At 38.3% G+C, this 72,089-nt stretch overlaps 1 protein-coding gene and 1 pseudogene across 1 annotated transcript; both read left to right on the plus strand.

The window, feature by feature from the left end:
- The first annotated feature begins 18,344 nt into the window (after positions 1-18,344).
- LOC104434816 lies at positions 18,345-21,520 on the plus strand (annotated as a pseudogene).
- A 27,372-nt stretch (positions 21,521-48,892) lies between these two features.
- LOC104427249 (calcium-transporting ATPase 12, plasma membrane-type) lies at positions 48,893-53,298 on the plus strand. Its single transcript, XM_010040371.3, is given in 2 exon segments — positions 48,893-51,250; positions 51,253-53,298. Coding segments are annotated over 2 exon segments (3,330 nt in total). The 5' UTR covers positions 48,893-48,948; the 3' UTR covers positions 52,281-53,298.
- Positions 53,299-72,089: the final 18,791 nt, after the last annotated feature.

Below are 72,089 nucleotides of genomic sequence, written 5' to 3' on the forward strand. Positions count from 1 at the left end.
AGAAGAATTCCTTTGGTAAGTGCTAACGGGTGTGATGGCATAAAGGAGTATATAAGGAAGACGTTCCAGTTGTTCGAGTGTGTGCGCGATAGAAGAATTCCAAAGTCTGAAGCTCCTTGTTCTTTGTCAATTAAATTGTTGAGCGAAATCTTGTACGCAAAAGAGAGTTTATATCTTTGGGAGACCTTGAGGAAGTATAGTAGAGTCTCTACACTGTGGAATCAAGGAAGAGCTTTTCTGTAACAACTCTTTTGTTCATAGTGAAATCTAGCCGGTGGGCTGTCAGTGCGGAAGAGTGGACGTAGGCTTGGATTAAGCCGAACCACTATAATCTCTATGTTTATATTCTCTTCTCTACGCTATTTTACTTTGATCATAACTCGTTTTGTTTACAAGAAACGAATTTCCTTTTCATAATCTATTGTCAATTAGCTCTGCACACTTATCTCAATAAATTGTTTTTACACTTATTCACCCCCTTCTAGGTGCTCATACTAGTTTTCACAAAAAGGATCATATTTTTATCTCCAGGGACCAATCTTTGCATCTTTCGTGACTCTCGCACCCAACTTGGCATCGCGAGACCTCCGGCACACAACTCCAGGCATTTGGCACACACCTCCGGGCATCTTGTACCCCAACTGGCGTCACAAGGCTTCCGGCACACACCTCAGAGCATCTCGAAACTCCCGAGGACATCCGGCACACACCTCCGGGCATCCCAACACTCCCGGGGCATCGTCGAGTCAAGGGTCCGACGGTATCATCAACATCACAATGTATATTCACATATATGTCTCACTTTCAAAACATCATTTGATGCAATAATGTCAAAGGTTTCAATCAACTTTTGATGTCATATGATATGCTAAATGTCACCACACATGCTGTATAAATAACAACCCAAGATATCACATCTCATAGAGCAATTCATTTGTTCTTGAAAATAAAATAATTTTCGGATAAAACAGAATGCACTCCTTTAATTAAAATTCTGGAAAACTTAGTAAACGATCTTAATAAATTCTGAAAATTTAACATGTTATAAATGAGATCTAGAGAAAAAGGTTTCATGAAAAACACCATGTCAAGAAAACGTCGTACGAATTGCTATGGTCCATGCATCACAGCCATAAAACTTCAAAACATCACCATTGCACAGTTTTATTCACAAATTCGGTATAAACCATAAATAAACTCAGAAAATTATGAAATTTTGATATGTTATATAAAAAACCTAGAGGTAAAATTTTTGTGAAGAGCTCAAAGTCAGATTCATGATAGATCAAAAGTTATGATCACCATAACTCTCCCTAACCCTCGGGAACGATTTCCAGATTTAACCATTTCAGAGAAAAATCGTTTCACTGACCAATACTTGTCCGTTTCTTCTCCAATTTTAGTATGTTACTCCTCAAGATGTCATATACAACTTTCATCAAGGACATGAAGTCAAATTTCGACTAGATAATTACAGAAAATTCACGGAGTCGCCAAAGGTCAAGCTGTTTTTCCATGAAACAGTTTACTAACTTGAAGAACTACTCCTGTACTTTCGAATTCCAACATCCAGCATCACAACTCAAGCATCTCCAAAATCCATTACACTTCACACACAACCACAGCTAGCAAAGTGTAGATCAATGGACTCTCACTTGCCTTAAGTTCACGAAAACACAGCAAGCAAACGGCGATTTGAGGACTCCGGGCGTGGCTCGATCAACGGCGAGGCTAGGTGGCGTCGACGATGGCAGCAGGCGCACGCACGGCAGAAGACGGTCCTCCTCTTCTCTCTCTCGCTTGCTCGCCTGCTCGGTCTCACTCTCTCTCGTGAACACTCCCTCGCTCACTCCGCCCCTTCTCTCTCCCCTTTTCTTTCTTTCACCCTCATGATTAGCTAGTAATCATGAGGTTTTGCATGGGAATGGACACTTGGTTGATCTCTCTTGCCACTTGTCAACTTTCATGCAAAGAGGTGGCCTTAATGGGCTGGGCTTGGGCCAGGCCTTGGTCGACCGAATGGGGGAAATGGTGGGGTTGCTGCTTTGGGCTGGTTCGGCCTTAAGTGTCCAGCCCACACTTGCTCCTATTTTTCCATTTTAATCCCCACTCATAATTACTTAATTACAAATATTCACATGGCCATTTAATATTGCAACATTAATTGATAGAAATTCGACTTATAGAGTACACGGCCAAGAAATTTCCCTATCAATTTATCCTTTAGTACAATCCTTGATCACACATGGACATAGGATAGATTTCCAATAAAAAAATTATCCATTAAATGCTCGGCCTTGTTTAATTGTAATCCATTGATCTAATGACTATAATATAGTCCGATGGCGCTTCCATCACCTATTCATGGGTTGTAATACATCTAGAGATTGCTATGAAATTTTAGGATGCCACAACAACTCCTTTTCCTATATTCAGAAAACGATGCACACCAACTAAACATTTATAGGTAAAAACCGAACACTTTTATTTGCTTAAACCAAATGGACATCATTCATCAGTACATCAAAATGCCGTAGTCTTCTATACTTGGCTATACTTCAAAAGATGACCGACATCTTTTCCAACAGTCATATACTTAAAGTCCATCGATCAGTGTCGGCGTCCAAAAGTTCCTTCATTTGCCGTCCTCCTCCTCACGGTCATATCCAACCACTCGGTCCATTTGCTGGTGGCAGTGATAACAGAGACATCTTATCTAAACTGAAATGTTAGTCCCCAAAAGGGGTGAGTACAACCAATCAACAGTAAAAGATTCATTAAGCTATATCACACAGTACCATCAATATCTAGATTCATGCAAGATAGACAAGATAGGTAATTAATGAATGAGTATGCATCCAAACCATATAACTCTTCAATGCAATGACCAGTGCATTTCCAACCAATAAGATGCATCATGTCTAGTCACACAAGTCCTGATCATAGGGCCAAACTGTAATGACACGTCCCATTCCATGCCATACAATTTAGTCTTATAACCAGACCACACGCACACTTAGGGCCTGCATGTTTTCACTTTTGAAATGTGTTTATAAACAGATTTTTTGTTTTTTTGTTCCAGGGAACAAAAAAAGAACAGAAACGCGTTTGGTTGCGTTTCTGTTCTTTTTTGTTTTTTTTTTGTTTTTGGAACAAATAAGAACAAAAAAAAGAAACAACAAATTGTTGTTTCTTGTTCCAGAAACAAAAATGAAGAAACGTTTTTCTCTTCTCTCTCTTCTTCTTCTCTTCTTCTTTTCTTCTTCTTTTTTTCTTCTTTTTTTCTTCTTTTTACTTTCGCCTTTCGCCGGTCGCCGGCCTCGGCCATGGCCAGCGACCGGCCGTCGAGGGCCGGCGACCTCGATGGCCCCGGTGAGCCGAGCGTCGCCGGCCCCCGGCGAGGCTCGCCTCGCCCGCGCCGGGCGACGCCCGAGCCTCGCCGGGGCCGGTCGTCGGAAGCCGGGGACCGGCCGAAAAAAAAAAATAAAAAAGAAAGGAAAAAATGAAAAATAAAATAAAAATATTTAAAAAATTAAAAGAAATAAAAAAGAATAAAATTTACCAAACGTGTTTCTATTCATTTTTATTCCCGAACAAACGTTACCAAACGCGTTCTTTTGTTCAAAAATTGTTCCCCGGAACAGAAACACTTTTTTTTGTTTTTCGTTCCTGGAACAAAAAAGAACAGAAACGTTACCAAACGCGCCCTTAGTGGAACCATCAGTTTTAACATTTACAAAGAAAATCGTTTCATCGACCAAACCTTGTCCATTTATTCTCAAATTTTAGTATGTTACACCTCAAGATGTCATCTATAACTTTCATCAAGGACACGAAGTCCAATTCTATCTATAAAATTACAAAAAAATCGTGGAATCATCAAAGGTCATGCTGTCTCCTACAGTGCTTACTGGTTCAATGTAAATACTCTTACTCTAATTCACTCGACAACCACCATTACACCTTGCTCGACCAACATAGCTATCTTACACTTAATTTTCGAGACATGCAAGACTCAAAAGCAATGTGCAATGACTTATAACTTCAACCTAGCACTCATCAAGCTCAATCCAACACAACACAGCAACAATACATTTAATCCTCCACGGAACAGCACTCAATCTTCATCTCAATCATCCAAAAACCCAACATGCAGTTCCCAATTCTGCATTTTCTCACATCTACCAGCATTTCACCAGATAATTGCAGCATGCAAAGACATAGATCAATGAACTTCTACTTGCCTCAAGTCCAAAGTAACCACAACAAGCAAATTGGCAACTTGGGGCTTCAGACGCGGCTCGATTGACATCAGAACTAGACGGCATTAATGGCGGCAGCTGGGACACGGCGGAAGACAGCCTTCTTCTTCCCCTTCGCGGCCTGCACTCGCCCCTCTCTCTCTCGTTCGAACTCTCCTCCTCTCTCTCTCGCTCGCTCGCCCGCTCGATCTCACTCTCTCTCTCTCTCTCGGCGGTTCCTCCATCAATCCGCCTCCCCCTCTTCCTTTTGTTGGCTTAATAGCTAGCAATCATTGGATTTTGCATGCAAGAGACACTTGGCTCCAAGAGGAAGACAAGTGCCTTCAACAAGGAGACAAGTGGCTTCATCAATATGACAAATGGAGGAGGTGGCATGGGCTTCTCCATCCGGTTCTCCCCCCCCCCTCCCTCATGGGCCGACAGCTTTGTGGGCCTCTTGGCTTGCTTTGGGCCTGAAAAATTGAGGCCTAGTGGTCCAATTTAAATGGCCCTTAAAAGAAATTATTAATAATAAGCCCATAATTCCTACATCACTTTAGGGCATTTTGATTTTTATATAGGAATCAATATTATATTCCCATAACAAATTTCACATAGGGGGTTCTGTCCAAGAGATAAAGTATCGTGGCCGATGATGTAATTGTCCATATGGCCATTCAAAGACAATTTCCTCCCCTTAAAAATTTAATATTTCGGGTTGTCAAAATTCTCGGATGCCACAACAACATAGTAGCAATATCCAAGCATTGCCAAATTGTCTTGTTTGACTAACTTATGCCTTTATTCAATTAACACTTGGTGATCAATAATTTCATGCCAAAGAACAATTTTGTTGCAGCTAGCGACTATTTCAACCTCGGCAAGAGTTTGCCTCATCAATTTCAAATTTGGGTTTGCCTCTCTTGCGTAAATTCAATCTTTCAAAGATCCGCCTTCCCCTTTGCAATGCCAATGGCTCCTTCCAATAATCCCTAGTTTGGAGACACCCACTCACACTCTTGCCATTCTCATCAACACAACTTTTCTCCTCAATCGATACCCCATCTCGAGATTGATCATTAGTCGTATCTGACATCATTAACTGTAGAAATTGTTGTACTTCGTTGCCCTATTGCTGCCATTGACAAGTCCTATTCGAGCTCTCGACCTCATCAACCGCTGGCCTTGATAGAAAATCCAGCATTGTCGTCGTCGGATGGAGGTCAATCCGAGTTTTAGGCTGAGCACAAGCGAGTTGAGATTTGATGCATCTTGAGGAACTAAGGATTTTAGTATCCCAGAAGGTGACCAGTAGCTAATAACTCCAATTTGACTTCTTGTCACTAGGACCAACTGCGTGATGACATGAAGCTCACGAGGTCGTTGGTAGGGGCCTTGATTATGGTGTTGAAGAAGGAGAACATGTAGAGCGAAGGAGGAGGTGTGAGGAAGATGAAGAAAGAAAAAAAATAAAGAAAAAATACTCTTGGACAAAACTACCCCAAGCTATAAATAAGATTAAAAGTTTGGGTCCTCATTTGAGACAAAATTAGCCACTTTGGGTCCTTATTTGATATAGTGTCCACTTTGGGTGCTTTTTTAGGCCCTTATTTGAGATTTTATCCCGAGTTTATTATTCTTTTACTAAAATGGAAAGTATTTTTAACTCTAGTTAATTAATGTCTATTATTCTTAACTCTTGCGAAACTCAGTTAAGTTTTCCTATTTGTCCTGATCATTTAGACGACAGCTTCAACTTCATTTCCCTTTCATCTAAAAGAATTTCAACTTCAACTTTTGCTTCATCTTCCAATCTTCTATAAACAAAACAAATTTCCAACTCAAGTTTTCAATTAATCTCCAAAATCTATCCAATTGGGTTGTGTTTTCAGTCTCATCTATCAAATTTTACAAAGTAAATTCGTGAACTTCATTTTTTTTTAAAATCAAACTAATTTTGTTTTAAAGAATGATAGCTGTTAACTTTTATTATTTGTTTTACTTTCAAGCTGAATACGGCTTTGTTTGTTCAAGATTACACTTGAGTTAAGTGAAAATCCTAGGGACTTAGTTAGATTGATTTACTTGGTACTATTAACTTGGTTGGTTGATGTTTGCTCATTTAGGTTAAATTTTGATATTGAGTGTAATTGGACTTCAAGAATGGCATGATCAGCTATTGCGATTTCTTGGCTTGAATTAAGAAGTTTTCTACATTCCTAGGGTGCGTTTGAATAATTACCAAAAGGTTTTGTTGCATTTTGAATGGGAAAAATGTGAAAATGGTAAAACTAGACCAAAAAGAGCATTTTAGTAATTGTTGACATGTCTGGAGGATTCTTTTAGCAATTTTGTTTTATAGTTTTTATTGTTAATTAGTGAGTTATTAAGGAAATCAATTTGGTTCAAGATAGCAAACTTTGAAGCTTTAGGGCAATTTTGTTATCTCACCAAACTAGGGGAAATATGCTAAATATGAAAATTCTGGGCGCTACTAGCAGAATTAGAAACCTTATGATGTTTGGTAGTTAAGTTAATTTTAGAAGTAATGCTTAATTTAGATTATTTATCTATAGACAAAATTGGACTTAATTGCATAATTAATTTCAAAGTGGGTTGTTATGGTAATTTTATAAAATATGTGGCATGTCTATAATATCAATAAAATATTCATGGTAAGGGATCCCACTGCTAGCAGTCACTTCCATGCCCAGGTATGAATCCTGTTGCCAGTAGTCTCCTTTGGTAGGCGATCTGTAAATCCACTATAAGACCTTCTATGCCTATAGTATGCCCATGTCTTGACATGGGGTAACCTCCCCTCCTCTTAAGCTTTTTCATAACAAGAAAAAAAAATTCATATGCCTTAGACAAAAAATGAATGGCCTTAGTCATTAATTTAATTAGTATGACTTGATTAAATAAGGAATGGAAGTTATGGGTAATAATTGTAAAATGAGAAATTCTATTGGGGCAATTATGTATTTTTGAAAATCCAGACTTATATGATTTCATTTTTTGATTATTAATGTAAATTTAATCAAGGTAAGGTTTTAGAAATGAAAATTATATGATTCGTTTAAATTATAAAGAAGAATAATTATCTAAGGAATATTCATCTCAATGATTTATAAATTTGCAAAAGTTCTCGATTAAATAATGATGACATAGTGTTTAGAGGATGAAGGTTTGTTTGTTGAAGAGCATGTAATTATTTGATTGCCCCCATTTACTCGGGAAATGCCAAGAGATTATTGTGTTTTAATTGCAATTGTGGTTATCGAAATATACATGGCATTTATTATATAGTAATGAATTACGTGTGAATGATGCCATGTACTGAACATCTATACCATGGCCTATTCTCCAAAAAATGAATTCCACGTACTAGTTTGTGTGCAAGACAACGGGAAAAACAGATGTTCTACCGTCTAAGATGAGTCTCTACAAGATTGAGGTACATGAGGTCCAACAATTTCTTGCATGTGTTGGCCTGTGACTCACATACATGACGTATGACATGGCTTGAGTAGTTGATTAAGAAATGACTGTCATCATGAGGATGTACGATAGAGTATTTATTATAGCTGATGTATAGGATATTTGTGATGGATGAGCTGAGGCGTGGTTATATGAGTTTATGATTCTGTACTCCATGAATTGATGGTGACATGCCTTGATAGTTGAGATAAATCCTATTAAATATGAGTAGGGCTAGATACTCACCTCTATATGTTGATGACTTACTATGTGGTAATCGCACATCATAAAATAAAATGTCATTTGATTGCATTTGAATGAATAATTTTATGTCATATTATGTCACCGTAGAAAGCTAATGCATTTACTCATGTTCGTCTTGTATATATGCAAATAATTTGTATTCATCTTGAATTCATGATGTTGTATTTAATATCGGGTTGATTGGTAAGATGATCTTCTACCTTAAACTTAGATTTATTTAACAAGCTTAAGTTCACCCGTTTATATTACAGAAATGTAGTGTGGATCCACCCTGGCCTACATTTAGCACATCTATATTTCGATTGTGACTATCGGCAAGTACATGTATCCCGGATTTGCAATAATTTATATCAATTGTAGTTCTACTATTTGGATCCATGTTGGCTTACCACTTCTTGTCCCTCATCTGTAGCTTGGTGTGGCTTATGAAACGGCAAGTTCATTGGGCCATTAAAAGAATTTGATAGTCCACCCAGTCATGATGATGGAGGTGACGAAATGGTGCTTAAAGTCATAGACCATTAGGGTAGTAGTTTTAAGTATTGTACGGGTAGATGCTTATTTAGAAGTTAATATAATGATGCTAGGTAATTTTATCCCTGTCCCGAGGACTAATGCAATGAATTATGTATTCATTTGAATATTTGCATTGATATAATGAAGACTAATGTTATCGTAAAGGTATGTGCAGCTAAGGATGGATGCATCTTTGTACTTTTAGATTCTTTATTATGTATAGTACAAGAATTGTGTACATCATTTGCATTTAATTATTTACTTTTCCGAGTTTTCAATTGTATGCAAAATTCACATCGTGAAATGTTACATCACAGTCACTTATCTGCCTATTCAATCATCATATCCAATAATAGCACATAAAGGTGTAGGCCATATAATTTCCTACAAGTTGCGCTAACGAGATCACAATTACAAATATTAAATAGTAAATTAACCATTCAAAATGCTTGACATTACAAATCAACAAGTAAATTCATTATTTAATGAATGAGGTTTTGTTGCCATACTAGACTAAACTAAATAGATTCCCAAACTTTCCGGTTGGCGTTCAAATCCTAAAACCATTATAAAAAAGAAAATAAAAAAGAAAGTGCAATAAAAGTTAAGCCCAGTTGTAATCGTCACTTCTTCAATTCCTCCTCTGTGATAACTTTTGAGTTGTCTAAGCTACTTTCTGTCTGTCATATTGACAAAATCATACAAAGGAAGTTACTTTTCTAAAAAGAAAATTTAGAATCCATTTGTTTTGAAAAAGATAAATAATTTAAAAAATATTTTGTTGAAAATGAGTATATGTATCGTTTATAAAAATAAGGGTTAATACCCTGAAAAACCCAAAACTGGTACATTTGTGACAAATTTACCCAAAACTATTTTTTTGACCATGAAAAACCCCAAACTGGTATACCTGTGACAAATTTACCCCGACTGACTATAAAAAATCATAAACTGGTACATTTATGACAAATTTACCCCAAACTAATTTATTCGACTGCAAAAAACCCCAAAATGGTAAATTTGTGACAAATATACCTTATACTAAATTTGATTAATATCACAAAAAAAATCACAAAAATTATAAACGGTGACAAACGGAGTATAAAATTCTAAATTAGTATACCGATCAACCGTCACGTGTCATTTAACTTAATAATTTAAGAATAAAATTTAACGAAAACTAACAGAGGGTAAATTTGTCACAAGTGTACCAGTTTGGGGTAAATTTGTCAAATATATATCAGTTTGAGATTTTTGGTGGTCAAAAAAATAATTTTGGGTAAATTTGTCACAAGTATGCTAGTTTGGGGTTTTTGAGGGTATTAATCCTAAAAATAAATGAAATAAACTTTTTTCTCATTTATGAAAATATCTAGATTTAAATTATTATTGATAATAAAAAATATAAAATAATTATCTCAAATGATAGAACTAATTATTCTTAAGATAATTATTTTTTAAATAATTTATTTTTTGCGAAATAAATGTGCCAAATTTTTTTTCAATGGACGAATGAATAGATTCCGGAGTTGATTGCGTGTTTCAGTCTAGGCTTCACGCTCTGAGTCAGTCAGACAATAGTAATGACAACCGTGGAGGGTCGTAAAGGCCTGGGTCCCAAAAGGACAGCTTGAGACATCGTGCTAGACAAAACTTCCACCATCTTTTCCGTGCACAATTTCTTGACCAACGAAACATATGAAGTTGCATGGAAGGTGCACTGATGAATCCGTCCGGCCGGCCGCACGAGGGGTGTACCCTGTCATTTCCCTGTACTATGCTCAGGTAGACCCTAAGGAAGGCGTCGCAGGGATCAAAGTGAGTTCCGAACCCCTCCGAAGGGAGGGTTGTGCCGAAGAGCCCCGTGGGGGTCTTTATCTCGTTGTTTTACATCCCAAGAGACCTAATTTTAGGATGAAGTTTTTTAAGGACATGCTTAGGTCCAACCTCATAATATATATATCGATGGCCCAAAAAATCATGCTACCCATTTGTTTCTATTTTGTAGTGGCTGCGGAAATTTGTATTGTGACTCTTGGTCGAGATAGAAGAAAAACTAAAATTTCTTAGATGTTGACGACCCTCTTTGGCTAATAAGAAAAGGGTCACACTGTAGTTTGTCAAGTGACTAAATTGATCTGTGTGTCATCAATGAATCTTTGGCCATATTATACCATGGACATTTGCTATATTATGTGAAAAGACTTCACATCTTTTGACATATCGATGGTGGTGGTGACGGGCTTGTATACTTAATGTGGGGATTTGAGCAGTTATGACTCAAAATGAATATTTTGTGGAGGGTAAAAGACCCTTATGATAACGCTTATCGAGAGTAATTACATCGTTAGTTGTCGCTTACAATCCTTTTAATTAAATAAAAAAGTAAACAATAAGATTCCCTATTCGTATCAAGAGCAACAAAATTATATATCCAGGTTATGTGTGTAAAGGAAGAGGATTTTGATTTGTTTGGTTCATGATATTGGTGGAGGTATGTTATAGGTTCAAAATCACCTACCAATTTTACCTACTCTTAATGAAACAAATACCACCAATGCATGCATATAAGTGCTCAACTATAGTTTTAAGAAGGAATATAATATGTAGCGGACACAATTTGTGTAAATCAAGCTACTATAACCTCATGAGTTAGCACATTTAGTGAGGCATGAGAAGATTTTCAGCTTATGAAATGAAGTCCATCCGTTCAAATCTCACTTCGATCCTCCTGCACATGCCAAAGGCTCATCATATTTAACTTACTCATAGAATTTATAAGGTATTTTATGGATTCATATTAGTCAAATCTCTATGCTTGATAAACTAAATGGAGGTTTTTTTTTTTTTTTTGCATATATATTATACGTGCGTACCTGCATGATGGGTAAGCAAGTAAGTTACCTTTTTATTTTAGCTAAGCACCATTAGTAAAATCAATTCTTGTTCGTGTGCTTTAATTGTAAAATCTCGTGATATGGAGTTGGATAATGATAGTGTTCACTGTTCATGTACCGATCTTCCATAAATGTGGATCTTAATGATTTGCGTGAACCTTTTTTTTTTTTTTTTGGCGGGAACCCAAAGCAATTCTTGTTCATGTACCAACCTTGTTAAAAAAAAATGATTTGCGCGAACCAAAAGCAACGCCGACTTTTCTAGTGACGTCTTGCCAGGAGCAACTGTTCTTTGCCCCCCACGACACGCGGTGATTAGAAAACCGTACCAACTAGCTAGACGTGTATCCCGTTCACATTTATAGTTTGAACAAGTGGATCCCACGGGGCCGTGTTGTCCAACCGGATCGAGCTGGACAAACCGGCCGCAACTTTTCCAAATAAATTCCGTAGCCATGTCGGTCGGATTTAATCGGATTTAATGTCAGACGAATTTAATTAAAAATTTGTGAGAGTAAAAAGACTTTATTAATGCCATTTTGAAAAATTATTTAAAAAGTCTTAATTTTATTAATTTAATTTTAAGTCTTTCAATTTTATTAATTAAGTCTATTCGATCAATTTTAGTTAAAATTCACTAAGGTAGTCATAGATTGTCTTAAGTGGCACGACCGGTGTTGACGTAAATAATAATAATAATAATAATAATACTTTAATGTTTTTTGATTTATTTATTCTTTTTCCTTTTATTCTTTTTATCCTATTTTAATTTTTTAGGGTTAATATCCCAAAATCCAAAATTAATATACATTTGACAAATTTACCATAATTTATTATACTTATAATAAATTTATCTTATATTAATTTTCGTTAAATTTTACTATTAAATTGTTAAGTTAGATGACATGTGACAGTTGATTAGTGTATCGGTTTGGGATTTTACTCTTCATTTGTTACAATTATAAAAATTTTATGGTATTAATCCAATTTAACGGATGGTAATGTATCAGTTTGAGATTTTTAGCGATTGAACAAATTAGTTTTGGATAAATTTGTTATAATTGCATTAGTTTGAGGTTTCTTACGATCATTTGAGGTAAATTTGTCATAAATATACCACTTTGGATTTTTTAGGATATTAGTTCCTTTTTTTTTTTTTACTATAGCTAGTGAGTGTTACCAAACTCTTGCTTGCTACAAGTGAGGTTGGCCTTGCCTGATCTGAGCAAGGCTGCCTTGTCCATGACCATGACCTTTGAGCTCAAGTGATCGTGAGCTTGGAGCTCAAATGACCATAGCCATGACCTTCGAAGTAGAGCAGCTACAAGCTTCAAGCTCAAATGGCCATGAAGCAAGCTTCGAAGCCATGGACATTGCGAGCTTCAAGATCGAGCAATTGGCCATGGAGGATCTTAATCCCCTCGAGAGTTCGGGAGGTTAATTGACAGGTACAGGATTGAGTTTTCCGATGGGTTCTATTCTGAATCCCCTTGAGAGGATGAATGCAAATTGCACTGGATCCTCGTCTGTGTTTAATAGAAAATTGAACTTCAGAGGCTTCTAATTTGCGCACATTTTGAGCCTGGGACATGCTCGATCGGTAATATGGGAACTTGGGCTCCCCTCTTTCGCTCCTTTCATCACATGTCTCACTAAAGAACAGCTGAAATCAAGCCTGCCATGTTGTTGGGAATTGGGACGACTGGAAGTTTCCCTAGAAACTGCCCAAATCTAATCCAAAAACGCGTTTCGCAGCTCTGCAAGTCGTCAGAGAAGTTCAAATCAATACATCATCGATTAATTTCTTCTTCGGGTTGCATTGGCTGTGTTGATGGCTGACCGTTGCCTTGTCTTTACTTCTGGTATCAGACGCTTGGTTCGTAAAGGGATATTATCGGAATGAAGTTCCCAGTGCATTGGAGCCAAAAGCCGCCTTTGAAAATTGCTATAAAACGTCCTAACGCACGCCCTTCTGGGAATCAAGTTCTTTCCTACAGCATTTTCACTCTGATTGCCACCAGTTGTGCCTTTTGTCTACGAGAAAGAACCCAAAACAATGGAAAGAAATACCTATTCTCCTCTTGATTACTACTCCTTCCTCCAAGCGATCACCACGACATCCCCCAACAAAGCTAAGAAGCGATGGCGCTTTGCGTGTTTCTGTTGTTACTGATCAAAACAGTAAACAAGAAGATAGAAAACCAGAAGCTATATTTTTGTGATGAGGAAGAGAAGCGTAGAGAAACAGAACACAAACTTGCATACGTCTGTTCTAAAGGAAACTGTCAAGTACAAATCAACTTAAACAAAGCAAAAACTGCTCACGTACGTGCAACACATAACTCTGCACACAAACGTGCTATTAACTTCCTAGAAAATAACAAAAACACTAAATAAATAACTAAATTGAACTTGGCTGTTTTTTAATAAAAAAACAGAGTAAAACAGAGCAGAAAACAGAACAGAAAACAGAGTAAAAAAAAAGAACAAAACAGAAAACAGCAACTTGAGACATTATAATCCAGCAAACTCCTCCTTGGATCAGTTGCTGCTGCATACTCCAATTTTCTTTCTTAATACTTCAAATCTTCCAGCTTGAAGTGGTTTTGTGAACATGTCTGCAAGCTGATCTTCAGATCTGCAATAGACCAACTTAACTTCGCCACTTTGTTGCACCTCACGCAAAAAGAAAAATTTGACTTTGAAATGCTTGGTTTTGCCATGGAAAACTGGATTCTATGATATTGCTAAAGCAGCCTGATTATCCACATTAACTTCAATGCAATCACTAGAATTCAACCACAGATCATTCATTATCTTCTTCAGCCATAAAGCTTGATTTGCAGCTGCAGTAGCTGCTATAAACTCAGCCTCTGCAGTAGACTCGAGCTACAATTTCTTGCTTTTAGAACACCAAGAGAAACAAGCGAGAACCAAGACTCAAACAATACCCAGATGTACTTTTCATGTCATCCACCGAACCAGCCCAGTCACTATCGAAAATCCTTGCAAATTAAACTTCTAACCTTTTTCAAACTTCACACCAAAGAACAATGTTCCTTTGAGATATCTCAAGACCCTTTTTGCTGCAATTAAATGTAACCGACTAGGACTACTCATAAACCTCGGATAAAACACTCACAGAAATAGAATATTTGGTCTGGTTGCTGTAAGATACATGAGACACCCAATCGACTTCTATACATAGAAGCATCTACTGCATCGCCCCATCATTCTTCGCAGCTTGTCTTTAGCGAGACATAGGAGTGCTTACACTTCGACAATCTTCCATCTGAAACTTCTTTAGAATTTCCTTCATGTATTTTTTCGACAGATGAAGATCTCATATGAAGCTTGTTTGACTTCCAAACCCAAAAAATAAGCCATCTTTCCCAAGTCTCGACATCTCAAAACTGCAAATAAATCTTGCTTCACCTTCTCTATCAATTCCATATCATTCCCTCGTCACTAATAGATCATCTACATAAAGTGACAGAATTACAACACCGTGATTCACCTTCTTGACATAAAGAGTGAACTCACTTAAGCTTTTCACAAAGCCAAAATCCTGCAAATATCGATCTATCTTCCCATACCAAGCTCTTGGAGCCTGTTTCTCCATATAGAGCTTTCTTCAACTCGTATACACTCTCTTCTTGCCCTTTGATACCGAAGCCTTCAGTTGTTCAACAAAATCTCCTCCTCAAGCTCTCCATTCAGAAATGCAGACTTGACATCTAACTGAAATATAGGCCACCCCTTCTCTGCTGCAATAGCTAACAGTAGCCTTATTGTATCAAGTCGTGCCACAGGAGCAAATGTTTTAGAATAGTCTACTCCCCATATTTGTGCATAACCTTTCACCACCAGTCTAGCTTTGTGTTTATTAACAGATACATCAGGATTAAATTTTGTTCTAAACACCCACTTAACCCCAATCACATTCTTATCAGATGGTCTGTCAACAAGCTCCCATGTGTGGTTTTTCTGGATCATTGCAATCTCCTCCCGCATTGCTGCAATCCACCTCTCGATCCTCCTTAGCTTCCACAAAGTTAGATGGTTCGAGCATTGCCACATTGCTTCTTTCATAGATTTCAGCAAGTGACCTTGTGCTCCTCACTGGTAAATCATCCACACCGTCTTCCAATCCATCTATAACTTCATCAACCTCTACATCTCGTTGCAGTTGTTTTTCGAACTGCCGCTTTTCGCACTCCTTCCTTCCATCCAATTCCACTCATCTTCCTCTAGAAAAACAACATCTCTGCTTACAGTCACCTTCCCTGTCATAGGGTGAAAAATTCTGTAAGCCTTTGATTGGAGACTGTACCCAATGAAGATTCCCAGCTTTGCCTTCTTATCCAGCTTGTCCCTCTTGACCTCAGGAACATGAGTGTAACACAAACACCCAAAAACCTTCAAATTTTTCACAGAAGGTTTAACACCATACCGGACTTCAAAAGGTGTTGACCTCTCTAAGGCCTTTGTGGGCAATCTGTTCAACAAGAACACTGCAAAGATTAGCCGCTTCAGCCCGAACTTCTTAGGCAACATCTTCTCTTGCATCATACATCTGGCCATCTCCATAATACTTCTTTTTCCTCTCACCGACCCCATTCTCGTTGAGGTGAATAGGGAGCAAAGTGAACTACTGCACATTCCCGCTTGCTCACAATTCAACTTAAACTTGTGAGCGGTATACTCGAACCATTATCGACTCCGAGCATTTTAATTTTCTTCCCACTCGATTCTCAACTAAAGCTTTAAACTTCACAAACACATCAGCAACTTCAGACTTGGCTCGCAGAAAATAAATCCAACTCATCCTAGTCATATCATCGGTGAAGGTAATGAAATACCCGCTACCATTGAGAGAAGACTCGGACATAGGTCCGCATTGATCCGTGTGGACCAATTGCAGCTTCTCACATGCTCTCCAAACCTCCTCCTTTGAAAGGAAATCTGGCTTGCTTGCCAAGAAGACAAGTTCTCACCGTGGAAATTCCTCCTCCAAACTTGGCAAGTCATCTCGCCAAGCTATTTTTCTGCATAAACAACATGCTCTTCCTGTGAACATGCCCAAGTCTTTTATGCCATATCTCTGCATTTTCTTCTTTGCACTTTAAAGCCATTTGTTGCATCTCTTGTGGCTTGAACATGAAACTCTTGTCCTCCATTGGAATTCTTAGCACTTCTTTGCTATCTGCATTATTAATAAGACATTCCTTCCATTCGAACTTCACTTTATAGCCCTTCTCAACTAATTGACCAACACTTAACAGATTATGGTCAATATTTGGCACAAAGAGAACATCACCGATCGCTTCACCTCCCGATTTCCTTCAATAGCCACCGTACCCTTCCCTTGCACTTCAATATACTGTCCGTTGCCAATTCGACTGGACCCGACCGACCTGTCTAGACTCCTAAACAGCTTCGAATTGCCGGTCATATGATTGGTACAGCCACTATCCACCAGCCATGCATCATTCCCAACAAAAGATTCAAAAAGAAGCTACAAACAAGTGCTCTTCCTCGCCATTCACCACTACTGGGCTTTTCTTGCTTGCTGGTAATTTTTTTCTTTGTAGATGGCTTCCATGTGACCCAACTTGTGACATCTTCGCATCTAGCATCAGGCTTTCTCAACATCTAAAAACGATGATTAGTTCCGCCTACGTATTGACAAGGCTTTTTGTTCATCTTCCATTTGCTAGACCCACCAGAATTTCCTTCTTTTGCTACAAACTTGGAGTCACCATCATTTTCTCTGGACTGAATCCATTTCTTCCCTTTGCCTCCATCATTTGACTTCACTCTAGCTTGCAGCGCACCCTCTACAAACTCTTCTCTTCTCATCGCTTCAGGCTCCCGTGCTCGCAGAGCATTTAACAATTCTGCAAGCTTTATATCAGGTAAGTCTCTTGTATTTTCCAGAGACGCTATGGTGGCCTCGAACTTCTTTGGAAGAGACACCAGGATCTTCTGAACAAGCCTTTCATCCTTCAAGTCAATCCCTAAAACTCTGATTTTTTCAGCTATCCCAACCAACCTATCAGAGTACTCCTTCACTGACTCTGAATCTTTCATCTGCTGTCTCTCAAATTCCCTCAAGAGATTCAGCACCTTCATGCCTCTTATCTTCTCATCTCCCTCGTATTCATCCTTCAAGAAATCCCATATTGCCTTTGCAGAATCACATCTCATGATCCTTGTGAAGATAGTGGGTGAAACAAAGAATGGCGTACAGCATGACTTTGCCTTGGCCTTCCTTGTGATTCTCTCTTTATGGTACTTTATCTGATTCAAAGTTGGATTGTTTGGAAGTGGAGCAACCTCATAATCATCCTCCATAGCTTCCCACAAATCATGACCCTCCAAAATGCTGTCATCTTGACAGCCCATGCTTGATAATTCTCTCCAAGAAATACCGGAGAAGCCATCGCAGAGAAACCACTCGACCCCGTCTCCATCACCCTTTAACTTCTTTACACTTCGATACTTGCTTCACTTCACGTCCCTCAAGATCATACACGCTCGATACCACCGTTGTTACTGATCAAAATAGTAAACAAGAAGATAGAAAACCAGAAGCTATATTTTTGTGATGAGGAAGAGAAGCGCAGAGAAAACAGAACACAAACTTGCATACGTCTGTTCTAAAGGAAACTGTCAAAGTACGCATCAACTTAAACAAAGCAAAAACTGCTCACGTACGTGCAACACATAACTCTGCACACAAACGTGCTATTAAATTCCTAGAAAATAACAAAAACACTAAATAAATAACTAAATTGAACTTGGCTGTTTTTTAATAAAAAAAAACAGAGTAAAACAGAGCAGAAAACAGAACAGAAAACAGAGTAAAAAAAAAGAACAAAACAGAAAACAGCAACTTGAGACATTATAATCCAACAGTTTCGCAATATACTCCCACCGAGTCATGCTCTCCCTTGCCAAAGAGATTGTGTCCCGTAGGAGCTGCACCGATCCCGACATCTCATGCAGTCATTCCAACACTACCCGCGACATTGGATTGGTCAGTCTGGATCACCCGACCAATCCTGAGATTGAGTTGGCTAGTCCGGAGCACCTGACCGATCATGACATATCATGCAATCATTCTACCATCGGCATTGGGTCGGTCGGTCCGGAGCACCCGGCGTCAATGATTGCCGATGTCCCATTGGTCTCAAGTGCCGATCACATGAAACTCATTGAGTTGGTCAAGGACAAGGACCTCGCGACTCTTTGTCAGGTTGGCGGAGTCGAAGGCATCGCGGCCAGTCTTCGGACGGAGAAGGACAGGGGGATTAGAGGGGATGCCTCTGATGTCACCATGCGGCGGGATACATTTGGTTCAAACACTTATCAAAAGCCGCCTCGAAAAGGGCCATTGCATTACGTGAGAGACGCCACTATCCTCCTAAAACTAGTTTATGCGCTCCTTTATCTTGGCTTCGTAATGAAAGAATATGGGGTACAAGATGGGTGGTATGAAGATGGAAGCATATTGGTTTCCGTCCTCCTGCTCATAGCCATCTCCGCTTTCATTAACTTCAGACAGGAGACGCAGTTTGACAAGCTATCCAAGATAAGCAACAACATAAAAGTCAATGTCGTAAGAGACGCCCGACCTCAACAGATTTCCATTTTTGACGTGGTGGTCGGGGATGTCGTCTTGCTAACTATTGGCGACCAGATTCCTGCGGATGGGTTATTCTTGGGCGGCCATTCCTTGCAAATTGATGAGTCGAGCATGACAGGAGAGAGCGACCATGTTGAAATCGATCCGGATTGGAATCCATTCTTATTTTCCGGCTCTAAGGTGGTTGATGGATACGCTAGGATGCTGGTGGTGTCAGTCGGAATGAACACTGCGTGGGGCGAGATGATGAGCTCCATATCTGGAGATTCAAATGAAAGAACGCCATTGCAAGCTCGGTTAGATAAACTAACCTCTTCCATCGGAAAGGTAGGCCTCGCTGTAGCCTTTCTAGTCCTTGTTGTGCTGTTAGTCCGTTATTTTACTGGGAACACTAAAGATGAGAATGGAAATAAGGAGTACAATGGTATCAAAACTAGTATGGACGACGTACTGAATGGAGTCGTCAAAATTGTAGCAAAACTAGTGCGGAAGACAAGGGTAGCACAACTAGTCGTGGTGGCAATCCCTGAAAGCTTGCGCCTGGCCGTAACGCTCACGTTGGCATATTCCGTGAAGAGGATGATGGCGGACCAGGCGATGGTCAGAAAACTTTCTGCTTGCGAGACCATGGGCTCGGCCACTGTAATCTGTACAGACAAGACCGGCACACTAACGTTGAATCAGATGAAGGTAACTCAATTTTGGTTGGGGGAAGAATCCATTGGAGAAGATCACGACAGCATAATTGCCCCCGATGTTGTTAAGCTATTCCATCAAGCTGTTGGACTAAACACTACAGGTAGTGTGTTTATGCCTTCATCAGTAGCTGAACCCCAAATTTCTGGTAGTCCTACTGAAAAAGCAATTCTTTCTTGGGCTTTCTATTCATTGAATATGCAAATGGAAGAAATCAAGAAGAAATACAACATTCTTTATGTCGAAACTTTCAACTCAGAAAAGAAACGCAGTGGCGTCCTCATAAATGAGAAGAACGATGCCACCATGTATGTGCATTGGAAAGGAGCTGCCGAGATGATTCTAGCCATGTGCTCAACTTACTATCAAATTGATGGTAACATACAATGCATGGACGATGCTGCAAGAAGAAATTTGAGAAAATAATCCAAGGTATGGCAGCTAGTAGCCTCAGATGCATTGCTTTTGCTTACAAGCAAGCCAGGGACGGTGGATTCCAATACGATGAGAAGGACAAGAGAATGCTGCCCAAAGATGGCTTGACACTACTAGGAATAGTTGGCATCAAGGACCCGTGCCGACCAGGGGCCAAGAAAGCTGTAGAAACTTGTTTAGCAGCTGGAGTGGACATAAAAATGATCACTGGAGATAATGCCTTCACAGCAAAAGCAATTGCGATTGAGTGCGGGATTCTTGGTCGAGATACTGAAAATCATGGCATAGAGGTGGTGGAGGGTTCAGAGTTTCGAAACTACACTGACGATGAGAGAATGCAAAAAGTCAATCAAATCCGTGTTATGGCTAGGTCTTCCCCTTTCGACAAGTTGCTGATGGTGCAGTGCCTGAAAAATAAGGGCCATGTGGTCGCGGTCACTGGAGATGGTACAAATGATGCACCAGCACTAAAAGAAGCAGATATTGGACTTTCCATGGGCATTCAAGGAACTGAGGTTGCCAAAGAGAGTTCCGACATTGTCATATTGGATGACAATTTCACCTCCCTTGTGACGGTATTAAGATGGGGGCGATGTGTTTACAACAATATCCAGAAATTCATACAGTTTCAACTAACGGTAAATGTTGCTGCTTTGGTAATTAATTTCATTGCAGCAGTTTCAGCAGGTGAGGTTCCTTTAACTGCAGTGCAATTACTATGGGTAAATCTCATCATGGACACACTAGGTGCTCTTGCCCTCGCTACAGAGCGACCAAGCGATGAATTGATGGAGAAATCACCTGTAGGTCGTACAGAACCACTCATAACCAACGTGATGTGGAGGAATCTCCTAGCCCAAGCACTTTACCAGATAGCAGTCCTCCTGACCCTGCAATTCAGGGGTGAGTCCATATTCAATGTCAGTGCAGGGGTGAATGATACTTTAATTTTCAATATTTTCGTGCTTTGCCAAGTTTTTAATGAATTCAACTCAAGGAGCTTAGAGAAGCAGAATGTATTCAAAGGCATTCAGAAGAATCACTTATTTATTGCAATTATTGGGATTACGATTGTGCTTCAAGTGATTATGGTGGAGTTTCTGAAGAAGTTTGCTGATACCGAGAGACTAAATTGGTGGCAATGGGCGGCTTGCATTCTGCTGGCGGCAGCATCTTGGCCAATCGGTTGGTTGGTGAAGTTAATACCCGTATCAAGGAAGCCATTCTTTAGTTATCTTAAGAAGTCGACGCTGGGATTCACAAAGCTGATGCAAAACATTTTCCGAAGAAAGCCGTCTTCCACCTCGCTTGGCAACACCTGCCAGAATGCACAAGAATAACTCTTTAGAAAACTTGGTTCAAGGTCGCTGTCTTTCTTCAAGCAGGATCATGACATAGCACCATGGATGTGCTAATAGGTTGATTACCGCGGATGGATGGAGGTCTCTTGAGTTTCTGTTAAGTTCTAAGCATGGTTCCTGGCGAAAAATACGATAGACCATGGGCCAAGTCATCCCTTCAGCAGTCCCGATGCAATTGAGACCTTTATAGATCTCACCCACGCTGGTCATCATGGTAAGATCACCATCACTCTTGTCTCAATTCCATCTGTTTTTAGCTTCATTCTAGACTTGGCTTAGTCTCCTGATCAACGTCGCCGTCTTTCTTCAAGTAGGTATTTGACATAGCACCTAAGATGCGCATGTTGGCCTTCAAGTCAATAGGTTGATTACCACGGGTGGATGGAGGTCTCCTGAGTTTCTGTGAAGTTCGAAGCATGGAGAAACGGGACTATATTTGGTAAATTGCTTGCACATCCCTTAAGACTACGTCACGCGGCCTCAAGTCAACTTAGGGAAGTGCCGTGGCTCCTAGTCGTGAGGGTTATGCGGGCTATTCTGGACGTAGTCCTCTTTCTCCATGCCACGAATGCAGAATGACACGAGAGCATCAGGCTCAATGGAACAATTATCAAGCTCAACTCATATTTTATCGATTGACCCAGCCCTATCTTTACTCCTGCAAGCAAAAGCCAATTTCAGCTTCAGTGTGATTCAATGGGTCCAAATTTGAAGGTGTCGATTTAACAGGCTAGATTCTGAGGTTGGTTATTGACTACCTAGCAACTTGTGGCTGTTCGGGTCAATTTCCAATGTTGATTGCTGATCTTCTAAGAAGGTATTTGGCTTCCAAGGCCAATGAAAGAAATTGCAGAGTCTAATAATAGTTACTATCGCATTTGGTCATGGTTAATGCATTTAGTCCTTGTTAAATGCATTTAGCCCTAGTTTTCATGAGTCATTATTATCATGTCAAGTTTTAATTATGTGAAGAGTCCAAGAATCATTTCAATTTCTAGGATTTCAAGGGTCACTTACTTTTGTTAGCAGAATCTTTCTACAAATAGAGGTGTAATCTCATTTGTATGACAAATAAAATCTGAATTTGATGAATACTTGTGATTTTCCCCAAGTGAGAGAATTTCTATGCCAGTTCTTTATCAAAATTCTTTGGAGGTGTACCAAGAAGTCCCTTGTCCTTCCCTAATGGGTTTCCTTTAGGTTTTGGTGGTTAACTTTTCTTATTTTGAAATTTTTTATCCTTGGCTGACGGTGTGCTTTTTTAGGCCTTAGTAGTGAGTTCATTTATCCCGATCTTTATTTTCAACTAGTGATGTGTCCTTTATGCATTAATGGTAGCCATCGTCTATCACAAATCCCATTATCACTCAAAACACATTCTCCATCACGCATATGTATCAATTTGTACCAAAACTCAAGGCTGAACTCGTTTTGAGTAAGTTTTTCTGACATCCTTATGCACGCGTGCTCCCTGCGGAACCAATTTGTACCTGACCACTCCGTCAGTCAGCCCGCGGTGATCTCACCTTGCAGAGCAAATCGAGCAAAGCAAGGAAGAGGGTCAAAGGCCCCTTATTTTTTTCACTCAGATGGTGTTGTTCGTGCCGACGTAGTACTGGTCGATGGTCTTCGGCCAGCCGACGTCGTCACGGGAGTAGGGGACCAGGTGGACTTTGAGTTTGCCGGGAGCGATCCCGGCACTTGTGTTGTAGGCCACGTGGGTGGAGACTTCCGCCACGGCAGGGGAGAGGGCTAGGGAGGACTGGACGACCATCGCCGCAAAAGCCAGCGGAACAACCGCCATCGCCGCCCCCATCAAACATGATTCGATTCCAACAAACTTGATATCAAAAGAAAGCTTAGATTGACATCTAAAATTTTGGTGTTTTGAGGATTTTTAGAAAAGGTCATCGATTTCATTAAAGTTGTGAAATAATTTCAGGTGTTCAATGAAAAATTGGGTACGGAATTAACGACACTGATCAAGTTCTCTTTTGAATACCCTAAATAATTTCAAACTTAATGAAATTAATATCAAATCAAAGCTTGAAAAGTATTTTAAAACTTTCATGAGGCATGCATTGAAATATTGCACCACATGAATTTATAAAACTCAAAGAACGCACAAAGAGTAGTTCTGGAAAATGAATTTCTGCAAGCCCTGCAACTTTAAGAGGTCGACAAAAATAGCAAATCATGTTTTTATTTCTACAAATTTCTGACAATGAAGTTCAGCATATCGCAAACAAATCTCATAGAGAGACTATCATCTTATCAACACATGAATTTACAAAAATTAATTAATAGACATAAGCTATTCAGCAAAATCAGCATCACAGAAGTACACCTGTTCGGTTCTGAGCATATTTCACCAATCTACTGAATCTCATTTGATCCACAAATTACACACATCACGGATTGCATATGATAAACAACATTCAAGAAGGCCTTGACCTCTAATTGTCAATATATGAATTTCTAAAAATCAAGGAACAGCCATTAGAACAACAAATTTGCAAACAGGGCATTGCATGATGAGTATGTTTGTGCCTATCTAATTATGTGAGATTTTCACAAAAAATTTATGGCATACAAAAGGTGCAAACACCTACAACTTTTGTGAAGAAACCTACTCTTGAACCCAAATGCATGATTTGATGAAGACCAAAGAATCGAGACACTCAAATCAGCAACATGAACTTTATAGAGCTCCTTACCAAAAAAAAAAAAAAAAACCTTTATAGAGCAGAGCATGGACGATTTAAGGGCAATTATCCTAATTAAATGAATTTCAAAACCTTTGAAATTTTTGCATGTTGTAGATTTGTGTGTCATACACAACTTTCAACTTTCATGAAAACGTCTACTCTTGATTCTGATCCTATGATTTTATAAAAAAAAAAATGTGAAGGTTGGTTTGAAACCAAATTTTGCAAATAAGTACATAAGCGACCTATCGATGCTCGACCTATCTAAATGACATGTAAAAATCATGAAATTGTTATATGTCATAGATTCATGTGTTCCAAGCATTCTTTGTGAAGGCACCAACTTAAAAAGATGCTCATCAGTCAGTTAGAACAGAGTACTAAAAGAAGACAAGTATCATTTACTAATCTAACTTTGATTTTGCAAAAATCGTTAGACATAGCAAATGACGGGCAAATATAACGAACAAGATGTCTATAGAAAGCTCATGAAATCGAGGTCATCTACAAGCTCAATCGAAGATGTTAAGAAAATCAGTCCAATCTGTCATCCGAATTTCCAGAATCAAACGCTGATGTTGTGACATCCATTTGGCTAGGCAAATAACAACAAAATCATGCACATAATATGTCATTAGAAAGCTCGTCAAATCTATTTCAGATCTCATGAAGGCATCAAAGCTAAATAACCCGATCTATCAGCTCATTTCAAGTCATCAATCAGGTCAGTCACAGAGAGAGAGAGAGAGAGAGAGAGAGAGAGAGAGGATCCGAAATGGTAGCTCCCTTGGAGGGAAATCTATGTATAATTCCTCCTAGATTAGATTTCAACAATTGATGTAGATATTAGATCAAAATGCTTAGTGATTAAGTAATTTATCACTTGGATTAGTGACATGGCATATCTAATGGCTGAATTGTCCTTTAACGAACAGCCAAGATCGAATCTTCAAAAAATGGTCAAAGGGCATTTTGGTCATTTTCGCCCCAAAATGGCAATTTCATAATTTCGACAAACCAATGGCATGAGAAGGTCGGCCATGTTCTGGGCTAGCTGGGAGTGGCCGCCGGCCACTAGAAAGCTGCCGATCGGCCATTTTTTGGCCGAAGGTCAATCAGACCGATCTAGACCAATTTTGACGGGTTTGGCTAGCCTAGGCTGATTTTAGCTAGTTTTTCCCCAAATTTTTTGTAATTAGGTCCTTGTAAGTATTTTTGTCCAATTAGAAGAAGAATGGGCTAATTTGAAGGGTAATGGTCCAAATACGTCAAAATTAAACCAATCAAATCTCTTAAAAATATCTTAATTGATTTTCATCGGCTTAATCATCTCGAGAATACTGAAAGTCATGCTTTAATTTGCGTAATTTGTGCAATTCCTATCCTCAAAACCAAATTGATTGAAATTGATTCTAATTAATACAACAAGATATTAATTGGTTCGATTACCCACACTCATGATGGCTTGATACATCCAAATTGACACTAGAGTGATGGTACAAACTTATTTCAAAATTAAATTGGGGGTCAATATGAAATTGAATCTCAATCTATCAAATTAAACCTTAGTCTAGAATCGATCAACTTGAATTGCACTAATTGAAGTTCATTAGCTTAAATTTCCAATGTTCAAGTGAGCTACATCCTCAAATTAGAAAGTTCCTAAGTAAATTTGTCAAAATTAACTCCAGATTTGGATTGATTTTAAGAAAATGAGTTGATTTAGGGTGATAACTCTTAAACCATGAAGAACTAATCGGGACCTTTAATTAGGGCTGAAAGAGACAATTTTTGCCTAAATATGCCAAATCATTGAAATGGTCACACGAGTGATCTTGAAATGGCTTTTAGATCATATGTTGTAAAAGAAGCTAAGTCAAAATACGACAAAAAAGAAAATTTTATTTTTGGCTAATTTTGAACTGACAATAGAAAAATTCAGAAAATGAGGTTTTTAATCGATTTTCGCAAATTTTTCAATGCTAAAGTCAAATTGAAGCTAAAATGAGATAACTGTTGAGTCTTGACATTTTTCAATTTTTTTTAGTCGAAGGATAAATCAAAAGTCAGTCATTTAGTGACTTATCACTAAAAAGTTGATTTTATGATCAAAATTTTGAATTTTTTTGAAAACTATTGTGGTCATAGTGAAACTAGGACCAATTGGAAACTTTTTATGTAAAAAGTCAAATTTTGACATTGGGTTGACTTTTGGTCAAAGGATTAAACCCAAAAGTCAACTCTTTAACTTTTTGGGTTTATGATAACAATGGCTAGAAAATTATCTACAAATGAGGGGCCAATGAAAAAGAAATAAAAAATGACACTTGTGTTCTAAAAAAGGTTTTCCATCGTGATTGGATACTTTAATCTTGAGATTTTACCTTTTGTGACGCATCAATAAAAAATCAAGTGTTAACACTTATCTCTTAGTTCATTCTCCTTGGCTGTATATTTAGATATAACCACTTTGTAATTTAAATAGAACTTTCACCTTTTTAACTTCAACTCATTATCTTTTTAACCTTAGTTAATTATTCCTCTCCCTTAATAACTCTTGATTATTATTATGAGTTTATCTCCCTTGCCTATAAATAAATCTTCTCACGTTTTCAAATTTCAAATAGAATACCAACTCGTTCTTGCATAGAAAGAAGAGTCTTCTGCCTTTTTCCTCTCCTATTCTCACTTTTCAACTTTTCGATTTAAAAACAAAGATTATTTCATCTTTCAAGAGTTACAATGTCACAACCCCCTTTACTTAGAGGTTGAGCTGCGGGTTATTTCGCAACATCCAAGGCTTCGTCGCCATCTCGAATTAGTTTGCTTCTTATTTATGCACATGTGGAAAGCGTAAACATGCAATCCCCGACACAAAATAATCATGGGAACGTGAGATATAAACATCACTAGCATACTTCATATATTACATAAGTAGTGATTGTTACAAACCTATTTCACATACAAAAAAGTGGCTTAGGGTATCCCTATCTTTGCTACAGTGGAACTAGCCAAAATTTGGGAACCTTTCTTTTATTACATAGGGCCAATATAGCTAACTTAGTCCGAATCTTCAGACGGCTCATCCATATGACCATCCACAGATCCAAAATCATCCTATGACCAATTCTCGTGATCAAAAAGTCATCTTATGAGTTGGTGATCTTATCCCATCGGTATAGTCAGTAAATATTCACGGCCAACACCTCAACTAATTCGTGACCGGTCGGTCAGCTGATCAGTCAGTCGTGACCGATTCGTGATTTCTTGTTGATCGAATCGATCGATCTATGGCCAATAGCCCATGATCGATCATTTTAGGATCTTATGGCTGATCCTTACGGTGTTGAAATCAAGGATGTTATAATTCTCCCCCGCTTTAAAAATTTCATCCCCAAAATTTCATAACGTACCTGGGCTTTCAAAATAGGTGAGGGTACTTGCACCTCATGATTTTTTCACTTTCCCAGGTAGCCTATTATGTTCCATGGTGCTTCCATAGGACCTTGACTAAGGGAATGACTCTATTTCTGATTACTTGCTCATGTCTGTCCACAATTTGCACTGGCTCCTCAACATATGACCCTTGGTCATCTACCTCGATCTCTTCGAAGTTGAGCACATGTGTCGGATCTGGCTCATACTTTCTTAACATGAACACGTAATATATATCATGTACCCGAGCAAGTTTTGGTGGCAATGCCAACCGATAGGCCATATTCCCTATCCTTTCTAAGATTTCAAAGGGTCCTATGTATCATGGACTCAACTTACCTTTCTCGTCAAAACGAGACATACCTCCTAATAGAGACACCTTAAGGAATATGCGGTGTCCTACTTGAAATTCTAGAGGCTTTCGTCTCTTGTCTGCATAACTCTTTTGCCTATTCTGGGTGGCTTTAAGTCTCTTTCTAATTACCTGCACTGCCTTGGTAGTAAGCTGCACCAACTCAGGACTAGTAAGCTTCTTTTCCCCGACCTCATTCCAACAAGTTGGAGTTCTGCAAGTCCGACCGTATAATGCTTCAAATGGAGCCATGCCAATGCTTTGCTGATAACTGTTATTATAAGCTAATTCGACGAGATGCAAATGCTCGTCCCAACTTTCTTTAAAATCAATTACACAAGCTCTCAACATATCCTCCAATGTCTGGATAGTCCTCTCTGTCTGGCCATCAGTTTGGGGGTTGAAAGCCGTACTATACTATAGTTTTGTTCCTAATGCAGCTTGAAGACTTTGCCAAAATATGATCGTGAATTTAACATCTCGATCGGAAGTGATTGTCACCAGTACTCCATGTAGACGTATTATTTGTCGTACATACAAGTGTGCATAATCTTCCGATGAGAAATCCTTTTTCACCACTAGAAAATGAGCTGACTTTGTAAATTGGTAGACTATTACCCAAATCAATTCATTTACTTTTTGACTCCTTGGTAGTTCCAAAACAAAATCCTTGGTAATATGTTCCCATTTCCATTCGAGAATTTCAAGTAATTGCAATAATCCACCAGGCTTGCAACGTTGAGCTTTCACTTGTTGGCATGATAAGCACTTGGCAACATGCTTAGCAACATTCATCTTCATTGCATTCCACTAGTAGTTTTGTCAAAGGTTATGGTACATCTACGTATTGCTAGGGTGGATACTATAATTGCTTCAGTGCGCTTCTGCCAGAATTTCCTCCTTAAGTTTATCGTCATTGGGCATGCACCAACGTTCATGGAATTTCAAGGTTCTGTCTTCCGCAATGCGGAAATCACTTCCTTTCTTATCCATGGCTGGTTTTCGAAGCTTTTAAATCTTCAGATCAACTTGCTATAATGTTTTTATCTTTTGTATTACTTATGGCTCAATTCTAAGTGTAGCCAGTAAACTCGCAAGTCATCCTATCTCGAACATGAAGTTGGAATCTTGGACTTCTTCTAGGAGATTCCATTCTTGAGCTATCATTTGTGTAAGAGAGGACTTACAACTAAGGGCGTCAACAACTCAATTTGCTTTGCCAGGATGGTATAATATTTCACAATCATAGTCTTTCAGAAGTTCCATCCAGCGCATTTGCCGCATATTCAACTCCTTCTGGGAGAACAAATACTTCAAGCTTTGATGGTTGGTGTATATCATAAACTTTTTTTCGTAGAGATAGTGTCGCCAAATCTTCAAAGAGAAAATAATTGCAACTAGCTCTAGGTCATGAGTTGGGTAATTTTACTCGTAGGGTTTCAATTGCCTTGATGCATAGGCCACAACTTTACCATGCTGCATTAATACGCAGCCCAGTCCCTTATGCGAGGCATCACTTTATATTTTGGAACCTCCTGATCCATACGAAATTGTGAGTACCGAAGCTATTAAGTCTCTGTTTTAATTCTTGAAAACTCCGTTCACATTTATCCATCCATTCAAATTTCACATCCTTCCTTAATAGTTGAGTGAGGGGAGCAGTAATACTAGAGAATTGTTCCACGAATCTCCTGTAGTACCTAACCAAACCAAGGAAACTCCGAACTTCAGCAACTGTAGTTGGTTTTCGCCAATTTATTACTGTTTCCACCTTAGTAGGATCTACTGATATCCTTTCACCAGTCATCACATGGCCTAGAAACACCACGTGGTTTAACCAGAACTCGCACTTATTGAATTTCGCATATAATGCGTGTTGTCGAAGGGTTTGCAACACCATTCTCAAGTGTTGCTCATGTTTTGCCTTATTATTTGAATAGACTAGGATGTCATCAATAAAAACTATGACGAAGTGATCCAAGTATGGCTTGAATACCCAATTCATGAGATCCATGAAAGCTGCTTGGGCATTCGTCAAACCAAACGGCATAACAATAAATTCGTAATGCCCATACTGAGTTTTGAGGGCCGTCTTTGGAATATCTTCTTTCTTGATTCTCAGTTGATGATATCTCAAACGTAAATCAATCTTGGAAAACACTGTTGCTCCTTGAAGTTGATTGAATAAATCATCAATCTGTGGCAGTGGTTACTTGTTCTTGACAGTAACTCGATTCAATTGTCGATAGTCGACATAGAGACGTAAAGACCCGTCTTTCTTTTTTACAAATAGAATTGGCGCACCCCAAGGTGAGGCACTAGGGCGTATAAAACCTTTATCAAGTAACTCTTGCAATTGCACCTTCAACTCCTTAAGCTCTGACAAGGACATTCGGTATGGTGCCTTAGAAATAGGTTCCGTTCCTAAAACTAGCTCAACAGTGAACTCTATCTCTCTTTCAAGTGGTAATCCTGATAGCTCCTTAGGGAATACATTAGGAAACTCTTGCACCACCGAGATATCGTCCAACTTTGGTTCTTCAACTGACTTATTTTTATGGTTGCTAAGTAACCTCGACAACATTTCTTAAGAAGTTGTACCGCTTTTGTTACAGAAATCAGAGGCGTTGAAGGTCCTCCTCCCTTTTTAATGAATTGATAGTCCATTCCATTAGGTGGACTAAATTGAATTATCTTGCTATAGCAATTCACTTTGGCTCGTTGTTTACGAAACCAATCCATTCCAATGATAGCATTGAAATCGCACATGTTTAACATAGCTAAATCTATTCTACACTCCTTATATCCCATAGTGGACAACATTTCATGTCTCATCAGGGTGGATATACTAAGAATCATTGTAAGGGGTTCGAGCTTCAATCCTAACGTACACATGAATCTTTCCAATACGAAAGAATGTGTGGCACTCGTATCAAACAAGACATAAGCTGGATGATTGTGTAAAGAGACCGTACCTGTGATAACGGTCTTAGAGTTCTCCTCTTCCTCTTATGTCACCGCATACACTCATCCTTGAGCTGGAGGACGATTATCTTTCGTAGAGACTCCACTGGATGTCATTGGTTGTTGTTGCTATGGCAATAAAGTTTGTCACCTTTGAGGGAAATCCCTCAACATATGGCCAGGTTAGCCACAACCATAACATACTCCTTTTCCAGCTAAACAAGGAGCATAACCATGCCGTTTTCCACAGTTATGGCATACTTCAGACAACACCACGTTCACTTTCTGCTTCTTATTCTTTTTAAATACGTGCTTTCCTCCAGCGTGAACCTTTTGCCTTGTCGTTGATTAGGACGGAAGGTCGAATAAGAAGATCTTCCTTGGAAATTTGATGCCATAACGTGTTCTTGCCAATCCTTCTCAACCAACTCAGCCCGTTCATACAGCTCGTTATAATCTTTAAGATTTAAGGGCACCAACTGACTTTGAATATTAGGTCTAAGGCTATCTTTGAATCTTTTAGCTTGATTGATCAGGTTCTCAATCAATCGAGGAGCATACCTCGATAATTCAGTAAATTTGGCCTCATACTAATCCACTGTCAAGTTTTGTCGCTGCAAGTGCAAAAATTCGGCAATCTTTCTATTTCGAGCACTTTCAAAAGTATAATTGTTGTTAAAGGCTTGCGCAAAGGTATCCCAAGTCATGGGAGCACCTTCAAGAAATGCGATCCTCTTGGTGGCTCTCCACCAGTGACTAGCTTTACCCTATAATTGGTACACCGCCAATGTCACCTTATCCTCGTCAGAACACCTTAAAAGATCAAAGATCTTCTCCAATTCTTTGATCCAAGACTCAGCCTCATCAATGTTTCCAGTTCCAACAAACTTTGGAGGCTTTAATTTCAGGAACTGTTCAACCAATCTATTCTTTGGATGGTCTCCATTTCCATCTCTATTTAATGCGTTCGTGGAGGCAAAGGCTTGCTGCTATTGAACCTGTTGTTCCATCAGGCTCCTAACATTAGTCAGAACTTGCAAACTTCCATCAAGTCAGGGGTCTTACCTCGATTTTCCTTTCGAAGCATTTAGGTCCTAAGCTAATTTTCCAGGGGCAGTCGTTGGGTCTTGGGAACTCATACTATAGAATTCTAGGGGAATTATCTACAATACAATCAAAATCAGTAACCATCACTTTCATAAAGAAAGAACATCAAGCAAAAAATCACATATCATGCATGTGATCTTCCTAATTTTCTATCCCACGATTCCCAGCGCACCTCATGACTCTCGATAATAAACCCCGCTTTGATACCATCAGCTATCACAACCCCCTTTACTTAGAGGTTGAGCTATGGGTTATTTCGCGACATCCCAGGCTTCGTCGCCGTCCCGAATTCATTTGCTTCTTATTTATGCACATGCGGAAAGCATAAACATACATTCCATGACACAGATAATCGTGGGAATGTGAGATATAAATGTCACTAGCATACTTCATATATTACATAAGTAGTGATTGTTACAAACCTATTTCACATTGACCAAAGTGGCTTAGGGTATCCCTATCTCCGCTACGGCGAGTACTAGCCAAAATTTAGGAACCCTTCTTCTATTACATAGGTAACTTAGTCTGAATCTTCAGACGGCTCATCCATATCGTTGAGATTTGGGTTCGGGTTGTCAAACATACAGAGAGGTCCTATCCATGTGTCCCCGTACCTCCGATACCAAGCTTCGAAGTGCATTGGGACAAGCTCACTTAGGCCCTTTTCTATCCATACAATGAATGACACTTTACAATAAGTAATATTGGTTTTTACATCTACCATGTTCATCGTATATCTTTATAGGGCAACCAAAATACACAGTAGCCATAGTTCTAAGCGCCTGTAAAAGAAACAGGGGTGGGTACTTGGAATGCTCATAAGTATAGCCTCTGGCCTTCGCATAGGACATTGATTCATCATCAACACCAGTCAATCATTTCGTGCAAATCATGGTGAAGGCAAATCAATTGCAAGGAAGCAACTAAGCTTCAAGCACAAATGAATGATAATTCTCGTGATCATTCGTGCACATGATGTATGCCCTGAGCTTATGCACTCTAGCCTTTCTTTCTTGCTCATGCATGCCATGCTTATTAAGCTTTTCTCTTGTGCTCGGGACTCAAACCCAAGTCTTCCCGAAGCCGTCTTAGGACTTGAACCCAATTTGATTCGGGCTTTTAAACCATGCTTCCCGAAGCCGTCTTGAGATTCGAACCCAATTCAATTTGGGTTTTTTAACTGGGCTTTTGGTTTTTTGCCGGCTTTTGGGACTCAAACCCAGTTAATATGCTCAGGACTCGAATCCTAGTCTTATGCCAGCCTCTAAGACTTGAACCCAGTTCTTGCTAAGAATTTGGGGAATCAAACCCCATCCTTATCTTTTCTTATCTTTGCTCGAGCACAAATCCCTTCTTGAGGGTACACTCAAGTCTTATGCACGTGCCATGAATTATGCATTTCATGTTCAACATGATGCACGTGCCATGAAATCATGAATTTCCTCATCAATAACATCATGAATGAGCCTAAGCCCAAAGCTCCGCTCGAGTACCAAGTATGAAGGAACCTCACACCAATCCAAGACATGAACTCGGTACGTCTCAATACTGAATCACAATCTTATGGCTATGGGCAAACCTCGACTTGTACCGCTCGAAAGCTATGAACCGCGACTTTGTTCTAGTCATACATGAAATCAAGAACATGAACAAGTTATAGAATACATTAAACATCCAAGAATCAATCGACCTGCCCTCGACTTGTTTGCAAGATGATTTCCTAGGGTCAAAGATGTCTCAAATGTTACTAAAAGAAGGGAGAAACTACACTTACCTAGATGAACCTCGAACTAGTGAACAACTTACAAGGATGGGTGGCTTGCTTGAGGCCGAAGGAGAGAGAGGGTGTGAGGAGGGAGAGGGGCATTCTAGGAGAAGGAGGGTAGAGAAAATGGAAGGCAAGTGAGGAAAATGGGAAGTGCTCCTCCTATTCATAGCCCTTGGAGCCATCATTACCAAGCCAAGCGGTCCTCTCCAAAGTTTCCAAGTGTCTTGTCTACTTTCCTTGGGTGGCAAGCCTACTTTGCTACATGATTATGCCTAGAAAGTGAGTTCGCCAAGCTAAAGGCATTACTTGGCAAACTAAGTTCCTAGGCATCATTGATTATGACCCGCTTTTCGTTCTCTCATTGGCTCACATCTTCCCCGCATTTAATGGCATTTAATGAAATCTAATGACGGTGCTACTCTAGGTTGCCAACTAAGCCATTCTAGAATATTCAGTTATTAATGAGGGCTTGTATAGCGCTCTCTAATTGGTCTACTTGTGTGCCGCCTTACTCTAGAATCTTCAAAAATATTTTGACCGTCATCATACTTTTGACCATTCCAATGACAACTCACCCCTTCATTTAATGAAGAGTTTCTAGAATATTCCATGCTTTTTTTTTCTTTTTCTTCATTAATGAGGCAGTCTAGAGAATTCTACCATCCAAGCTGGTTCCGGGGCCAGGAAATGGATCATTAAGTACACCTCTAAAAATTAAATCACATACACCCGAGGTTCAGCCCTTTCGTCTCGTATTCGCCTAAACCATTCCTTTGGACAATCAGTCGACCAATAGGGTCGGTTGTCCTTTAATTGGTTCAAGACCTATTCCAAGACTACCCATGGCCTAGCACAAAGCCAAAGCACCCATGGACCTTAGGATAAGTAACGGAATAGCTAGGTCTATCCCTAGGCTCATTCAGGTAAGCACCCGATCCACTGGTAGGGTTCATATTCAGTGCATTACTAATCCATGATAGGACATCACCAATTCGAGATTTCGTTCTGATCACTAAGAACTAAATAGGGAATGATGCATTTTTGGTTGGATGGAAGTCGCATTTGGTCAATTCGGATCGTTTGTGTATCGGTACATAACTGGGCGAAGTCACCCGCGACCAGAAATTGCGACCGGTTGGATCGACCTACGATCATCCACCGATCCAAAATCATCCCGTGACCAATTCTCGTGATCAAATAGTCATCTTATGAGCTGGTGATCCTATCCCATCGGTATGGTCGGTAGAAATTCACGGCCGACACCTCGACCAATTCGTGACCGATCAGTCGATCGGTCGTGACCAATCTGTGATTTCTTGCCGATCGAAATGATCGATCCATGGTCAATGACCCATGATCGATCCTTTCAGGATCTTATGACCAATCCTTACATGGTCGGAATCGAGGATATTAAATACAAAGTGACTTGGTGGACTTTATTCTCCATTCTTAAAGTAGTTTTGTTAAAAAACTGAAAGTTGTTAATCTTGTTCTTGCTCATCTTGCTTTGAAGGAGATTAAAGCTTTGGATTGTTCAAGTCTTGTTTAAGGTAAGTGAAAACTCTAGAGGTTAAGTTTGGTTGACTTACTCAGTACTCTTGAGTTAGTTAATTGATGTTTGTCAATTTTAGTTTTAGTTGAATTGATGGTGAGTGTAAGTAGCTCTTAGTAGTGGCGTCTTGGGATATCGTGTTGATTTGATTTGTTTTTGATGAATTCTTACATGCTTAAATGTGTTTGATTGACTTCCTTGAGTGGTGGTAGCATGTTGTATGTGAAATTAACAAATTTGTGCTTGAAAGTGTTATTTTCGTAATTTTGACTCACCGGCTGTTGCTCAAATTTACCTTACACTCATTGGTCGTTGCTTATGTTCACCTTATATTCACCAATCGTCACTCATATTCACCTTAGACTCACTAGCTGTTGCTTATGTTCACCTTATACTTGCTGCTGCTTATACTCACCCTATATTCACCTGTTCCTTTATCCACTTGTCGAGTGTGACCACAAGATTAACCAAAGAATAGTTTAGAGATTGAAGATTATATAAGAAAATCAATGCATGTCGAGGAAAGTACAATGAAAAACAGACCATGATATAGTCACATTCTTATTGTGTTGTGTGTGACAATTTTATTCAATCGTGTTCCACTCTTTTGAGAGTTATTGTTTAGTATAATATATACTTTGAGAAGTGTACGAGTGTGTGAGTAGTCTTGAGTTATTGATAGTGTGATCCATTAACTTGAGGTAGAAGCAACACCTGCTACATTGCAATCAATCAAGAGATCACTAGTGGATTCCAACCTATTGATGGCTATTAGTTTGGGAGAGTGAACAGAGGCTTGGTTATAAGTCAAACCACTACAAAATCTATGTGCATTATCTTCTATTTCCTCATTTATCTCATCTTATGTATTATAGAATTGCACTTAATGTTCTTGCATATATCAAACTAGTTTTGTAGCTATCAAACTTATCCCGTTTTATTTTGAAAAAAATGTTAAGCTCTAATAAATCAACCTATTCACCTCTCTCTAGGTTGCATTGTTATTTATAACAACTATTGCATCTGATTGACACCCAAGGTTCTCTACGGATTTTTGGAGGAGTCTTTAAACTAAATTGGAGACTAAACTTCAACATGGAACTGCTTTCCATCCCCAAACCGTTGGTCAATCAGATTGAACCATATAGACACTGAAGGATATTTTACGAGCATGTGTAATTTACTTTAAAGGCAGTTGGGATAGGCACTTACATTTGGTGAAAATTTGCCTACAAAAACGATTGTCAACGGAGTATTTGTATGGCTCTCTTGAAGCATTATATAACAAAGTTTGTAGAACTCCTATATGCTGGTATGAAGTGGGAGAAACAAGACTTACAGGCCAAAGCTAGTTTATTTCGGAAATAGTAAAAGTGATTTGGGATCGACTTAAAACTACACAAAGTCTTCAATAAAGCTATCATGATTTGGAAAGAAGAGCAAACTCAGTCCACAATTAATTGGGCCTTTTGAAATTCTCCAGAAAATTGATGATTTGACTTAGTGTTTGGCATTGCCCTCAATACCATCTAATGTCCATGATTTTTTCCATGCGTTCATGTTGAGAAAGTATGAACTAGATCCTACACATGTATTAGATTTTGAAATAATCGAGATAGACAAAAAGAGTAACTTATGTGGAGAGGCCTGTGCAAATTATGGTTCAAAGAGAACAACTTGCAAGAAATAAGACTAACCATTGGCAATATCCTAACCTGGAAGAAGCAAAGCAAGAAAGCGAAGATAAGATAAGACACAAGGATCCACAGTTATTTGATTAAGCAAATCTAAATTTCAAGGAGAATTTTCTTTTAATGAAGGGAGGTCGTGACATCCAAAATTTCTAAATTAGTTGATTATAGCTATGATATAAAGACAACAATAATTCATTTAATTTTTGGTAGGATGACATCTATAAAATTTCAATTAGGTCATCAATTTGTGACGTGCAGAAAATTTGAAAGATTCTCTGTGGTTTTTCGTAATCTTATTTTGTTAAGGGTTATAAACGAGGAGTTATACTTCAAGGAAATAAATTAAAAATATGTATATACTAATACCAATATGCTTAAATTAATAGATGTTTATGTATGGGATCAGTACATAGAGCGACGGTAAAAAACTTATTGCCATAATAATCCTCGACGAGGACCTATACGCTTAGGAAGACATGTATGATAATTATCAAAGTTAAAATTTATAGAGTCGAGATTTCCTTAACATCCGATATCTTTTGATAATAATTTTAAATATTGTTCTGACATATCAGTGTCTGTTCTAGACACCGAGTTCCCTAATCATATACTAAAATGGAAAGTACTTTCAACTCTAGTTGATTAATGTCTATTATTTTTAATTCTTGCGAAACTCAGTTAGGTTTTCGTATTTGTCCTGACCATTGAGACGTCAGCCTCAACTCCATTTCCCCTTCATCTAAAAGAATTTCAACCTCAAATTTTGCTTCATCTTCCAATCTTCTATAAACAAAACAAATTTCCATTTTAAGTTTTCAATTAATCTCCAAGATCTATCCAATTGAGTTGTGCTTTCAGTCTCATCTATCAAATTTTACAAATTAAATTCATGAACTTCATTTTTTAAATCAAACTAATTTTTTTTATTTAAAGAATGATAGTTGTCAACTTTTATTATTTGTTTTGCTTTCAAGGTGAATACAGCTTTGTTTGTTCAAGATTACACTTGAGTCAAGTGAAAATCCTAGGGACTTAGTTAGATTGATTTACTTGGGACTTTTAACTCTGTTGGTTGATGTTTGCTCATTTAGTTTAAATTTTGGTATTGAGTGTAATTGGACTGCAAGAATGGCATGATGAGCCATTGCGATTTCTTGGCTTGAATTAAAAAGTTTCTACATTTCTAGGATGCGTTCGAATAATTACCAAAAGGTTTTGTTGCATTTTGAATGGAAAAAAATGTGAAAATGGTAAAACTAGACCAAAAAGAGCATTTTAGTAATTGTTAATATGTCTGGAGGATTCTTCTAGCAATTTTTTTAATTGTTTTTAGTGTTAATTAGTTAGTTATTAAGTTAGATCATTTAAAGGAAATCAATTTGGTTCAAAATAGCGAACTATGAAGCTTTAGGGGCAATTTTGTTATTTCACCAAACTAGTGGAAATATGCTCAATATGAAAATTCTGGGCGCTAGTAACAGAAATAGAAACCTTATGATGTTAGGGAGTTAAGCTAAATTAGAAACCTTATGATGTTAGGTATTTAAGTTAATTTTAGAAGTAAATGCTTAATTTAGATTATTTATCTATAGACAAAATTGGACTTGATTGCATAATTAATTTCAAAGGGGGCTGTTATTGTAATTTTATAATATATGTGGCATGTCTATAGTATCAATAAAATATTCATGGTAGGCGATCCCGCTGCCGGCAGTCACTCCCATGCCTGGGTTTGAATCCTATTGCCGACAATTTCCTTTGGTAAGCGATCTGTAAATCCACTTTAAGACCTTCCATGCCTATGGTATGCCCATGTCTCGGCATAGGGAAACCTCCGCTACTCCTAAGTTTTTTCGTAACCCAAAAAAAAAAAAAAAATTCATATGCCTTAGCTAAAAAAATGAATGGCCTTTGTTTTTTAATTTAATTAGTATGACTTGATTAAATAGGGATTGGAAGTTACAAGTAAAAATTGTAAAATGAGAAATTCTATTGGGGCAATTATGTAATTTTGAAAATCCGGACTTATAGGAAATTAGTTTTCATTTTTTGATTATTAATATGAATTTAATCAAGGTAAGGTTTTATAAATGAAAATTATGTGACTCGCTTAAATTATAAAGAGCAATAATTATATAAGGAAAATTCATCTCAAAGATTTATAAATTTGCAAAAGTTCTCAATTAAATAGTGACGGCATAGTGTTTAAAGGATGAAGGTTTGTCTGCTGAAACGCATGTAATTATTCGATTGCCCCCATTTACTCAGAAAATGCCAAGAGATTATTGTGTTTTAATTGCAACTGTGGTTATCGAAATATACGTGTCATTTATTATATAGTAATGAATTGTGAATGATGCCATGTACTGAACATCGATACCATGGCCTATTTTCCAAAAAGTGAATTCCATGTACGAGTTTGTGTAAGACTTCGAGAAAAACAGATGTTCTACAGTCTAAGAAAAGTCTCTATAAGATTGAGGTACTGAAGTCCAATAATTTCTTGCATGTATTGGCCTGTGACTCACATACATGATGTATGACATGGCTTGAGTAGCTGATTAAGAAATGACTATCATCATGAGGATGTATGATAGAGTATTTATCATAGTTGATGAATAGGATATTTGTGATGGATGAGCTAAGGCATGGTTATATGAGTTTATAATTTCGTCCTCCATAAGTTGGTGGTGACATGCTTTGATAGTCGAGATAAGTTCTGTTAGAGATGAGTAGGGCTAGATACTCACCTCTATATAACGATGAGCTATTATATGGTAATTGCACATCATAAAATAATATGTCATCTGCTTGCATTTGAATGAATAATTTTATGTCATATTGACAAGCTCTATCATTATGTCACTGTAGAAAGTTAATGCATTTACTCACGTTCGTCTTATATATGCAAATAATTTGTATTCATCTTGAATTCATGATATTGTATTTAATATCGGGTTGATTGGTAAGATGATCTTCTACCTTTAACTTAGATTTATTTAACAGGCTTAGGCTCATCCCTTTATATTACATAAATGTAGCATGGATCTACCCTAGCCTACATTTAGCACATCTATATTTCGATTGTGACTATCGGCAAGTACATGTACCCCGATTTGCAATAGTATATATCAAGTATAGTTCTACTATTTGGGTCCGTGTTGGCTTATCACTACTTGTCCCTAAGCTGTAGCTCGATATGGCTTATGAAACGGCAAGTTCATTGGACCATTAAAAGAATTTGATAGTCCACCCAGTCATGATGATGGAGGTGACGAAATGGTGCTCAAAGTCATAGATCATTAGGGTAGTAGTTTAAGTATTGTACAGGTAGATGCTTATTTAGAAGTTAATATAATGATGCTAGGTAAATCTACCCCTGTCCCGAGGACTAATGCAATGAATTATGTTTTAATTTGAATATTTGTATCGATATAATGAAGACCAATGTTATCGTAAAGGTGTGCGCAGCTAAAGGATGGATGCATCTTTGTACTTTTAGATTTTTTATTATGTATAATAAAAAAATTGTGTACATCATTTGAGTTTAATTATTTACTTTTTCCGAGTTCCCAATTGTATGCAAAATTCACATCATGAAATGTTACATCACAGTCACTCATTTGCCTAGGATTTTCGCCTTATGATTATTCAGTCATATATCCAATAATAGCACATAAAGGTGTAGGCCATATAATTTCCTACAAGTATTAATTGACTTGCGCTAGCAAGATCACAATTACAAAATTAAATAGTAAATTAGCCATTTAAAATGGGAAAAAATTCAAATAAGAACCCAAAGTGAACCTACTTTCTCAAATAAGGATCCGAAGTGATCGTTGTTTCAAATAAAGCCCTGAAGTGGCTAATAAGTCTCAAATAATGACTCAACCCGCGGCCGGCCAAAATGTTCACCGGCCGACGAGCGTGTGACATTTCTGGTGGCCGAATATGGGCAATTTTGTCCCAAAAAAATTATAGATAGAAATTAACAAACCCTAAAAACAAAACCTCCAAACTCTTCACATTCTTCTTCTTCCGCTCTTCATCTTTTACGTTCTTTGTCCCCACTTGTTTGGAGAACCCAAATTCTCTATTGATGAAGCCATATCCCTATCTCCCTAAGTTCCAAAGGTTCGTGCCCTCCCTCCCTCCCTCCCTCCCTCCCCCTCCCTCTCAATTTGAATGAAACTGACCTCGGTTGAATGGGAGTGTGAATCAAAATATATGGCGAACCTAGGAAAAGATAATGAAGAATCGAGACTCTCGTGTTACACACGAGTGTCTCAATAACGAAAATGTGCCTTTGCTCAAAATTTGTCTTCTTTGTTGGAAAGAAACGAAGACAGAAAACAAAATAAGAAGATGTGAAGAAACAAATGTGAAGAAACAAATGTAGGGTTTCTTGTTCTATTTCAATTCGTGTTCCATTAATAGAAAATTTCCGTGCTCCAAACGAGAGAGGACAAAGAATGGAGAAGATGAAGAGCATAAGAAGAAAAACGGGAGAACGTGAAGAATTTTTCTTTTTAGGTCAAAAGAATGTGAAGAGTTTGGGAGATAGTTTTCAGGTTCGTTAATTTCTATCTATATTTTTTTGGACAAAATTATAGGAAATGTCACACTTTCGCCGGCCGGTGAACATTTTGGCTGACTGGCAAGTTCGGATCCTTATTTGAGACTTGTTAGTCACTTCGGGACAACGGCCACTTCGGGTTCTTATTTAAGAAAATAGGCTCACTTTAGGTCTTTATTTGAAATTTTTCCTTTAAAATGCTTGACATTACTAATCAACAAGTAAAATCATTATTTAGTGAATGAGGTTTTGTTGGCATACTAGACTAAACTACATAAGGCAATAGAATCCCAAACTTTCCGGTTGGTGATCAAATCCTAAAACCATTATAAAAGAAGAAGAAGAAGAAGTGCAATAAAAATAAAGCCCAATGGTAATCGTCACTTCTTCAATTCCTCCCATGTGATGACTTTTGAGTTGTCCAAACTACTTTCTGTTTGTCATATTGACAAAATCATACAAAGGAAGTTACTTTTTTTAAAAGAAAATTTAAATTCCATTTGTTTGGAGAAAAATAAATAATTTAGAAAATATTTTGTTGAAAATGAGTGCTTGTATTGTTTATAAAAATGAATATCTAGATATAAATTATTATTTATAATAAAAAAACATTAAATAATTATTTCAAATGATATAACTGTTATTTTTAAGATAAATATTTTTAAATAATTTATTTTTTACCAAATAAATGTGCCAAAAAAACTTTAATGTCCGAATGAATAGATTTCGGAGTTGATTGCGTGTTTCAGTCTAGGCTTCACGCTCTGAGTCAGACAATAGTAATGACAACCGTAGAAGGTCGTAATAGCCTGGGTCCCAAAAGGACAGCTTGAGACATCGTGCTAGACAAAACTTCCACCATCTTTTCCTTGCACAATTTCTTGCACGACTAACGAAACATATGAAGTTGCAAGGAAGGTGCATTGATGACTACACTGACCTTCTTCCTCATAATATATATCGATGGCCCAAAAAATTCGTGCCACCCGTGTTCCTCGTTTGCGGTGGCTGCATTTCCTGGATTTCCCCACTAGTCAACGTCGATTTTTCGCGGAAACTTGTGTTGTGACTCTTGGTCAACATAGAAGAAAAACTAAAATTTCTTAGATGTTAACGACCCTCTCTGGCTAATAAGAAAAGGGTCACACTGTATTTTGTCAAGTGTCTAAATCAATTTGTGAGTCATCAGTCACATCTTCTGACACTGATGGTGGTGGTGACAGGCCTCTATACTTAATATGGGGATTTGAGCAGTTATAACTCAAAATGAATATTTTGTAGTGGGTAAAAAATCTTTATAACAGGAGTAATTGTAACTCCCAACCTTTTTTCTTTAACAGAACTCCCAACCTTTTTTAATTAAATAAAAAGTAATCCATAGGATTCTCTATTCGTATCAAGAGCAACCAAATTATATATCAAGGTTACGTGTGTAAAGGAAGAGGATTTTGATTTGTTTGGTTCATGATATTGGTGGAGGTATGTTATAGGTTCAAAATCACCTACCAATTTTACCTACTCTTAATGAAACAAATACCACCAACGCATGCATATGATTGCTCAACTATAGTTTTCAGAAGGAATATAATATGTAGCGGACACAATTCGTGTAAATCGAGTTACTATAACCTCATGGGTTAGCACATTTAGTGAGGCATGAGAAGATTTTCAACTTATGAATTGAAATTTGGGTTAAGGTCATCCTGCACATGTCAAAGGCTCACCATAATTAACTTATTCACAGAATTCGTAAGGTATTTTGTGGATTCATATTAGTCAAATCTCTATGCTTGATAAACTAAATTGAGTCTTTTTTTTGTGCATGTATATTATACATGCGTACTTGAATGATGGGTAAGCAAGTAAGTTACCTTTTTATTTTAGCCAAGCACCATTAGTAAAATCAATTCTTGCTCGTCTGTTTTAATTGTAAAATCTCGTAATATGGAGTTGGATAATGATTGGTGTTCATGTACCAATCCTCTATAATTAATGATTTGTGTGAACCCAAAGCAACGCCGACTTTTCTAGTGACGTCTTGCAAAGAGCAACTGTTCTTTGCTCCCCACGACACGCCGTGATTAAAGAACCGTACCGACTAGCTAGACCTGAATCCCGTTCACATTTATAGTTCGAACAAGTGGACCCCACGTGGCCATGTTGTCCAACCCGATCGTACCGGACAAACTGGCTTGCAACTTTTCCAACTAAATTCCATAGCCATGTCGGTTGGATTTAATCGGATTTAATGTCAGACGAGTTTAATTAACGATTTGTGAAAGTAAAAAGACTTTATTGATGCCATTTGGGAAAATTATTGAAAAAGTCTTAATTTTATTAATTTAATTTTAAACCTTTCAATTATACTAATTAAGTCTATTCAATCAATTTCAGTTAGAATTCACTAATGTAGACATGGATTGTCTTAAGTGGCATGATCGATGTTGAAGTAAGTAATAATAATGCTTTAATATTTTTTGATTTATTTATTCATTTTCCTTTTTTTCTTTTTATCCTATTTTATTTTTTAATGTTAATACCCTGAAATTTTCAAACTAAGACATTTTCGACAAATTTATCATAAATTGGTACACTTATGAAAAATTTATCCTCTATTAATTCCTGTTAAATTTTATTATCAAATTGTTAAGTTAGATGACATGCGATAATTGATTAGTGTATCAGTTTGGGATTTTACTCTTCATTTTTTTATAATTATAGAATTTTTATGGTATTAATCTAATTTAACGGATGGTAATGTACCTGTTTTGGATTTTTGGCGATCAAACAAATTAGTTTTGGATAAATTTGTCACAAGTATATCTATTTGGAGCTTTTTGTGATCATTTGAGGCAAATTCATTACAAATGTACTGGTTTCGGATTCATCATAATTAAAAAATTAGTTTGGGGTAAATTTGTTATATGTGCACCAATTTTGGATTTTTTAGGGTATTAATTTTTTTTTTCCTTTAGCCAGCAAGTGTTACCAGGCTTTTGCCTGCTGCGAGTGAGGTTGGCCTTACCTGATCTTAGTGAGGTTGCCTCATCCATGACCATAACCTTTGAGCTTAAGCGGTGCTTGGAACTCAAATGACCACTGCCATGACCTTCGAAGCACAGTAGCTGCAAGCTTCGAGCTCAAATGGCCATGAAGCAAGCTTCGAAGCCATGGAAACTGTGAGCTTCAAGATCAAGCGGCCAGCCATTAGGATTATAGAACAACTATACTTGATCTTAGGGGTACTCTTTAACTATTTTCACAACTTATTCAATTTCCATCGCACCTATAGCCCACAACGAATGTGGCCACCGTGCCTTTCAGCGATTATTGATGGCTAGATGACTTGGTTGGCCTCGATCTGCACTCATGCCTCCTTGTTCCTTACCTTTCTTGTAAATATGGTCATTGGCATCACCATTCCAATATAGCTCTCCCTTGAGTATAATGAAGTTTCGTTCCAAAGCAAAAGTCTCAAATCCCATGGCCAATGAGGCCATCGAGAGGCTGGCTTTGCTCGTGGTCGGTGAGGACATGGTGACACTTGCCAAGGTGACTCTTGCTAGCTGCAATAAAAAAAAAATAAAAGAGAAAAAAAAGGATTAATATCACAAAAAACTAAAACTGATATATTTATAACAAATTTATTCTAAAGTGATTTTTTTTTATCATGAATAACTCTAAATCGATACACTTATGAAAAATTTACTTCAAACTAATTTTTTGACTATTCAAATCCAAACTGATATATTCCGGATAAATTTACCCTATGTTAGTTTCTTTTAAATTTTACTATTAAATTGTTGATTTGCATGATACATAACAGTTGACAAGTGTACCAATTTGAGGTTTTCTCATAGTGTATTAGTTTTGTGAATTTCGTAATATTAAACCAAGTTAATGAAATATATATTTATCACAAATATACCGATTTGAGGTTTTTGATAGTTAAAAAATTAGTGTAAAGTAAATTTATTACATGTGTAATAATTTGAAGTTTTTTTATGTCAACAAATTAATTTGTGATAAATTTATCACGAGAATACATTTAGAATAATTTTATTACATGTATACCGGTTTATAATTTTTTGTAATATTAATCCAAAAAGAAAAAAATGAATAAATCGAAAAATGTTAAAATATTATTAAAAATTATTTATGGCGGTATTATATAGAATGACTGATGTTTAAGTCAGTAAATTCCTCTTAAATTAATTTAATTACGAAGGATATGACTAAATCAATAAAAGTATAATAAATATAGGATTTTGGAGACTTTTTCAAATGCAACGCATTAGATCCCTTCTAACTTTTTTGGCGTTTGATGCGGATTGCTATCAAGAGAAAGCAGAATCACGAGCAACATGCTGACAAGACAGCAGGTCACGCTCAGCCCGTCTAGGGCAAAAAAAAAAGACGGAAACTAGAGTCGTCTTTTTTTCGAATTTTCTCCCTCGGATCCCATTTGCGAAAGGCAAAAACATCCCGATTGAGTCGCAGTCAACGCCACCACAAAAGTTACAAAAGACACGTCGGGGGCACTTCCTTCACGGTGCGTGCCTTGGGAGCTGGGCAGTCGTCAGGGATTTTCGAAGAAACTCACGAGATGATATTTTTATCCAGGAAAGTTCAGGAGTATTGCCATAGAAAAAAGAGAGTGGGCTCATGATTTCTTAAGCAAGACTTGTTTGCAACTCCCTTGACTTTTATGCATTGTTGTACCAATGCAAACTGCTAAAGTCTTTCAACGAAGTCTTTCTTCACGGAATCGATGCATTCCAACTATTTTTTGGATTAATTACGTCTGGAATACATTTGCGTCAATTTAGCTTTCTATAAACACTTATGCACGTTCTTTCACACATATATCAGCTACATAAATATTTCTCGATAACATGAACACCGATTTCATGCATGCAAATTGGTTTCAGTCGGGATCACTTACACAAATCAAAAGTTCGGACTGAACTGTTCATATACTCATAAGCAATATAATAGGCCTCCAAGTAATTGATACTTTTTACTCATGCTACTAGGTTACCAAAGAAAAGAACTGTGAATACCAATTTCATTTTGGAAAATTTCTAATTTCATCTTTGTCTTCTTCCATTCTGGTACTACTTTGGAAAAACTTCTAATAGTATATGAAGTGAGGTCGCTTTTTAAACAAAGAGCCCGGTATTGGCTTTATCTCTCAAATAATGACAAAGTGGGCAACTTAACTTTGAATAAAAAACTAAATTGACATCGACCTCATCCAATGTTTGCTCATTCTGTTTTGCTTTCATTTCTTTTTCAGATGACTAAGTAAAACGTAAACGCCAGTGAATGGATGGAAGGGACTAGCGAGGAAAATGCTTACAGAAAACCACAATTGAACAATTCCAAGAACTGCTCACTCCGTTCATGCTTCCAATCAGACGAAGTCCTTTCAAGACTTAAAAAAAAAGTCGCTTCGTGAAATTGATAGCACAAATCCCCCTAGCAAGTGCTCTTGTCCAAATCCATCTGGTTCAACAATACATGCATGTGTTCATCAAGTTTGAAAGGCTTGAATTGGTTTACACATTTGAGACTATATCAGTCACTCTAGGTTCTTAATTTAAAATAAAATTCACTTTAAGTATGATCCCATTTCAGACCCTTGAAAATCTTGTCGCCAATTTTCTTCTCAGGCGCGCGGCTGGACTTTTCAAGCACGGCAATCCGTTAAAAGTCTCCGATTACGGACGTCACTTTAGGAAGGGAGCCGTGGTCCAAGTGCCCCCTATTTCGTTCCCCACTTTGATAAGTATCGAAAAAGCCACTTTTACACAACTTTCGGGATTAATTTCCCAAAAAAGTGATTCTTATTCTATGTGGCGTCCTTCTTCTTCTTTTCATTTTTTATGTTTTTTTTCAACTAATAATCCTTTTTTTTAATTTTGTTTTTTTGTTTTTGGTCAGTATCTTTTTTTTTTAATTGAATTGGGAATTTCTTGGAAGTTATGGCACACGGGACATTTAATCCTTGGGGTCCCCGCACATTGAATTGGGTGTGTACCTACTGTACCTTTTTTCTATTCACGAGGATTGGAAAGGAAATTTCAATTGTTAGGCGGAGCCAGTGGGAAAATGAAGGGTAGTTGAACCGACTTTACGATTTTAATGTTTGGACTTTTAGCTCGAACTTTAACTTGTGCAGTACCTGGTCTACAAGGCTCAGGTGAACTTTCTTGTTGTAAAAAATATAGTCTTCTTCTAGAGGGTGTTTGGTAACATTCATATTACAGAATAATGTACAACCATAATTCTTGAAATGTTACTATTGACGAGGTTTATTAGCGATGCATGGGAGTCTAGGAAAATCGGACAATTTTGGGTAAGGTGCAAAGGCCAATTGCTAAAGGCTTTTGGGATATCCTATAAGTCTTATGGACCAAGTGAGTCCAAGCCTTTGAACCATGCAAATGGCTTTCATGTACAGCAATTGACACACTATTTGTGAGACTTAAATAGTCGATTTTCAGAGTCGAGTTCCAAAATTGAAATAGAAACCTTCCAACATTTGATCAAGCATTTAGGAGGTTAATTGATAGGTAAGGGTTTAAGTTTTTTGATGGGTTCCAATCTTAATCCCCTCGAGAGTTCGGGAGGTTAATTGACAGGTAAAGGATTGAGTTTTCCGATGGGTTCCATTCTGAATCCCCTTGAGAGGACGAATGCAAATTGCACTGGATCCTCGTCTGTGTTTAATAGAAAATTGAACTTCAGAGGCTTCTAATTTGCGCACATTTTGAGCCTGGGACATGCTCGATCTGTAATATGGGAACTTGGGCTCCCCTCTTTCGCTCCTTCCATCACGTCTCACTGAAGAACAGCTGAAATCAAGCCTCCCATGTTGTTGGGGATTGGGACGACCGGAAGTTTCCCTAGAAATTGCCCAAATCTAATCCAAACACGCGTTTTCGCAGCTCTGCAAGTCGTCAGAGAAGTTCAAATTAATACATCGTCGATTAATTTCTTCTACGAAGTGCATTGGCTGTTGATGGCTGACCGTTGACTTGTCTTTACTTCTGGTATCAAACGCTTGGTTTGTAAAGGGATATTATCGGAATGAAGTTCCCAGTGCATTGGGGCCAAAAACCGCCTTTGAAATTGCTATAAAATGTCCTAACGCACACCCTTCTGGGAATGAAGTTCTTTCCTACGGCATTTTCACTCTGATTGCCACCTTTTGTGCCTTTTGTCTACGAGAAAGAACCCAAAACAATGGAAAGAAATACCTGTTCTCCTCTTGATTACTACTCCTTCCTCCTGGCGATCACCACGACATCCAACAAAGCTAAGAAGAGATGGCGCTTTGCGTGTTTCGCAATATACTCCCACCGAGTCATGCTCTCCCTTGCCAAAGAGATCCTGTCCCGTAGGAGCTGCACCGATCCTAACATCTCATGCAGTGTCAGTCATTCCAACACTGCCCTCGACATTCGATTGGTTAGTCCGAATCACCCGACTAATCCTGACATATCATGCAGTCATTCTCACACTGTCGTCGACATTGAGTTGGTTAGTTCAGAGCACCCGACTGATCCTGACATATCATGCAATCATTCTGCCCTCAACATTGGGGTGGTCGGTCTGGAGCACCCGGCATCAATGATCGCCAATGTCCCATTGGTCTCAAGTGCCGATCACATGAAACTCATCGAGTTGGTCAAGGACAAGGACCTCGCGACTCTTTGTCAGGTTGGCGGAGTCGAAGGCATCGCGGCCAGTCTTGGTACGGAGAAGGACAGGGGGATTAGAGGGCATGCCTCTGATGTCACCATGCGGCGGGATACATTTGGTTCAAACACTTATCAAAAGCCGCCTCCAAAAGGGCTATTACATTTCGTGATAGATGCATTTAAAGACACCACGATCCTCATTCTACTAGTTTGCGCAGGCCTTTCTCTTGGCTTCGGCATGAAAGAACACGGGGTACAAGAAGGGTGGTATGAAGGCGGAAGCATATTCGTTGCCGTCTTCCTGGTCATAGCTGTCTCCGCTTTCAGTAACTATAGACAGGAGACGCAGTTTGACAAGCTATCCAAGATAAGCAACAACATAAAAGTCAATGTCGTAAGAGACGCTCGACCTCAACAGACTTCCATTTTTGACGTGGTGGTCGGGGATGTCGTCTTGCTAACTATTGGCGACCAGATTCCTGCGGATGGGTTATTCTTGGGCGGCCATTCCTTGCAAATTGATGAGTCGAGCATGACAGGAGAGAGCGACCATGTTGAAATCGATCCGGATCGGAATCCATTCTTATTTTCCGGCTCTAAGGTGGTTGATGGATACGCTAGGATGCTCGTGGTGTCAGTCGGAATGAACACTGCGTGGGGCGAGATGATGAGCTCCATATCTGGAGATTCAAATGAAAGAACGCCATTGCAAGCTCGGTTAGACAAACTAACCTCTTCCATCGGAAAGGTAGGCCTCGCTGTAGCCTTTCTAGTCCTTGTTGTGCTGTTAGTCCGTTATTTTACTGGGAACACTAAAGATGAGGAAGGAAATAAGGAGTACAATGGTAGCAAAACTAGTACGGATGACATATTGAATGCGGTCGTACAAATTGTTGCCGCTGCTGTCACGATAGTCGTGGTGGCAATCCCTGAAGGCTTGCCCCTGGCCGTAACGCTCACGTTGGCATATTCCATGAAGAGGATGATGGCGGACCAGGCGATGGTCAGAAAACTTTCTGCTTGCGAGACCATGGGCTCGGCCACTGTAATCTGTACGGACAAGACCGGCACACTAACGTTGAATAAGATGAAGGTAACTCAATTTTGGTTGGGGGAAGAATCCATTGGAGAAGATCACGACAGCATAATTGCCCCCGATGTTGTTAAGCTATTCCATCAAGCTGTTGGACTAAACACTACAGGTAGTGTGTTTATGCCTTCATCAGTAGCTGAACCCGAAATTTCTGGTAGTCCTACTGAAAAAGCAATTCTTTCTTGGGCTTTCTATTCATTGAATATGCAAATGGAAGAAATCAAGAAGAAATACAACATTCTTTATGTCGAAACTTTCAACTCAGAAAAGAAACGCAGTGGCGTCCTCATAAATGAGAAGAGCGATGCCACCATGTATGTGCATTGGAAAGGAGCTGCCGAGATGATTCTAGCCATGTGCTCAACTTACTATCAAATTGATGGTAACATACAATGCATGGACGATGCTGCAAGAAGAAATTTTGAGAAAATAATCCAAGGTATGGCAGCTAGTAGCCTCAGATGCATTGCTTTTGCTTACAAGCAAGCCAGGGACGGTGGATTCCAATACGATGAGAAGGACAAGAGAATGCTGCGCGAAGATGGCTTGACACTACTAGGAATAGTTGGCATCAAGGACCCGTGCCGACCAGGGGCCAAGAAAGCTGTAGAAACTTGTTTAGCAGCTGGAGTGGACATAAAAATGATCACTGGAGATAATGCCTTCACAGCAAAAGCAATTGCGATTGAGTGCGGGATTCTTGGTCGAGATACTGAAAATCATGGCATAGAGGTGGTGGAGGGTTCAGAGTTTCAAACTACACCGACGATGAGAGAATGCAAAAAGTCAATCAAATCCGTGTTATGGCTAGGTCTTCCCCTTTCGACAAGTTGCTGATGGTGCAGTGCCTGAAAAATAAGGGCCATGTGGTCGCGGTCACCGGAGATGGTACAAATGATGCACCAGCACTAAAAGAAGCAGATATTGGACTTTCCATGGGCATTCAAGGAACTGAGGTTGCCAAAGAGAGTTCCGACATTGTCATATTGGATGACAATTTCACCTCCCTTGTGACGGTATTAAGATGGGGGCGATGTGTTTACAACAATATCCAGAAATTCATACAGTTTCAACTAACGGTAAATGTTGCTGCTTTGGTAATTAATTTCATTGCAGCAGTTTCAGCAGGTGAGGTTCCTTTAACTGCAGTGCAATTACTATGGGTAAATCTCATCATGGACACACTAGGTGCTCTTGCCCTCGCTACAGAGCGACCAAGCGATGAATTGATGGAGAAATCACCTGTAGGTCGTACAGAACCACTCATAACCAATGTGATGTGGAGGAATCTCCTAGCCCAAGCACTTTACCAGATAGCAGTCCTCCTGACCCTGCAATTCAGGGGCGAGTCCATATTCAATGTCAGTGCAGGGGTGAATGATACTTTAATTTTCAATATTTTCGTGCTTTGCCAAGTTTTTAATGAATTCAACTCAAGGAGCTTAGAGAAGCAGAATGTATTCAAAGGCATTCATAAGAATCACTTATTTATTGCAATTATTGGGATTACGATTGTGCTTCAAGTGATTATGGTGGAGTTTCTGAAGAAGTTTGCCGATACCGAGAGACTAAATTGGTGGCAATGGGCGGCTTGCATTCTGCTGGCGGCAGCATCTTGGCCAATTGGTTGGTTGGTGAAGTTAATACCCGTATCAAGTAAGCCATTCTTTAGTTATCTTAAGAAGTCATGGCTGGGATTCACAAAGCTGATGCAAAACATTTTCCGAAGAAAGCCGTCTACCTTTATGCTTGGCAACACCTGCCAGAATGCACAAGAATAACTCTATAGAAAACTTGGTTCTAGGTCGCTGTCTTTCTCCAAGTAGGTTCTTGACATAGCACCTTGGATGTGCATGCTGGCCTTCAAGTCAATAGGTTAATTACTGCGGATGGACGGAGGTCTGTTAAGCATGGTTCCTGGCGAGAAATACAACAGACGATGGGCCAAGTCATCCCTTCAGCAGTCCCAAGACCTTTATAGATCTCACCCACGCTGGTCATCATTGTAAGATCACCATCACTCTCGTCTCAATTCGATCTGTTTTTAGCTTCATTCTAGACTTGGCTTAGTTTCCTGATCAACTTTGTTTTCTTTCTTTCAGTGAGTTCTTGACATAGCACCTTCGATGTGCATGTTGGCCCTCAAGTCAATAGGTTGATTACCGCAGATGGATGGAGGTCTCGAGTTTCTGTGAAGTTCTAAGCATGGAGAAATGGGACTATATTTGGTAAATAGCTCGCACATCCCTTAAGAGTATGTCATGCGGCCTCTTGAGTCAACTTAGGAAAGTGCCACAGCTCCTAGTCATGAGGGTCATGTGGGCTATTCTAGATGTAGTCCTCTTTCTCCATGCCAAGAACGCAGGATGACACAAGAGCATCAAGCTCAACGGAACAATTATCAAGCTCAACTCATGTTTTGTTGATTTTAAGGTCTTATTGACTACCTAGCAACTTGCGGCTATTCTGGTAAATTTCCATTGTTGATTGCTGATCTTCTAAGATGGTATTCGGCTTCCAAGGCGGGTGAAAGAAATTAAAGAGTAATAATAGTCACTAATGCATTTGGTCATAGTTAAATTCATTTAGTTCTTGTTAAATGCATTTAGTCCTAATTGTCATAAGTCTTTGTTATGATGTCAGTTTTAATTATGTGAACACTCCAATAGTCATTTCGATTTCTAGGATTCCAAGGGTCACTTTCTCTTGTTTAGCAGAATCTTTCTATAAATGGAGGTGTAGTCTCATTTGTATGACAAACAATATTTGAATGTAATGAATACTTGCAATTTTCCTCAAGTAAGCAAATTTCTATACCAATTCGTTATCCAAATTCTTTGGTGGTGTACCAAGAAGTCCTTTGTCCTTGCCTAATGGGTTTCCTTTAGGTCTTGGTGGTTAACTTTTCTTATCCTGAAATTCTTTATCTTTGGCTGGTGGTGTTCCTTCCTTGGTAGTGAGCTTCATTTATCTCAATCTTTATTCTCGACTAACAGCGTGTCCTTTATGCATTAATGGTAGCCATTGTTTATCACATATTCCATTATCACTCAAAACACATTTCCCATCACGCATATGTATCAATTTGTATCAAAACTCAAGGTTGACCTTGTTTTGAGTAAGTTTTTCTGATATCCTTCTCATACTTCCATTCAAAAATAAAAATGGTGAATCAATTTCCAAGAGGTTTGACTTTGAAGCAAAAACACAATGAAAGGTGTGACCAAGCATTAGAGGATCTTTAGAGACAAATGGAGCGAGTCTTCAACCTCTTGGTGATTCCAACAAGATAGGTGCAATGAGAAAGACCTATTAATTGACCACACCGTGACAATCCAAGTTCCCATAAAAACTCTAGCGATGAATCCAATGACACTTAGAGGTGAGCATATTGGACTACCCAAACCGGGAACCACTCAGATTGGACCGGATCGGCTAGTTTGGTCTGGTTCCTAAAGGAATCAATCTAGTTCTCGGTTCCATAAAAATGGAACTAATGAATGTCGGTTCAATTCCCAATTCCCCTGGGGGGTTAACGATACTGGACCAATGAATTGGATTGATTCTTTTCTTTAAAAATTTATATTTTATTTTTTTTTAAATTGCAATAAACCCTAAAAATAGTAAAAAAAATTAGTATCTTTTCATTTTTTAATTTTTTTTTTGTTGCTAAATGATCGATTCAATGGGATCGGACCGGATCGAACTAACCTGTCCGATTCCCAATCCTAGGACCGTTCAATGTGGTCCCCAATCCCAAACATTGGGAATCGGTCCTCCCAATCCGATTCCCGATTCCCGATTCTAACTAGGAATCGGACCGGACTGGGAACTAGTCACCTTTAATGACACTGGAGGCAACTCTAGTGATTCGAATCACCGAGTTAGGAGGAGAAGAAGGCGCGAGGAAAATGACCTCAAAGTCAAAGTGGAGGTGACGAAATTTGAGGATAACCTCAATCCCGACGATTTTGTTTACTGACTACACAATATCGAATGAGTATTTGATTTCCACTCATACTCGAATGAAAAGCAATGCAAAGTTGTTATTCTCAAGTTGAAGAAGTATATCTCACTTTGGTGGGAAAGCTTGAAGAACCAAAGTTTGACCAAGGAAAAAGTCGAATCAAATCTTGCGAAAAAAGAAATTGAGCATTAGACTGATATGCTTTTTAGTGCTTTTATACCCAACAAAGCTGCTTATCGATGTAATCCATAAGGAAAAGCGTGATTCCTTATTCAGTTCCGGCCCTACTCGTGCTGAAGAAGGATGGTTCTTTCAGTTTGTGTCGACAGTCGAGCTGTCAATGACATCATGATCAAGTATAGGTACCCCATACCTAAACTCGACGATATGCTTGATGAATTCCATGAATCAACAGTGTTTTCAAAGATTGATCCGAGGTGTGGCTACCATCGGATCTGGATGAGAGAAGAAGATAATTGAAAAATAGCCTCCAAAACTAGAGGCCCTTATGAGGGGCTAGTCACGTCATTTTGTTCATTGAATGTTCTCGGCACCTCATGAATTATCCTAAATCAAGTGTGTACTGTCTAATGAAACTAAACTAAATCTAATACTGAAACGCAATAACCTAACCAATGCCTCTTTCTCTAGCCAATTTTCCGATTTTTCTTTTTCTGAATTTCTTCATTTATAATTTCCTTCTCCTCCGGTCTCTCTTTCATCATTGTCCTTGACGAGTTTCCTCAACTTAGTCCATTCAGAGCACCTCACGAATTTTTTGACCTTGTATATTACGTTTAACAATGAACTTCTATAGGCATTCACAACATCACCAGAGTTGCATATAGACCACCAGCAACCACCGTTGATCACGCAGAATCACCACAGTTATATCAATTCACCACTCACAACATAGTTTAATGAAGATGTGCAGGACATGAACAGTAAGATGAAACATGACAGAGAAGACCACACAAATGCTACGCCATTATCTTGTCTAGAACCACCACACATTTACTGGAGTACACAAACAACACAAACAAATACAAAGAAAAGTTGTTCGGATTCATACTCACTAATAAAAGAAAATGGCAGAATTCACGCTTAACAACTAATGAGAAATTTCTACAAGTAAAACATGTTGGTATGCAATCAAAATGATCCAAAATCAGAGACAAATTCATTTGACTTTGGTTTGTGCATTTCATCAAACACGTGGTGAACAATTTCATTGAGGTAATTATTATCAAAGCAAATCAATGATTAATATCCAGAACTCAACTCATTAACCCATCACACGAAAACGTTCATGGAAATGTACTTTGCATATTGATAAACTTTTCCAGAGATACACCAATTCTGCATCTCTTCTGTTTAAGTAACATCAAACAACTATCGATTTTACTTGACTCAAACCTGGCAACTTGAATGTCCAAAGTGACACTTGGTTCGCAATCAGTTCATTTAATTCATAGTATGCTAGAATGGCTTAGAATCAAACATCAACAATAATTTAAGTTAACTCCCATTATCTCAATTCTACAAACTTGGACAAGTTAGATGAGATCCTTCAAACTTATACACCAAGTTTGTGACCTTCTTGTCTCACTTTTTTCTTCTATTAAGATCAACGGATTAATGATAAAATGGACCAACTTGAACCCGCAAATAAATCCAGACCAGTCTCAAAACTTACTTGTTCAAGAGAACGCGCGATATAATTTGGATTGGCAATGATTCATGAGTGATTTATTCCCAGTAATAACGCCCCTATTTTCACTTTGCTAGTTTGCCTAAGACAACAACAGATCAAAGAAAAAGAAATGACAAGCTTTAAACAAAGCAAGCAACATGCACATATGAGGCTACGAAAAATCAAGAGATTGAAAGCATTGGACTTAGCTTAATGATTGATGTCCTCAACACGAACGTGAGCTCAAGATAATGCAGCAACAGTAACAGTGAACAGATTGGTCCTGAACACTATTCATTCCGGCATTTCGACTTCAACCCTGGCAATGTTCTGGACTGCCAAGTCTGACTTGCAATTTGACTCGACTCAGCTTCGGGTTATGCTCCTACAGCTCACGATGGGGCTTGCTCCAATTGGAAGTATAAGTCCCTGCTAAATCCTTCATCTCCCCATCACCCTCCACTGATCTCATCATGTAAGTCTCTTGCAAATCAAACCCATAACTGCTGACCACTCCAGTGAGCAAAATATCCACAGAACCCAATCCCACCAGCACAAGCATGATAGAGAAAAGCTTAAACAAGCCAAACAGAAGGCGCGTGTCCTCCAAGACCGAGCGCAGGTGCACAACCTCTCGGGCAATACGTCAAACAGAAGACGCGTGTCCTCAAACCACTGTTTTATCGCAATTCTCCCATCGGCCCGAAGAAACAGCAAATCGGCGCTTTCGCTCACAAATGCTCGCACAAATATGGACTAATCGGAAACAAAAGCAACAAGCCGTGAACTGGAACGCACCGTCTTAAGAGAACCAGCAAAGCGATGATCTGCAGAAAGGAGCCGACGGTATCCATTGAAGCTCCGTCTTGCGAACCTCAAGATCGTGCACAATTCATCAGATATCGCTCGAAGCTAGGTCTCAGGAGGAAAAGCGGAGGGAGAACAGCAGAGCGAGATCCACCTCGGCCTTGTTTTCTAGAAGATCCGGACCAGTTTCACCCGAATGGGCGGAAAAACCAGAAATCCGGGAGATAGTCTCGTGATTAAAGCTCGGCGAGGTCATGTCGATTCCATCCGACGAGGAGAACTCTGCGATCCGACAAACGGTGGCCAGGAACGAGGTGAGGCGAGCGCCGTCGAGCCCAGCGGTAAGCCTCCGGTGATGAAACGAGCGGCGATCTCGAACCGGAAGAAGAGGTCCCAGCGGCCGGCGATGTCCCCGGAGGTGAACCGCGAGCTGAGAAAGGGATTGCCCCCCCGTGCCGCTGCGAGCGAGGAGTGACGGCACGAAAGGGGAGGAGCGACGGCCGCCGAGCGACGGACGACGAACGGCCGCGCGGCCGCGGCGGCGGCGGCGGCGTTGAGGATGACGGGCGAGAGAGAACGGGAGAGAATCGGAATCATCATGTCGAGAGAGGATCTTCCTTCTTCTCGGAACGCGTGAGGCGCCCGTCTCTTTCGTCGCTACCTCGGAAATGGAAACTTCATTCGATACATGCACCAGACGAAAATGCCCCTCGGATCGAAACCCACTCTTCCTAACGCGAATGTTAGGAGTGCTCAAAGAACCCAACCGGAACCGGTCGGTGCTCCTCGGAACAGGTTCGGATCTCGATTCTAAGTATAGAACCGTTCATCCGACCCTTCGAATTAGACCAAACCGGTATATACTCCTACATCATCTCTCTTCCTGATTAATAAAACACCCTCTCTCCTCTTTCTTTAGCGTTTTTTAAAAAAAAAAAGTAGACCTTGCATGATCAATCATCATTTTTCTTCATTCAAACTCCAGCATCCTCTACCTCTTCATATAATACAACTTTTTCTCTCTACTTTCTTATGTCTTTCAAAAAATATAAACCTTACAACATCAACCACCCTCTCTAGACAGAGTAACTTTCATGGTAGTTTCTTCACTCTCACCATGTTGGTTCCAAGAACCTTCAAAGAAAAGCCCTGCCATTATTCTCTGTTTTCGATGACATTTTTATTTGTGGCAAGAATCGTGAGTAGCATATTTTAAGGCATGTCTCTATGTTAGAGTAATTACATATTAAACCACGTTTCCGTATAATAGTTTAAGTTTTTAGAACAGCTGACTATAGTTCCACCAAAATCTTAAATGGTATTAGAGCCCTAAGCTAGATTCCTAGGTTTCAAATTGCAACCGTCATTGATTTCTATTATTCTCTAGAAAATTTTGTTCTCTTTACACAACCTTCATAGTTACATTACTGCTCTTGTTTTCTTCCTTACCTTCACTCTAAAAAATGACCACATCAGAAACCACACCAGCCATAGATCCTACCTCTCCTATCATGAACCGATGTAAGGAGGTCGCCTTAACACACACGACAGGTGATCTTCAGAATATTAAGCCAACCTATAGATTGTATGAAAAGAACTACCTCAAGTGGTCACAATTTTTCAAGACGTATCTGAAGGGTAAAGAAAAACTTAGCCATTTAATTAGGACAACACCCTAGTGAGGAGATCCTAATTTCCATGCATGGGATGAGGCTGATTCCATGATCATGTCATGGCTATGGAATTCTATGGAACCAGCCATAAGCAATACTTGCATGTTTCCACCACCAGCAAAGGAGATATGGGATTCCATTTGATGGATGTCCTCAAAGGTTTGTGATGTAGCCTAGGTGTATGAAATTAAGATGAAAACTAGTGGGACAAAGCAAGGAGGTAAGATTGTAATTGAGTATGCTCTGCAAAACTTAGGCAAGAACTCAATAATTATTGAGTATTCTGGATGCGATGTCTAGAAGATGCAGCCATTCTGAAGAGTATTATTGAAAAGGATAGAGTCTACGATTTTTTAGTTGGGCATAATTCTAAATTCGATCAAGGCAAAATTCAAATACTTGGTAAGGAAAAAATGTCGTCATTAGAGGAAACAATTTCCTTGATCCAGGTAGAAGAAAGCCATTGATCCATCATACTCGAACCACAAGCAGTAGAAGGGTCAGCCTTGACAATAAGAAAGGTTGATGAAAGAGGTGACTTGCCAGGGAGAAACAATTGGGATAGCTTTGTGGTGTACCCACTGTAAGAAGCCGAGACATACAAAGGTATAATGCTGGAAATTGAATCGCAAAGCAACTATTTTAGGCCGAGAGTGGGTGAACTAAGCAACATAGCCAAGGCCCTATTTCCACCTAACTGAGCAAGCTAGTCAAGAAGAAGTTTAAGAGAAAGCAACCTTCAATAGTGAAGAAATTAAGAAATTAAGAGATTTGTTAGGGTCTCTTAATAAACCCTTTGGTGCATGCTCACTAGCACTATTAGGTAATTCTTTGGTTATTAATTCAAGCTACTGACTATATGACTCACACCTTATCCCATTTTGGCACCTATACAACTTGTCCTAGCAATAGAAAGATTATTGTGGCAAATGGGTCTCTTGCCACTGCTGTAAGTGATGGAGATGGAACATCTCCAACCTAATCTTGTCCTTAAAGATGTCCTTTATGTCCTTAAACCATCTACCACTCTTATATCAGTACAAAAACTCACAAAAGATCTCAATTGTCAAGCTATTTTTCCCACATCTTGCTATGTTTTTTAGTATAGGGACTCGGACAGGAGGATTGGACTTATTATGGAACAAAATGGGCTGTAGTACCTTGAGACACCTCTTACTACAAGAAGAATCATGAATAATCTATCTTCATCGTTTCTTAGTACTTCAAAGAAAGAAGCTATTTGGCTTCATCATTTTCGTGTTGGTCATCTGTCCTTCCAAGTCTTGAGTATTGTGTTTCCATCCTTGTCTAAAGATCTGGATATTAAAGATTTCCATTGTGATGCTTGCGAATTAGCCAAGCACAATTGTGTACCATTTCCTATTGGCAATCACCATAGTTATAATCCTTTTGACTTAATCCACAGTGACATTTTAGGACCTTGCACAATTCCAAACATCTTTGGAACTCATTGGTTTGTCACCCAATTGATGATTGCTCTAGGTCATATGGACCTTCTTACTCAAACATAAATATAATGTGAGTAGCATTATTCCTTCCTTTCATTCCATGATTCAAACTCAATTTGGGGTCAAGATCAAGGTCTTTCGATTTGATAATGCTAGAGATTACCTCAATCGAGTATTGTCCCCTTATTTTCAAAAGGAAGGTATTATCCATAAGTCATCTTGTGTGAATACACCATAATAAAATGGGGTTGCTGAAAGAAAAAGTGGTTAATCTCCTTAACACAACTCGTGCTTTGTTGTTATACGGGTAGGTCCCTAAAAGATATTGGGGGGAAGCTGTTCTTATGGCTATTTACATGATTAATGGTGTGTTTGGTAACGATTCTGTTTCTAGGAACAGATTCTGACTAGAAATGATTCTTTTTTATTCTGTTCCCGAGAACAATTTCTAAGCATTTTAAGTCATTTGGTAACTGTCCAAAATTTCTGATTCTGAAATAGAATTGTGTTTGGTACTGTGTTAATTGATTTTGTTTCAAATCAATTTCTTTTAATTTTTAAATAATTTTTTTACTTTTTTTTTTTTTTTACTTTTTCTCCTATTCTTCTTCTTCTTCTTATGGCTGGTTGCCGGCCCTCGGTGAGGCCGGCCTCACTGGGGCTGGGTGAGGCCTGCTTGGCCACCGGCGAGGCCGAGCCTCGCCGATGGCTAGGCTTGCCTTCGGCGAGTTCGCTGGACCGGTTGCTAGCGACCAGTGGTAGCGAGCGGTGGCGACCGGCGGCGGCGGATGGCGGTGGGCAACGGCAGACGGCGTCGGACGGTGGTGGATGGCGATCGTGGGATGGCAATCGATGAAGAAGAAGAAAATATAAGAAGAAGAGTTGGTTTTGATTCTCGATTTGTTCTCGAAATAAGAATAAACTTTTTTTTTTATTCTTGATTCTACTCCAAATCTGTTCCCAAGAAAAATTTGTTCCTAGAAACAAAAGTTTTACCAAATGCGATTATGTTCTAAAATTACTCCCGAGAACAAAAAATCAAAATTAAGTACTATCTAGCACGTTGCCAAATAGCCCCTAATAAACTACCCTCGCGTACATTAGACCACAAGAGCCCCATGGAATTTCTTTCTCAGTTCTATCCTCACTTTTGTACGTCTAATGGTCTTACACCTTGAGTCTTTGGTTGTACTTCATTTGTCCACATTCGTCATCATCAACGAGGAAAATTAGATCCTTGTGCAATCATGTGTGTTTCTTGGTTACTCACAAACACAAAATAGCTATAAATGTTACTATCCTTCGTCCAAAAATTTATATCTCTTTGTATATGTCACTTTTGTTGAGAATAAACCCTGTTTTTCACAACCTTATCTTTAGGGGGAGTTTTCAGTCATGGAAGATAAAGGCCTTGGTGTTATTGATAACTTGGATTTATTGTCCAATGTCCTTACCAACTCGCCCCATGTTGCTTATGAACCTACCTTGAATCCTATATCTTGTCCACCACAATCTCCCGCATACCAGCCTATTTCTATTTCTATTCCCAGTAGTCCAATTCATTCATGATTCTATGAGATTTTCCTTAAGTGTATTCAAGGAGGACAGCCATTCCAACACAAGAGCAAATCCAAAATACCGCTCCGAGTACTATCAATGAGAGCACAATAAGTCCTAAATCTCCTTTGAATGAACAGCTTAGTGATACACCCAAGAGTGATCTTGATTTACCTATTGCTTTTAGAAAAGGAACTAGAGAGTGCACCAAGAAACCAATATATTCACTATTAAATTATGTGTCCCTTAATAGATTACCATCACCATACTGGAACTTTATTATGAGTTTAAACACAATTGCTATCCCTAACACTTTGTTTGAAGCACTATTGAAAGAGGAATGGAGGGATGCCATGAAAGAAGAGATGAAGGCACTGTAAAAATAGAAATTGTTGACAAGCCAAAGGGGAAAAGTCTAACTGGCTGCAAATGGGTATATATTATAAAGTACAAGGCATATGGCTCTTTGGAGAGGTACAAAGCAAGATTGGCTGCGAAGGGTTGCGCTCAAACATATGGAAGGGTTGCGCTCAAACATATATCTATTTCAGAAACTGAGAAGTTAAAAATTTCAGCTTCTGATTTCTTCAATTTCTCTATTTCTGAAATAGAAATCTGTTTCAGAAATAGAGAAATCAAATTGCATTACCAAACAGATTTATGTTCCAAACTTGTTCCGGGGAACAGAGAAACAGAGAAATCTACAAACAGAAATTTTGTCATGCGCGCCCTAAAATATCCTAAGCTCTCAAGTGGCTGCCCCACCACCTTGGTTGGCATCCTCAACCAAGTTGCAACCCCTTTGCTTCTCAAACAAGCCTCCCAAATGGTCCAAAAGGTTGAGGGCCATGGGCGCTACGAATTTCGGACTCTTGGCCATCAAATTGGACTACATCCTTTCCAATTAATCTCCAATTAAACCTAAATTGGAGTCCATAAATCCCACCAAGGTGTCCACACTCCAATTCACATTTTACCTCATCCATTCGTCCAACTCAAATCCCAAAAACGCGACCAAAAACGGTCATCGAATTTTTCCGGTCCAAAATACCCTTACTTTGAATTTTTTCACCAAAAATCTCGGTTTGCAAATTTTTTTTAGATGATGAGTCAACGTTCCTAAAATAATTTGTGACATGACAGAACTTCTAGTTTCTGAAATCGAGTTCAATTTCTCGGTTAATTTCAATCTGGCGCAATTTTAGTGCGTTCTAATTTATCAGGTAGTTTTTAGGAACTTTTAACGCTTTTGACTTATGGTTGATCATTTTCGAGCCACAAAGTACATCTTCGACACATTGATGACTCTCGATTATTGTGAAAATCTCGAGATTTCAAATATAAACACAAGGTACAAAAAAGATAGAAAAATTGGTCTAGTGCTGTTTGACGAGAATTTTACAATTAGGTAAAATCACCCACACTTAATCACATACCTTTGTCGAATCAACTTATCTCTGGTCTCTGATCGATTTTGACTGTACTGTAATAACCTTTACATATTAGCACGGTCGAGCAGTCAATTCATGGTTGAATTCTTAAGTTTATTGTGTTAAAATCCATTAACGGTTTCATTTGACTAGTTAACTCGTGAGTGACTAACTTAGAGAAAAAGGCCATAGGCGCATCGATGAAAAGCCCATTTCATCTCATCGAAAACAGACTTGAAAATTAGGATATCACAGTTCTCCCAAATCCTTACCTTGCACAATGTTGGAATTGTCATTTTAATTGATTAATCTTATGAAAATTTTATGTGATAAGGAATTGCCACCAACCTATTAGGGTTTGTTAGAAGCCACAAATGAGATGCAAGAGTATATATAATTTCCTACACAACCATAGATCTATATATGAGGACTTGATTACACTAGTGATTCAACCAATGCCATTTCAATATTGAACTTGATTATTTGTTTGTCCACTAAGTGTCTACACAATGTTTTTGGTGTTTATTATAATCTCAAGATGTGACCTAACCATTTAACTAAAACAAGCCAACCATAACACAAAAGCAATATAAAAAAAAATCACAATTGATTCATGAAAATAGTAAAAAAAAAAGAACGAGTAAAAGACAAAGTGCATTAAAGTAATTTGATACAAGATGGATAAGTCTACTAGAAGTTATAAAACTTGTCATAAAAGTACAATTGACATAAAACTTTCAAAAAATTCAATTAAGTCTTAAAACTTATCATGAAAGTGTCATCGAGTCCCAAAACTTTCAAAAATTGCAATCAAGTCTTAAAACTCATTATGAAAGTACAATTGAGTCATCAAACTTTCAAAAAGTATTATAAGCGAAATGACTTAATTTGATCAATTTGACAATTTTTAGGACTTCTTTGCACTTTTTAAAAGTTTTAGAACTTCATTATACTTTTGAAACTAGTTTTATGACTTAATTGCACTTTTTGAAAATTTTAGGACTAAATTGCATTTTCATGACAAATTTTAAGATTTCCAATGCACTTATCCTAGTAAAAAATATAAAATGCATTGTTAGTAAGCCATTCATGAAAAGTAGTAATAAAAGAACGAGTAAAAGACAGATTGTACTAAAGTAATTTGTTACAAGTCGATCAAAAATATAACCTAACCTTATTATAAACTTTGTGACAACAACTCCATGAGGTAAATTCAAATCGAATTCAATTTTTCCTTAGAGACTAATCCACCTAAACCTAACCTAAACTAAACTAGAGAAAACCATGAATATCCTAAATCGTGTGTGTACTGGCTAAATGAAAATAAGCTAAATCTAATGCTAAGATCAAACCATTTAATCAAAGCTTATTTTTCTAACCATCTTTCAAAATAAATCATTCCATTTTTTCAATTTTTTAATTTTATTCTTAAATATTTTTTTCATCCTACTCTAGATTAAAAAAAAAAAAATTGTATAGTTAGTTTTCACTTCTATTTCAATTAAAAAATATGTAAAATTTTTTATTCAAAGTTAAATTATTTATTTATTTATCCTTATTTTTCAATCCTCTTCTTTTATGTGCAAAAGAGGATATGGACGAGGTACCTGGGCTAGGTACGTATATGGGTTAAACATGGGTCATGTAGGTCCGAGCAACGGAAGATATAAAAGACCTAAAAGATCGAGTACTCTCTCTTTCTTGATGCCTGATGGACCACGCTATTTGCACCGTTCATATCAATAAGGCCCAATGGGCGAAAGCTCCTAAGGATGCAGCAAGCTTCTTAAGTGGGCGCACTCATGTTTCACCATATCGGGCTGTGCTATTTGGGCTTAGCAGATTGATTCAAGCCCACTTACTTTTGACCGAAATTTGAAGACCTCAATTATCTTCTTCGTCTTCTCCCTCTTTTTATTTTATTTTATTATTATTTTTACTAACTATTTATATTTTCTTTTTAAAATAAAAATGCTTGAAATATCCACTAAAAATCAGGTGTCAACATGCTTCTTTATCTAAGTTCCTAGGTGATGATTCAAGTAGTCTTTTATCACTAGCTGTTGGGCTTCCTTTAGGCTTTGGTAGTGTACATCTCTTATCTTGAAATCTTTTATCCTTGACTTGTCATGTTCCTTTAGGACTTTGTAGTGAACTTCATCTATCTCGATCTTTATCCTTGACCGGTGGCACATCTTTTATGCCTTGATGGTGATCATCATCTATCATGAATCCCATTATTACTCAAAACACATTCCCCATCATGCTAACCTTGCAATCTTATATACACTTCTCATGTGGACCATCAAAACTTGTATATTCCTTTAAAGATAATTAACTCACAAGTCCAACTCAAACCTCATTAATTAAACTAGTTAGGCAAGTTAGGAGAATTTTTTTGATTATAACATGATCTAAAACCCAACATGTTTGGAGTTGAATTCATTTGACAAAATTGGATGCAATGCACGAATGTAGGATGAAATGTAAGGTTGGGGTTGAATTTTATGTTTCATGTGTTTTAATGTCTTTCCTAGTTCACATGTTGTTAACGATAAGTCTTTAATATTTCCTTGTTTTTATATTTTAGTTCCTCTATAAATAGGAGGTACATTCTAAAATGTAGAATTTAGATCTAAGTTTTAGTGAAACATGAGATTTCATCCTCAAATGAGTGAATTCCTTTAATATGTTCTTCATCCAATTCTTTGGATGTGAACATTAAGGTCCTAGATGTTTGGCAGGTAGAATATTCCTTTATGCATTGACGTTACATTCTGTGAAAGCTAGTACGAGCACCTAGAGGGGGATGAATAGGTTTAAAAACAATTTTCCCAAAGTGCAGTGTACAATTCAAATTAGCAATAGATTATGAAACGGAAATTAGAATTTTATAAACAAATAAAATTACGATCAAAGTAAAAGAGCGTGAGGAAGAGAATAAAAACACAGGGTTTATAGTGGTTCGGCTTAATCCAAGCATACGTCCATTCTTCCGCACTGATAGCCTACCGGCTGGATTTTACTATGAAACAAAAGAGTTGTTACAGTAAAGCTCTTCCTTGATTCCACAGTGTAGAGACTCTGCTACACTTCCTTAAGGTCTCATAAAGATATAGACTCTCTTTTGCGTACATGATTTTGCTCAACAGTTTAATTGACTAAAAACAAGGAGTTTCAGACTTTGGAATTCTTCTATCGCGCACCCACTCGAACAACTGGAACGTCTTCCTTATATACTCCTTTATGCCATCATACCCGTTGGCACTTACCAAAAGAATTCTTCCAATCTATCCGTTGGACATAATCAATTAGGAAGATTCCGAGTTATTTAAGGAATATGACGATAGCCCACCAATCCTGCTCGCCCATACAATCAGGATCTAGGTTTCCATAAGTAGAACCTTTCAAGTATACTTCGCCAATTAACGGATCCATAATCCCTGAATCAATCTTGATTTGAATAATGGATTCCAACATGTTGTATCCAGCCAAGAGATCTTCTCCAGTCGATAAAGTCAAATCCTTAACGAAACATCCAGTTCTGGATAAGCCTTATTCGACAGTCTAGAAACTGTCAATGAGGATAGACTTTGAGTCTTGAGTTTGGCAATCCGGAGTCTTCGGACTTTGATGGAAGAGTCTACAAGTCTTCAGACTAAACTGATGGAGACGTTTTGTCAGCTTTAAAACACTCAAGGAAGTTTTCTCCAACAATCTCCCCATTTTTGATGGTGACAAAACTTTCCTACAGATTTGGATAACTTTGACTTGCAAAACATTTCTCAAGCAAACATGGATATCTCAAAAGATAAATGGCTTAGTAAAGATATCATTAAAATCTGCATCCACAGAAAGTAGGTTAGTTTTGTAAATAAACAAAGCCATGAGATATCAACAGTGCTTAAGATAAATAGCATTTAAACAGTCAAACCCAAATCCAGTCCAAATCCAAATAGCCAAGCACAAAAGTCAAGTCAAGTCAAGACATCACAAAAGTTAAGAGTTCAAAGTTCAAAAGTTCAAAGTCAAATCTGCACATCTCTCCCCCCTTTTTGTCATCATTAAAAAGGTAGAGATGAAAAGAAAATGGAATTAAGATTGCTTGGAAACACTGACAAGCTGGAAATCTCCCATTAACTGGACAATGCCTTCCAGCTTTTTCAAGTCCTCCTTCAGTTGCGCCACATCTTCACCCTTAGCATTTGCTTGAACTTGAAGAGCAAGGGCATGGATTTGATCATTCAAAGAAACTAAAGAAGCTTGTTCTGCATTTTGCAAGTTCTGAATTTCGTATCCCAGAGCATAGATTTGCCCTTGCATCTCCAAAAGAACATCAAGTATTCTGCGAAAGTTTGTTGAATTATTAGTCTGAGTACTGGCATCTGCACGATCATACGTCGTATTGACAGATGATGGCAAATCAGCATGGTCACGCAGATTGGGCGATGAAACATCATGTGCCTCCTCAGGAAATTGAGAGGCATAGATGTCCTTTGGGTCTGCTGAAGAGCGACTTACTCCTTCACTGGTGGTAGGAAATGAGGACATACCTCTTTTCTCAGGATCTCCCCATGTTTCCATACCTTCAGGTGGAGAAAAATATTCCTCATGCTCTGCTCTTGCTTGTTCTCCTCTGCCCTCTTCTTCTCCTTCCTCAATCCTTTCCTCCTCTGCTTCTTTCTCCAATTCTTCTCTCTCACTAGTTCTCTGTTCTATCTCATCCCTGTCCTGTTCCTGTCTCTCCATTGATTCTGGAGTAGAACGCCTCAAGTTCTTCAATGCCATTGCAAAAATGGTGATATCATCCTTATCCTCTTCATCCTTAATGATGAGTGCTCTTCTTTTCTTGGATGGAGCAGTCATGGGCTCCTTCTCTTTCCTCTTTGCAGCCGAAGAGGCTGGATGAGTCTTGACAGGAGTTTTCTCCTTGAATTGCTCCAATGCCTTGTTAAGTTCTTTCAGACGCATTTTAGAGACCATTTTCAGTCCCACCACCATTTGATCGCATGTTCGAACACAAAAAATTTAGGGAGGCTGAATGTTCAAATGTCTGAATAACTTGTTCACAAGTGCTAGGTAAGGAAGTTTACCATTGTCCTTCACCATCGCCCTGTACATGCGGAACATAATAGTGTGTGGGAGAGAAAACTTTTTACCAGCATTAATGGCGTACATCAACTTTGCCTTCGAGTTTGAAACGTCGGTCTTTGAAATTGATTTTGGTTTGAGACAGTTAATCACTATCTTGTGAAGCAAAATGTTGGACGCGTTCATCCTCAAATAGGAAATCTTCCCTTCCGTTGTTCTATCGTGAACAAGCTCCAATGTTGCACGAGCAATAGACACATTGATATGTTGATATCTTCCTCTTTCAACCCCAATCACATCAGCCAGAGTATTCATGTCAACCACATAGTCCTGATCTCGAACATTAAAAGAGAACCTATTCGCATCCAAGAAACTAAGATTTGAATAGAAGTAAATAGTAAGTTCAGCATGAGCCTCTATTGTTTCAAAACAAAACTGTTCAAGTTGCAGAAAATTGAATTTTTCTCGCAGATTGACATTCACAGAGTCAAGAAAATCAAAGTCCACCCTTTTAGGGTTTATCACGCCACGCTTAAGCAACTTAGAGTACAGTTGCCTATGTTCCTTCGAGCGAAACAAGTTTGTCTTTTTGCTTTGGATTTTTGCCGCAACACCCATTCTCAGTTTAAACCGACTGTACATCCTATCATTGTCATTCCTATCAGGCTGACTCAGCCCTCCAACACGTGGATCGCTTGGGATATTTGCAAAGGCGTCTTTCGCCGACATCGCAAGGGCAATTCCCAATCGTTCCATTGTGCATAAAAAGAAAGTTTCATTTCTGTACCCTTTGTCTTGTAGAAATTCATCAATGTAGTTCAACGGAGTACCACCCCTCTTCAAAGCACGATAAAGCTTGTAGGTAAAAGCAAGCTTAAGAGTTCTTACGGGTTTGCTGTGGTCCCCTGTTCACGATCCTTGAAGACTTTCTTTGAGACGACATCTTTCACAGTCTTTGAGAGATTCCAAGCTTGTTTCCCAAGGAAGATGAAAACTTTTCGAGGATTAAACAAGAAAAGAAAACAGAAATGGAAGATCTGTGCTCTCTTAGGATTTTTGTGAGTAAAACAAAGAAGAACCGGTAGTATATAAGGCAGTCGAAGCGAGGCATACGAAGTGTCATGAAAAAAAGGAAATATAAAAATGCCTTTTTGAAAAATAACCGCCTTTTCAAAAAATTAGATAACTGTAATCTTAAAAAATAACTTCTTTTTCGAAAAAGAAGGATTGCAATAATCAAGGAAGTTGGGAAGTAACACCAATCAATTTCGGATAGAAGATCGTAACTTTTCAAGATTTGATCCGAGAGATAAATTCTAAAATAAAAATAACTTACAGTCGAGAGTCTTGATCGTCTGAGTCTAAGAGTCTTTAGACTTTCAGTCTTGAGTCTGAACTTTCTCAGATTTTAAGATATTGAGTCTAGAACGAATATCTTCAAATAGATTTTTCTCCAAAGGCTTTGTAAATAAATCCGCCAGTTGATTCTTTGAATCAATAAACTGAATCAAAACTTCTCCATTTTGAACATGATCTCTAATGAAATGATGTCGAATCTCTATATGTTTTGCTCTTGAGTGAAGAATCAGATTTTTAGTAAGATTGATTGCGCTGATGTTGTCACATTTGATCTCGATGCATGAATCTTCAATTCCAAAGTCTCTTAGCTGTTGTTTTATCCACAAAATTTGTGAACAACAACTTCCAAGAGCTACATATTCTGCTTTTGCCGTAGAGAGAGCTACTGTACTTTGTTTCCTTGAAAACCAAGATATTATCCCGCTTCCAAGTAGTTGACAAGTGCCCGAGGTGCTCTTTCTATCAACTCTGCATCCAGCTAGGTCTGCATATGAGTATCCAAGAAGAGTGAAATCTCCTTCTTTAGGAAACCAGAGACTAAAGTTTGAAGTTGAGACAATGTATCTGATAATACGCTTTGCAACACTTAGATGAGATTTTTTAGGGTCTGCTTGAAATCTGGCACACATACAAACACTAAACAAAATGTCAGGTCTAGAAGCAATAAGATAAAAAAAGTGAACCAATGATACTCCTATATATCTTCTGGTCAACTTTCTTTCCTTCTTCATCTTTGTTCATCTTCAAAGAACTTGACATTGGTATGTCAGTCTTTTTGCAATTTTCTAGTCCAAACTTTTTGACAAGTTCTTTGGCATATTTTTCTTGATGAATAAAGGTTCATTCCTTTAGTTGTTTTACTTGAAGCCTGAGAAAAAAAGGTTAGCTCACCCATCATGCTCATTTCAAACTCATCCTGCATAGACTTAGAGAATTTCTTGCACGGATTTTCATTAGAGGATCCAAAAATAATATCATCAACATAAATTTGAACCAATAGAAAACTTTTGCTTTCTCTTTTGATAAACAATGTAGTATCTACTTTACCTTTGACAAAGCCATTTTGAATTAAAAATTTACTTAGTCCGTCGTACCAAGCTCGAGGTGCTTGGTTTAAACCATATAGAGCCTTTTTCAATCTAAATACAAAGTTTGATTTCCTTGGGTCTTCAAAACTGGGTGGTTGTTCTACATAGACTTCCTCTTGGATGAATCCATTTAGGAAAGCACTTTTGATGTCCATTTGGAATAACCTGAAATTCTTGTGACAGGCAAAAGTAAGTAATAATCTAATTGCTTCTAACCTTGCTACTGGCATGTTAGTCTCATCATAGTTTATCCATTCTTCTTGCGTATATCCCTTGGCCACGAGTCTTGCTTTGTTTCTTACAACTTTCCTTTCTCGTTCATCTTGTTCTTGAAAACCCATTTAGCTCCAATGATGGATTTACCTTTCGGTTTAGGAGTCAATTCCCAGACATCATTGATGCTGAATTGCCTGAGTTCTTCTTGCATAGCTTCAATCCAGCTTTCATCAGTCAAAGCTTCTTCTATGCTTTTGGGTTCTATTTCATAAATAAGAGCCACAGCACTAGACTCTTCATGCCTTTTGGATATTATGCGAATCCCTTCATTAATATTGCCAATAATGAGATCTTTGGGATGACTGAACTTATGCTTCCAGTAGCTAGTTGATTTGTCAGATTGTTGATCATTTTTCTTCTTTGAATCTTTGACGATCATTTGTTGCTGGTCTGAAGTCTGAGCTGCTTCTGAAGATTTAGACTTCGTAGAGTCTGGAGCAGATTCGGATTCTTCAGGTTGAGTCTAAATCGATTGGTTTTGCATAAAGTCTTGAAATTTGGCATTCATAGGGAGATGCCTTCGTCTAATTTTTCTTCAAACTTGCCAACTCGATCATTTGCATTTTTCAATATAGAACATTTACATCCAAACACATGAAAATATGAAACAATTGGCTTTTTTTTTTCTTTGAATTACTCATAGGGAGTTTTCTCCAGAATAGGCCTTAAAAAGACTATTAATAATATAGCACGCTGTAAAAACTGCTTCAGCCCAAAAACGAGAATATATGTTACTTTTAATTAAAAGAGTTCTAGCCATTTCCTGAAGCGACCTATTCTTTTTTTCTACGACTCCATTTTGCTTTGGAGTATATGGTGAAGAGAACACATGCTGAAAACCAGATTCATCACAGAATTTTATAAAGTCTTGATCTTCAAATTCACCTTCATGGTCTGTCTGGATACTTGAAATAACATATCCTTTCTCATTTTGAACATTTTTAGCAAACTTTATAAAATAAGAAAAGGTTTCAGACTTACTTGCCAGGAAATATACCCAAGTGAATCGTGAGTAGTTATCCACAATTACTAGGCAATATTCTTACCTCCAATGCTCTGAGTTCTAGTTGGTCCAAAGAGATCCATATGCAAGAGCTGCAATACACGATTAGTGGATACTTGATTTATTGGTTTGAATGAGTTTCTTACCTGTTTTCCCAACACGCATGGTGTGCATAGA

The sequence above is a fragment of the Eucalyptus grandis genome, chromosome 2 (genome assembly GCF_016545825.1).
Source record: "Eucalyptus grandis isolate ANBG69807.140 chromosome 2, ASM1654582v1, whole genome shotgun sequence".
Lineage (NCBI taxonomy): Eukaryota > Viridiplantae > Streptophyta > Magnoliopsida > Myrtales > Myrtaceae > Eucalyptus > Eucalyptus grandis.